At 41.5% G+C, this 71359-nt stretch overlaps 3 protein-coding genes across 4 annotated transcripts; all 3 read left to right on the top strand.

The window, feature by feature from the left end:
- The first annotated feature begins 29288 nt into the window (after positions 1-29288).
- Tcn1 (transcobalamin 1) lies at positions 29289-43585 on the top strand. Its single transcript, XM_042676462.1, has 9 exons — positions 29289-29383; positions 32276-32461; positions 33790-33930; positions 35058-35213; positions 36705-36892; positions 39780-39954; positions 41204-41387; positions 43123-43241; positions 43405-43585. The coding sequence occupies exons 1-9, from the start codon at positions 29305-29307 to the stop codon at positions 43464-43466; spliced, it is 1290 nt and encodes a 429-aa protein (XP_042532396.1). The 5' UTR covers positions 29289-29304; the 3' UTR covers positions 43467-43585.
- Positions 43586-47759: 4174 nt separating this feature from the next.
- Positions 47760-60220, top strand: Cblif (cobalamin binding intrinsic factor). The gene is made up of 9 exons (XM_042675829.1): positions 47760-47846; positions 48556-48732; positions 49393-49506; positions 49876-50013; positions 50778-50959; positions 53571-53748; positions 55090-55291; positions 57425-57543; positions 59943-60220. Exons 1-9 carry the CDS (start codon positions 47774-47776, stop codon positions 60002-60004), a joined length of 1245 nt encoding a protein of 414 aa, XP_042531763.1. The 5' UTR covers positions 47760-47773; the 3' UTR covers positions 60005-60220.
- A 5327-nt stretch (positions 60221-65547) lies between these two features.
- Positions 65548-70735, top strand: Mrpl16 (mitochondrial ribosomal protein L16). 2 transcript variants are annotated; one of them, XM_042675831.1, is made up of 4 exons: positions 65548-65688; positions 66028-66093; positions 68379-68527; positions 69841-70735. In XM_042675831.1, the coding sequence occupies exons 1-4, from the start codon at positions 65634-65636 to the stop codon at positions 70324-70326; spliced, it is 756 nt and encodes a 251-aa protein (XP_042531765.1). In that variant the 5' UTR covers positions 65548-65633; the 3' UTR covers positions 70327-70735. The 2 variants fall into 2 exon arrangements, with proteins under 2 accessions (XP_042531765.1, XP_042531766.1); XM_042675832.1 differs by lacking the exons at positions 65548-65688; positions 66028-66093 and adding an exon at positions 66127-66282.
- Positions 70736-71359: the final 624 nt, after the last annotated feature.

The raw sequence follows: 71359 nt of genomic DNA, 5'->3' as shown, positions 1-71359 counted from the left end.
ACACTTAACTGGTAGAGGCATAAGCAAAGTTCACAGAGAGCACAAAACTTGGGGGAAAGAGGGGCAGGCATTATGTTAGAAGTTTTTAGGAGCCTTTCTGAAGTGCTGCTCATGTTTTTGACCTGAGAAGCATTTGTTTTTAAATGTTGGATCTGAAATCATCCATTAGCCAATAATTGGAGGACTTGTCTGTGTTGAAATAGACAAACGTGTTTAGTATCTTAAAAAATAAGTCATTCCAAAAGAACCCATAACCACTCATTCAAATATCAGGACTTAAGCATGAGTTTTAGGGCACAGTTCTGAAACAAAATATGCCTGTAAATTAAGATAATATTCCATTGCTGGAGAAAACTAGAGAATTGAATTACTACCAAGTAACTCCCTAGATCCTAAATGAGCCACTGAACTAAGGCTGTGGGTCCCAGGGCCTGGATCTTTTCAATCAATACTTAATCATCATATCTAAGAACAAATCAAACAAACTTTTCCAGAACTAAACTTAAACTTCATATTTTTTGGTACCAGTATTCAGACTTGAACGTAAGGCCTGGGCAGTGTGCTTAGCTTTTTCATTTAAGGCTGGCTTTCTATCACTTGAGCCACAACTCCACTTCCGGCTTTTTGCTGGTTAATTGGATATTAAGAGTCTCGCAGATTTCCCTGCCTATGCTGCCTCTGAACTCAACTCCACAGATCTCAGTCTCCTGAGTAGCTAGGATTACAAGCACATGCTGTAGGCATGTGACTCTAAGTGTATACTTGAAACCCTATTGCTCATTCTTCATATTCCTGTTCCTTGACTATGAGTTCCAAAAGACTTGTATTTGCTGTTCCTCACTAACATCTTCAGGTCTACTTCTATCCCTCCAGCTGTGACTTTCTTCCTAAGGATTTCTATTCTTTCAAGACTGCTTCATCTTAGTTGGGCACTGGTGGTTCATGCCTCTAAACCTAGCTGCTCAGGAGGCTGAGATTTGAGGATCATGCCTGGGCAGAAAAGTCCCCATGAGACTCATCCAATTAACCACTCAAAAATTGAAGTGGAGCTGTGGCTCAAGGTGGTAGCATTATCCTGGAGCAAAAAGTGCCCAGGCCATGAGTTCAAGACTCACAACTGATTAAAAAATAAACAAAAGGAATGCTTGCTCTTGAAGGGCTGGTTCTTCAAGATGCAGTCCATGAAGCCATAGTCACATTATACTTCCGCTACGCGTGTCTGCTTAAGGTAAGCATCTTAATTCCAAAATCCCTCTAACGTCAGCTTGCACAAAGGCCACACCTGCTGCATTCCTAAACAGAGAAATTAAATTAGCAATCTGTTATCAATTGAAAAAAAACATCAAATTGAATGTAGCCACCACAGAAGTGCTCCTAAATGGAACACAAAAGTCCAATCCCTTACTAAATTTAGACCAGTCCAAATTTACTTATATTGATTTATTATACATTAGCACAGAGCCAGTGCCTCAAAAATCCTACCAAGCTGGGTACAGGTGGCTCATGCCTATAATCCTGGCTATTCAGGAGGCTGAGATCTGAGGATTGCAGTTCAAAGCCAGCACGGGTAGGAAAGGCTGTGAAATTCTTATCTCCAATAAACCACCAGAAAACCAGAAGTGGCACTGTGGCTCAAGTGGTAGAGCGCTAGCCTTGAGCTGAAGAGCAGAGGGACAGCACTCAGGCCAAGAGTTCAAGCCCAATGACCCACAAAAACCAAGACACCAGATCTCAAAGCCCTCCTACAACTTAACTTCAGATGTCACTCAACGTCACTCAACTTCTATGCTTACACAGAGTATCCACTGAACATCACTTATTTGCCAAGGTGCACCAGTCACCGTGATCTGCTACTCGCAAGAGGACTGGGAAGTAATGATGGAAAAACAAAGATGGATCAATGGTAAATTCCTGCAGAAGCTGGAGGATGGGCAGCAAAAGAAAACAACTTTAGGAAGAGCATTAGGGGTGAGGATTAGGCGATCAAACCTGCAAGCCAGTGAGAGCATTCTTGACAGTTCTTCTGATGGGAAGGTTCCAAGCTGACGGAAGAGAGAGGGGAGAGCAAAGACCAGAAGAAAATGCTGATCTCTGGAAAGCATCTCATAAAAGTAAAAACTGCACAATTGGAACTCAGATCTAGTTTCTAGAAAGAAAGTAAGACGGTAACACTTATTTCACCCAGAAAATCTTTACTTAGTATCAAGCCAAAACAACTTCAGAATCAGAAAGCAATTCAGTCCCTCAGCACGCTTGGAACGGTGTCCCCAAATGACCACAAAAGCTCTTTTCTTCGAGCAAATTATTCAAATTTCTGTTTCATACCTACTGATTCACCATATGCAAACAAAGTCACAGGGACAAGGAGAAGGTAGACAGCTAACTGCCAGGGAGACTTCATGATGGCAGACGGAAAGCCACCACCTCGGGATGCAGAAGATAGAATGAGGCTGCGCTTCCTCCCATCGCTTTATAGCGCCCCATGACCCCAGGTGTTGCTTATGGATGTTCCTTAGGCCTTTCCCGAAACCCAATCTCCCAGCAACCCTATGGGCTCGAAGCTCAAGAGAGGAAGCAAACAGGAGGATTCCTTGTACTCATAGCGCTGTCTTTTCCTGAAGTCTAAGGCCATGATTGAGAAGAAAGTATGTTTAATTCTAACACCTTGCTACGTACTTGTTTAAATGTTGGAATCGTGATCCCAGCTGGGATCATTTGTGCATGAAGTCTCTACCACACCCACTACTGCACCCGTCCACACCCACTACTGCACCCGTCCACAACCTTTTGGTGTTGTTTTTGCTTTTGCTTTTTTGTTTGTGTGCACCAGTGCTGGGCCTCGGGCACTGTCCTTGAATTTCTGCTCAAGGTGAATGCTCAACCACTTAAGCCAGAGTTTCCCTTCCTGATTTTTGGTAGTTTATTAGAGATAAGAGGCTTATTGGTTTTTCCTTCCTGGGGTTGGCTGCGAACCGCTATCCTCAGACCTCAGCCTCCTGAGCAGCTAGGATTACAGGTGTGAGTCACCTACTTATAGGTGCAGGCTCCCTTTTATGCATTTGGCATCGTAGCCATCCACCTTACTCCTTCCGCCTGTTCATTAGCTCCTCGCTCCACTTTTCCTCAGCATAACCCCATTTCAACTCTTCTAACATCCAAGGAAAGCTGTTTGTGTTCACACTCTGGGGGTCCTTTCTTCTCACCATCTTTTTTTTGGGGGGGGGGTCTGGTCATGGGGCCTGAACTCTGGGCCTGGGCGCTGTCCCTCAGCTCTTCAGCTCAAGGCTAGCGTTCTACCACTTGAGCCACAGCGCCACTTCCAGCTTTTTTCTTTTTGCTTATATGGTGCTGGGGAATCGAACCCAGGGCCTCAGGCATGCAAGGCAAGCGCCCTACCACTGAGCCACCTTCCCAGCCCCCTCACCATCTTTTAATAAAGTCTGATCAACCGACTTTTCTCTCACCTGCTCACTGGAATTGCTTTGAAGTCCTCAGCACCCCCCCACCCCCACCCCGCGCATGGCTGGATCGAATGATTTCAGTCTGAATTCGCATTCTACTTTGCCTTTCAGCAACCACCAAAGTCGCTGACAGCTCCACCTGTGCATATTCTGTCCGGGCTTTACTTGCAGGCAAATGTGCTTTGGGGACCATTTGAAGATTCTTCCCTCCCCCCTCCCCCACTCACCCCTCAGCTACTTCTTAACAAGGGAAATCTCAAGAACCAAGCCTTGGACCCTCGGTCATTCTCACCACTTCTTCGCTTTGAAATCATCCAGTCTGATCGTCTGTGGATATTGTTTTTTTTAAATAAGGAGCCAAATTTTCTTTTTTATTAAATATATTTTTTATTGTAAAGATACTGTACAGAGGGGTTACAGTTACATGAGTAAGGTAATGAGTCCATTTCCTATCAAGCATTGTTACCCCTCCTTTGTTTTTCCCCTACCATCCCTTCCCTCCCCACCGCCCCAACTCCCCCCCACACCTGGAAAAGTTGTAAAGTTCGTTTTCACCAGTGTCTTGTACATCTCATTGTTACAAGGGGTCATCCTGTATCCTTATTTCAGTATTTTGTTATTTCCCTTCCCCTCCCCAAATTAAGAAAATGTATATACAAGATGCAGGGCAGCAGAATCAAATATAGTGAAAACGGGTTATACCATGGGGGAAGAACATACAAAGATACAAAAACAATCACATAGTACATTATAAGTACATTAAAAAGAACAACAAGAAAGACAAGATCTCTTGCGCCCCTATCTTGGGGTTCATTTTGCTTAGCATCAGGTTATATGGTCATATGTACATAGTTTTTGACCTCTTCTGCTTGTTCTAGACATATACTAGTTATTGCAGATAAGGGAAATCATGGGACCTATGTTTCTTTGGGCCTGGCTTACTTCACTTAATATAATTTTTCCAAGTCTTTCCATTTCCTAACAAATGGGGGGATGTCATTCTTTCTGATGGAGGCATAGAATTCATTGTGTATATAACATTTTCTTGATCCATTCATCTACTGAGGGACAGCTGGGTTGGTTCCATATCTTGGCCATGGGGAATAATGTTGTGATAAACATAGTTATGGTGGTAGCTTTAATATGGTCTTCTTTGTGATCATTTGGGTAAATGCCCAAAAGTGGGATTGCTGGGTCATGGGGAGCTCTGCATGGCAAAGAACAAGGCAAGTAAGATCAACAGAAAGCCCACGGATTGGGAGATCTTCACTAGCCACAGAACGGCAAGAGTCTCATATCTAAGATATACTTAGAACTCAAAAAATTAAATTCCCCAACAACAAATCCTCAAAGAAACAACTGCCCAATTAATAAATGGGCTAAAGACTTAAAGAGAGACTTCTCTGAAAAGAGAAATGAGAATGGTCAAGAGACACATGAAGAAATGCTCAGTTTCTCTAGTCATAAAAGAAATGCAAATCAAAACAACATTGAGATACCACCTCACCCCAGTTAGAATGGCTATAATCAAGAACTCTAATAACAACAGATGCTGGAGGGGATGTGGCCAAAAGGGAACCCTACTGCATTGTTGGTAGGAGTGTAAGCTTGTTCAACCACTTTGGAAAGCAGTATGGAGTTTCCTCAAAAGGAACCAAATTTTCTACATCTCTAGCCTGGAACTTCCCTCCTGAGGTTCAGACCTGGGTGTTCAACTGCGCCCCCTAGTGGAAAACTAGTGAGCATCTTCAACGAAGTCTTCACAGTAAGAGTTCCTGAAGCAGTGAAACCTCCAACTATCCATTAGCTTACAGATCATATAAACTCTACCCTTTCTCAGGTCTTATAACTAACCATCTGCATCTGAGAGAGGGGAGGGAGAGGGAGAGGGGGAGGGAGAGGGAGAAGAAGAGAGAGAGGGAGAATATGAGAGAGAATGAGCCACTTCCTATGTTTTCCACTGGTACCTCTGACACAGGGCTTTTCATCTCCACATTGGTGGGGCAGAGACAGATAATTAATCACCAGTGGAGAGTTAGCAGCACGTCTAGCCTATGCCTACTTCATGTTCATAACATAGGAACATGCTCATTACAGCAAATAAAACCGTCTTCAGATATGTCTTCTGGAAGGAAAAACCACTCCTGTATGAGGACCACTGGACTAAAAGCCACCACCTTAACCCGCTGCCCTTCTTTAGCTCAGGCTCCATCTTGATGTCTAACCTCTGCACAGCAACCAGAATGAACTGCGTGAGAACCAAGTTGGATGATGTCATTCTGCTGGTTCAGGTTTTCCAGTGGTTTTCCACCATATTGCTCATAAACTCCCATTTTTAAAATCAAATTTAATAAATTAGATGCTTTACCCAACTCCTCTGCCATGGTTTTAAAGTTGGTTGGAATTTTTGGTGTGTGTGTGTGTGTGTGTGTGTGTGTGTGTGTGTGCGCGCGCGCGCGCGTGCACTGGTCCTGGGGCTTGAACTCAGAAACTGAGCATTGGTCCCTGAGTTTCTCATGCTCATAGTTAATGTTCTACCTCTCTACCTCTTGAGCCCCAGCTCCACATCCAGCTTTTCTGGTAGTTTAGTGGAGATGAATCTCACAGACTTTCCTGCCCAGGCTAACTTTGAATCCAGATCCTCAGATCTCAGCCTCCAGAGTAGCTAGGATTACAGGCTTCAGCCATAGAGGCCTGGCTGTTGGTTTTTAACCTCAATAAGATTTCGCCTGTTCCCCACAGTTGCTCTGTAGACATTCTATGCATCCCGATAGGCTCAGGAACTTCATGCAAGCTGTTTCCATAGTCTTTTTTTTATTATTTTTTGACAAATAATTGTATTTCTTTATAGGATATGATGTATATATTTACAATGAAAAATGTATAAACAAAGATAGAAAATCCATACTTATTCTTGTGGCGAAAACATTTTAAAAAATCCTGTTAGCAGTTCTGAAATAGACATGGTAGCATTTCTTATTGTCAGCATTCTGTGCAGTACGCCACAGAGCATATCCCTCTGTCTAGCTGACATGTTGAACCTTTCACCAACGTCACCTTTCCCCCGTCTGCTTCTCTTCCTCAGCCTCCAATAACTGCGTGCAGGTGAAGTCATGAACTATCTTTCTGACTTGTTTCACTTTTTTTTTTAATGTTACTGAGGACTGAACGCATAGCCTTGCACCTGCTGGGCAGGCATTCTACTACTTGAGCTACACCTCCAACAACCCCCCCCCTCCATTATTTTTAAACTGGTCATTTTCAAGGTAAAGCTTCGCCTTATGCCCACTCAGTCTGGGACTATGATCCTATTTGTGCTTCCCCAGGTCACTGCAGATGGCAGAAAGTGCCCCACTATGCCCAGCCACTGTGCTTTCCCCACAGCTGGACTCACAGGCCTGTGCAACCATACCCAGCCATTGGTTGAGGTGGTGTATTGCCAGGTCTGGCCTCTGATATCTGGAGAATTATAGCTTGAGGACAACCCAAGCAGAAAAGTTCTCCAAAATATCCAGCAAAAAGTAGAGCTGGAAGACTGGCTCAGCTGGTCTAGCACCAGCCTAGCGAGCAACGCTGGCAAGTGCAAAGCTAAGTTTGAACCCCAGTTCTGCCAAAAATAAAAGCACTTTATAATGAGTATTGAAGTTTAAAAATGACACACAGCAGCTGGGTGCCAGCAGCTCATGCCTGTGATCCTAGCTACTCAGGAGGCTGAGATCTGAGGATTGAGGTTCGAAGCCAGCCTGGGTAGGAAAGTCTGTGAGACTCTTTTCTCCAATTAACCATTCAAAAACTGGAAGTGGTGCTGTGGATCAAGTGGTAAAGAGCACTAACTTTGAGCACAAAGATGCTTGGGGACAGAATGTAGGCCTTGAGTTCAAGCCCCACAATCAACAACAACAACAACAACAACAAAAAGACACACAACAAATAATAGAGCAGACTTTATTCATAAATAGAATACATAGAGTTGTTGTCCAAAGGGGTTTCAGTTCATGATGTCAAAAGCGTATGAGTACAATGCATCTTGATCCATCGCACCCCTTCCTTGGGTCTCCACCTCTCCCAGCCCCACCCACCCAACCCCTCAATAATCTGAGGTCCATTTTCACATGTGCACATTGAATATTATGAGTGTGTTCACTCACCTTTCTCTCTCCATTCATCTGCACCCCGCCCCTTAACTTCATCACCCCACCCACTAACCCCAGAAGTGCCAGCTTCCTGGTATTTATTTTTATAAAAACGAGTTGTTCAAGGGAGTTACACTAATGGAATTCCCCCTCCCCCACCCATGCATAGACCACACTTTAAAGTGACACACTGCAACCGTGTGGAAATAGAGAAGAGGGTATAGGTGGAAGGTGAAAAAAGAGAATTGCACAGAAAAAGTATTCTGTCATGGGGACTGTATCTTTAAGTGTCTAATTATTCAAGTAGAACACATGAAGGTGAATAAAGATAAGGTTTCTCAAGCTATGGGGTATGTTTTAAAGCATGTTCATCACCTTGTACCTCAATAGGAATCCATGGCATGTCCTAGTGGAGGACATCCCTGAGCACGTCCTAGGATGTCGATTTTGGTTTCCTTGTCGACTCGACGTTGTAGGCTCCTCACCGTTCCTGTGGTCTATAATGAGTGTCACTTTTATTTCGAGCTCCTCATCACTTTCATACACTCTGTTCCCATTTGTATGGGGCGTTGGATGCTGACTAAAGTGAGAAGCAAATAGAGACATAGCACTGAGTACTTAATGCATAGTACTTCGGGCCCTAAAGCTTACAAGAAGAAACTCAGGGCCAAATTCCTGTTACATCAATACTGATGTATTGATTTCTGGAACATCACGGACTGTGTTTGTAGATGTTATGGGCTCAGAAACCTATATATGGAAGTTTACGTTGTTTCTGCCTTGATCTGAGAGCAAGAAACTCTCATTTCACTGCTCCTGAAGTGCCTCACCTGAAATAATAATAATCTTTATTATTAATAATATCTACCTACTTGACTTGCCATAACAGTTACATAAGATAAGTATTCCGAATACTGTCAGTGTATGGAAAGTGGCTAGATGACATGTTAGCTGCTCTTAATAATTTTCTGTGGGAAGGGAACATGTAAGAAGATTCATCTAAAATTAGAGAACGAATTTTAGGTCAAGGATATTTGTTATGATGCTTGTCCTCATGCCCATTAGCTCATAGCACCACTGAGCCTCCAACTCAATTCAAGATTTTAAACAGGAAATTCTAATAGAAAATTCTAATAGCTAGGATTACAGGTGTGAGCTACCAGGACCCAGTTGGGATTACCTTTTTAAATTCCAGTACAATTCCCTAGAGATATAATTCTTGTTTATTGCTAAATAGTATTTCAATGGTTCACTCAGCTGAGTGAGTCCTTTAACCTCTGAATGAAATTTGGTCTGTTTCTAGATTTTAGCTATCATGCATAAAGCTGTTGGTAAACATTCTCAGATGATGCAGGTACAGTCCAGCAACCACACTTCGAGAAGCATTGGTCTATAGGTTTCACCTTCAGAAAGCATGCAGTGTTGGTTCTCACTAGGAGTCTTTAGAAAGAAAACCTATCACCTGAGGATCTTGTTACAAGGTAGACTGTAATTCAGAAGGCCTGAGGTGGAGGTTGGAATTCTACATTTCTACTTTTAGATAATAAATCATCTCAAGTACCCAGGACCAATAGTAACTGCATTTTGAGTAATAAGGCTGAAAATACACTAGGAACAGGAGCTACCCTTTCTTTAAAATAGAAGATGACAACATAAAAGGAGAAAGTTTTAAAAATCTCATTAGGACCTTTAATTGAAAATTAAAATCTCACTAGAAAAAGGAGCTTCAATGAATATTTGGAACTAGGGTGTCACTCAGTGGTAGAGCATTTGATTAACCTTGGGTGAAGCTCTAGGTTTTGAACATCTTCAGCTCCACAAAAAAAATTCATTTTTTTTTTCTTTTAGATTACTGGTTAATAAAAAAAATTCATTCTGTTTTTTTTTCCCTTTAGATTACTGGTTAATAAAATTCAGTCACGTTATGCTATGGTGATACAGAAATTTGAAATGACATTGATGAATTCATTGAACAACCCTCACTATGGCCTAAATTTGTATTGTTATACTCATAGACGTTCTAAAAGTTCTAAAAGGCCACCATGTACAAATTTCTTCATGTATTTCCAACTTGGCATTCCATAAGAGATGGGACAATAAAAAAGAAAGAAATGTAATGTATTGAATAATTTACCATCATGTAGATTCAACCTGTGATGTAGACAAATATATGTAATTTTATTAAATAGTTGTACAAAGAGGTTGTGATCCCGTAGGTCAGGTTATGAGTCCAATGCTACTTGATTGATGTTACCACTTCCATTCTTCAACCCCGTTTCTCCCCTCCCATCCCTACCCTCAAGTTATGTCATTCAATGTTTATATAATGTCATTGGCTATAATGACTGCATTTGCTCGCCATAAACATACCTTAACTCTAACTATTGTGGCTTTAAATGTTTTATGTGTATCAGAATAAAGACTGCAGCAAAACACTGTGTTCAGAGATATTGCCATTTGGGGTGGTCAAGGCCTGGATGCAGGACAATGTCTTCAACGTTCATCAGTCCAGTCTTAGTCACCTCTATCTGCCAACCTGCAAAACCCAGCCAGCAAAATGTAAGCAAATTGATCGAGGAAGAAGTAGTCTAAATCTCCAAACTACTTAGCTGTGTAATGCTTGGTTTGTGATGCTTTTACTGTGGGTCATTTCTACTCATGAATCTTTAGTTTAGTTTTTTTTTTTTTTTTTGGTGCCGGAAGCACCTGAAAAATAATAATAACCTGTCTCTGGGTTGAGTACTTTGTTTTAATGTTTAAAACTACATTTAAGCCAGTGGCTTATGCCTGTAATCCTAGCTACTCAGGAAGCTGAGGTCTGAGGATTGTGGTTCAAAGCCAGCCTAGGTAGAAAAGTCTGTGAGACTTTTATCTCCAATTAACCCCCAGAAAACTGGAAGTGGTGCTGTGGATCAAAGTGGTAGAGTGCTGGCTTCTAGAGATGAAAGCTCAGGGTCAGTGCTCAGACCCTGAGTTCAAGGCCCATGACTAACAAAAAAAATATTTTAATGACTTACAAAAAATAAATACATTAATAATATACATCTGCATGATACTTCAGTTGGGTGAGCGGGTTATACAAGAAGCAGGTTAGGAGATAATAAGGAGGTGAGATAGGACTGCCCCCCTTTTCTACTATGTTTGAGATACTAGAAACTTTCAGATTCATTTGAGGGGTGGAAGAATAGGCACCTAATACACAGACCAAATTTAAGGTGTTCTTTTTTTAAATGTCCTGAAGTTGCCCAGTTCTATTTGCATGGATATGAGCTCAGAGTCCTCCTTTTCTTTTGAACAATGTCCTTGAAACTTTGATCTCATGAAGAGCAAATATCAATTGGTTATGAATTTTGTTTTTTAACACATCTCTATTATTTTCAACCAAATTGGGAAATATATCCATATAGATAGAAATGATAAGACCTCTATTTCCAAATTGTAATCAAACCATCATGATTCTCAGTGTGTACCACGAGTCCATTTTCTTGCATCTTAACTCCAGACTGACTGAGTCAGATGCCCAGGTGATAGGAGTTCTTATTTAATAGAATAAAGGAATTCCACATTAATATTAAGTGCTTCCTAACATTGTGTTAACTAAGAGTTAGCCTTAAGAACAGGCTCTGACAAAGGTTGCTTGTTGGCATTATATGGGAGCAAGTGAACTGGCCCACCTGGTCCCATCCTGGTCCCATTCTCAGAGCTTTGCTTTGGTGATTTGCAAGAAATGTAATATTCTTTGGAGCTGTTCGCTTCAGGCCTGCCATCTCCCCACTTAGAAATACATGTGTTCAGGACTAGAGCTATTGGCAAATAGCTTTAAAAAAAACCTGCAAGAACTGAGTCTGTGCTTTACAAATTATTTCCCAATGATTAATCCTCAGAAACGCAAAGAACGCACACCTGAAGTGGATGGAGTCCCAAAGGTATCCTCCTCCCCCCAAAAAAAACAGTCTCCATAAAACATTTAAATGCTACATGCCATACTACTTCCTTCATTGATCTTTAGTACCTGTCATAACAAAATGTGACATTTTAGAAGACTCATATTCTAAGTAAATAATGGCTGTCTCCAAACCACTCAACGCTATGTATATAGTGAACACCTGATGAGTTTGGTAAAGATAAAACAAGACAGGATGATCCTCTCACAAGTTCCAGTCTCCTGTTGCCTGAGCTCTGACCAGATGAAGGATTTTCTGGTGTTCAGAAGACTGTTTCTCCTGTATTGTCTGATGTGTACTTGCTTTGGATATGACCCACCAGGTATTGTCAAAGAAATCAGAGACAGAGTGGCTAATTGGTGGTTCTCAGTGTGGTTTCTGAACTGGGATTGTAGTTCAGTGGCAGAACACTTGCTTAACATGCAAAAAGCCCTGGGTTAAATCCTCAGCACAATAACTGTAAGATAATAATCAAGAATCATAAGCCCCCTTTGCGGGGGGGTGGAGGGCTTTCTAAATCTGGCTGTTTCAATCCAGTGTTGTGTTACTACAAGTTAAAGAACTATACCACGTATACTGTTTTCAGTACATAACTGAAGTTTGAATAGCTTCTATCTTTTCCTGGTGTGACCAGGTGGCTTCCATTTCCTTGCAAAATCTCTTCCCCCTTTAAGGATAATTTATCATCATATAAGGAGGATGACATTGTTTGCATAGATATAAGAAAATTCCTCTGTCTAAGAGTGATCTTGTATTCACTCAGCTATAGAAATTACCTGGTGTCAGCTCTTCAAGAGAGAAACACCTTCCTCTATGTGGACTTTCAGATCTGTGTTTTTCTCAGTTTGGTATAGCTGGATGCCACAATATTGGAATTCTTCGCAGACCTTTTGACAGAGACTGAGTTCTATCACCATACATTTTTTAAGGTAATCTGGCCCACCTCCTAAACACAGTTGTTTGAAATAGCACATTTCAGGACATTAGAAAAGCCTCCTCAGTGCTAAATTGCTAGAGGAAAATAACCTCTTACAGTTGAAACACAAAGTTGAAATTCTAACAGATGTAAGTCTTATCTCTCTTGGTGATTTTTGGAGACACCTAGAGGACAAAGTTGAAAATATAGATGAATGAGTGCACTCCACATCTAAAGAGTCCAAATTCTGAGAATTTTCCCAAGAATCTATATTTTCTTTTTCATTTATTTTTTATGCTCTTAAGTAGCTGCACAAAGGAGTTACCATTTAACAAAGCACTTAATGATGCCCCTTCCACCCATCTTTATTTTATAGGATATACATTGGATTCTTTTTTTTCCCAGTCCTGGACCTTGAACTTGTCCTGGGTACTGTCCCTGAGCTTCTTTTGCTCAAGGCTAGCTCTCTACTGCTTGAACCACAGCGCCACTTCAGGCATTTTCTGTTTATGTGGTACTGAGGAGTGGAACTCAGGGCTCCATGCATGCTAGGCAAGCACTCTACCACTGAGCCACCTTCCCAGCCCTACATTGGATAGTTGACTGCATTTTCCCTCTCTTCCTCCTCTTTCCTCATCTCCCCATCTCCCCTTGACCCCACCCCACCCCTTTTGAGTGCCTGCTTCCTGGTGTATTATTTTTCTGAACTTTGATTTGTGCCTTTCTTAGGAATTACACATTTAAGCTCTCTCTTGAGTCTACTGTATTTCGGTTAATACATTTGTATACACTTGCATACCACACAACGTATTTGCTTATATGTTTATAAGGCAAATCCAGCTTCCTCATATAAGGGAAAGGATGCATTGTTTGCTTCCCTGGGGAAATCTATATTTTCAGTAAGCGCTGAAGATGACTCCACATGTAATTTAAGTAAAAAGCTAGAGAGACTATACTATTTTTTTTTTTGCCAGTCCTGGGCCTTGAACTCAGGGTCTGGGCACTGTCTCTGAGCTTCTTTTGCTCAAGGCTAGTGCTCTACCACTTGAGCCACAGTACCACCACTTCCAGCTTTTTCTGCTTATGTGGTACTGAGGAATCAAACCCCGGGCTTCATGCATGCTAGGCAAGCACTCTACTGCTAAGCCATTTTTTATTCTGACAGAGCTTAGGACTCAGTGTGAAGATCTTAGTGATCACACTGAACAGATTTGCTAAGATCCTTTGATTCTTCTTTACCACATATCAGTTCAATTGAATTAGTTAATAACTGATTAACGTGCAATTGGTAGTATCCCTTTTGCGTTTCACTACGTTTGGAACACATTTACTTGGATTCCGCGGTGTAGGTTAAAATTGCCACAGCTACAGTGAAACAAATTGTGTGAAATTTTTGGTCACCAACTTGTTTCTTCCCATGTTTTCCACAACTCAAGCCCACGTCACCAGTAGCTCATTGTGAATATCCCTAAAAACGGCCCTTCCTGGGCACACTTCCTCTATGATACAGCCTCTTCTATCCACCAAAGTAAGTTTTTAAATTATGTATACACCAATCCCATTTATACCATATCATGCTTGGCTTTTATTTCTACTTCTGGAATTCACTAAGCATCTTTACACTTCATCATACAACTTAGAATGGCTAGTGAGTCCTCTGAGACATCTTCTTTCTATCTCTGGAAAAGGATAAAGACTGATCTACCAATCAGATGTGAGCTAAAAAGAGAAAACACGCCATCCAATGTGACATGACCTTAGAGATTGTAGAATCGAGATTCTCCAGGACTGCAGTAATTACCAGCAGCTCAAGGTAGCAGCTTATCCCTGAAAGCAAACCAATCCCAGCTTAACCTACCTTTCCTCTGGTTCCATGCCTGTCTTCCTAAAATAGTACAGAACTTCCTGCTCAGATTTTCCAACTTGGTCTCCACAAATTACTTGGTGATTTAGATTCTAGATCCTGAACTTCATTCTCTTGCTTCTTGACTTCAGTACTTCACTTGAAAATATTACAGGTTCACAGGATAGAGAAACAACCGAGGCATCCATTGATGGATGAATGGATTTTTAAAAATTGTGGGACAGATAACATATACCAAAAAATTATTCTGCATTAAAAAAGAAGTCCCTGCAACTAGACACAACATGGGTAGACCTCAAGGATTATGCTAAAATTATATGCCAGGCACAGAAAAAAAAATTACATTGATCTCACTTATGTGTAGAAATTTTTTAAAGTCAAATACACAGCAATGAGAAATAGAATAATAGTTACCAGAGTTGGGGTGGGACAGGAAAATGAGAAGATGGACATCAAAGAATATCACATGCTAAGATGGACAAGTATAAAAGACTGAATGTACGTGATAATCATAGTGAATAGCATATTTGCATTCATGGTATTTACTAAATAAGTAGATTATAGCTGCTCTTACCACAGACATTAAAAAATGAGTAATAATATAAAATGAAGGCTACACTGATTTATTTCACTATAATAAGCCATTTTATTATATATACAATATATATGCTTCTCATATTATCATATTTACCTTAAGCACACATTACTGATGGCTCACACCTATCATCATAGTTATTCAAGAGGCTGAGATCTGTGGATCATAGTTCAAAGCCAGGCCAGACAGGAAACTCTGAAATGCTTCTCTCCAATTAAGCACCAGAAAAAATAAGAAGTGGAGCTTTGGCTCAAGTGGTAGAGTGCTAGCCTTGAACAAAAAAAGCTCAGGGACCCTAAGTTCCCCAGAACTGGCACACAAAAAATATTTTTTTAGGGGCTGGTAAGGTGGCTCAGTGGTAGAGTGCTTGCCTTGCATTCATGAAGCCCTGGGTTCAATTCCTCAGCACCACCTAAGCAAAAAGAAAAAAAAGCCAGAAGTGGCGCTGTGCCTCAAGTGGTAGAGTGCTAGCCTTGAGCTGAAGAGCTGAGGGACAGGCCCAGAGTTCAGGCCTCATGACTGATCCCCCCCAAAAAAATATTTTTTAATTGACTTAAAATGATTATAGTCTCAAATACCTTTTGGTTGAAAATGTTTAGCAAATTCTGAAGCTGGTAGCTTTTCCAAGTTCTTCACCAGAAAGATTCGGGAGGATTTTATCTTTGGCTTTTAACCCAAATTGTACATTTGTGTGTATGTGTGCGTGTGTGCATGAGCACACGTGCCCCAGGACCAGAGCTTGGACTCAGAGCCTGGATGCTGTTCCCTAACTTTATTAACTGGTACTTCATTAACTCCATGACTGGAACTCAATCACTTGAGCCACACTTCCACTTCCAGACGTTTTCTACTTAGTTGGAGAGGAGTCTCACTGACTTCCCTGCCCTAGCTGGCTTTGAACTATGATCCTAAGATCTCAGCCCCCTGAGTAGCTAGGATTACAGGTGTGAGCTACTGATGCCTTGCTTTTAATTGTATGTTTTATTGTTTTTCTAAAACAAAGCCTAGTGATCAAGGAGTATCTTCATGTATTTCTTTTTCCCACTAAAGGAAGTATTGTCCACATATTCATTCAACAAATATACATTAAATATATGGTATATGGGTTATTTTTTTCTTGGCTCTGAATAACAGCAATTAGCATTGTAAAATACCACCTAATTCTCTGCTCAGACTTTACAAGCTAGCCCAGTAGTCAAATTACTCTAGGTATTAACTGCCAGATTTATACAGTTCAGCATCCTGCTTTCATTCAAATAGAAAGGGTGGGGGGGGGGGGTAACTGCGAATATAATTAAGAGATGGCAATAGTAATAAACTATGATCACTATATTTCTTGTTTTGTTAGTATTAAGTGATTAACTGGGTGGCTTCAGAAAAATTACAAGTTTAGGCAGAGACATCAAGATTAGAACATAAGCTTTGCTTCCCAGGAGTTTAAATCAGGATTGACAATCATCCACAATTACTAACATGAGTGCTCAGTGGAGATGGTCTTCCACTGGGGAACTACAATGTGGGATCAGCATCATTCTGGTGCTGGTTCTCATCGATGTATAAGATCCTTCTAGTTTCTACTAGACTCTTCTGGATACTAGAACATGAGAGGATGTGTGACTGCTTTAAGGGAGAAGGTAAGAAAACCTCTAAAATGTTTTTCCTTCCCCACAGGGGTGCCATTTACAATTAACTAGCTTTGAACTTTCCTGAGCTCCCATAATAATAGTTTTGTCTGACACTTTTTCTCTTTCTTACATCCCAATAGCAATTATACAGTGCAACCTCTTTTGGTTCTGGGTCGGAGTTAAGCCAACTGTATTTGAATACAACTTCCTGATATTCCCTGATGAATTATATCTGGGACATGCTTGTCCTACAACCTCAATGAATAATGGACTGTATGAGTTTCTCTACAGAACCAGTGACTGCAACATCAGGAGACAGGTAATTCGATAATTGCCTGATTAACTCTTCTTAGAGACTCTGGGGCTCCTATGCTGCATCCTATAATTTGGGAGGGAGGAGTTGGTGATGATAAGCTATACCAATTTTGGCAAATGGTATGAGTTAAGAATATGCAAATTAGCAGGACGCTGGTGGCTCATGCCTGTAATCCTAGCTACTCAAGAGGCTGAGATCTGAGGATCATGGTTTGAAGCTAGCCAGGGAAGCAAAGTCTGTGAGATTCTTATCTCCAGTTAATCACCAGAAAACCAGGAGTGTAACTGTGGCTCAAAGTGGTAGAATGTTAGCTTTGAGCAGAAAAACTTAGGGATAGCTCCCAGGCCCTGAGTTCAAGCCCTAGGACTGACAAAATAATAGTAATAGTAATAATAATAATAATAATATAGAAAAATTAGATATAATCTAAAAATGAACAAATTGATAAATGATGTTTTCACTTTTGTCAATCAGTTCCCAGACGCCACACCATAACTTGTTCTAATTTTACTAAAGAACAGATTGGGGAAATCCAAGGATAGTTTGAGTAATTAGCACAGCTGATACTCGCCAATGACAAGTGCTTACTGTCTGGCCCTTCCCCTGATATCTCAGTTCTTCCAGACATACAAGCATCCTTCCCTCGGTTGGGACCAATGAAAGGAGGAGAAAGACATCAGCATAGGAGAGAGAAAGCCTTGTCACGCAATTTACCTTCACACAAAATCAACCTCATTCCCTTAACTTCCACTGAGAAACTCTGAGGAAAAATGATTATCAAATACTATTTCTTCTAATAATTGTCATTTTCTTTAAATAATTTTTGAAACTTTTCATCCAGAATCTAATAACATTCTGAGAGGTTTTTTCTGTTGTTGCTGTTGATGTGTACTGGTTCTGGGAATTGACCTCAGAGTTTAGGCGCTGTCCATGAGCCTCCTTTGCTCAAGGCCAGTGCTCTATCACTTGAGCCACAGCTCTACTTCTGACTTTTTTTTGTAGTTTATTTGAGGTAAGGGTATCACAGATTTTCCTTTCCCTGGCTGGTGATCCTCAGATCTCAGCTTCCTGAATACCTAGGATTACGGGTGTGAGCCACCTGCACTTGGCTCATTATGAGAATATTTTATAAAAGATTGTGTTCATGCCATGGTATAAAAATATTAGGATGTTCGTAAGAGTTGGGTGACAGATAAACCAATAGGAGATTTCTGATTCTGTTAAGTGAATATTAAAAATAAACAGTTATAATGAAACATAATCACCACGGCAATCTCCATATGATATTAGTAAAATCTTCACATTCTCTCTGCCATATTTTTCCCAATTCCTAAAAGCTTCGTTATTTCTGAAAATCTCCTAAAAATATGCATTGTAATTAGATGTTATCTTTTACTAATCTTTTCAAAGGCCCCAATAGGTCTTTTGCAAGGCCTTGTGGAATCTAGAGAAAAGTTTCTCAAAAGGTGATAACTACCTTTTTCTTGATAATGGTGAATACATAGCACAAAGGCAATATTATTTAAATTCAAGTAGCAGGTAAGGTGTTAAATCTTTCCTAGCCACTCAGGAAAAAAAAGCTCTTTCATGACCCTGGGGAAGACCTCTTGTATGAGCATGTGATCAGGTGTTAGAGATGTTAACTGAACCACTATTTCTTAACCAATCTTTCAAGTCCACTTAGACATTCCTTTTGTCTCCCCAGGTTTTCCCAGGGTATGGGACCAAGTTTACATCTGAAATCATCTTTCAATCTAGATTTTCAGATCTTAAAGGTTCACTTCCTGTGACCTGCTTTGTTCCCTGGTGAGTCTAACATGCCATATTCATCTCATACCTTCTTTAACTGGACAAGGGGAGGAGAGAAGAATGAAACTGAGAGGCTCAGCCAGGGTGACAGCATTGACAAGCTTGTGAGGATCTCATTTTCTTGGCACTGGAATCTGTGTTCTTGATCTCTTCAAAGTGGGGGTGATAATACCCAATACACAGATTTGTGCTGAAGATTACTGGATACAATACACATAAAAGGTTAGAATAGTGATGAGTTCAAATTGCAGGCAAGATAAAGTGGCAGAGCCAGGCACCGTTGGCTCACATCTGTAATCCTAGCTATTCAGGAGGCTGAGATCTGAGGATCAGGTTCGAAGCAGCCCAGGCAAGAAAGGCCCTGAGACTCTTATTTCCAATTAATCACAGAAAAATATGGAAGTGGCTCTGTGACTCAAGTGGTAGAGCACTAGCCTTGAGCAAAAAGAGCTCAGGGAAGGCACCCAGGCCTGAGTTCAAGCCCCAGGACCAGAAAAAATAAAAAAAGATTATAGTGGCCAATGCCAATATTACCCTATATCTATAGTAACTTTCTCCATGGCTGTAAAAATCTGTATATAGAGATACAACTACAAGGACTACTTTCACTGTATTATTACTGCCCATATTACAAATCTCTTAGTCAAGGCCAACCAGAGATATTAGAGGCATGGGAAGAGTCAACAAGGCAATGGACATAGTTTTATTATTATGGCCTTAGAGGCTAGGGAGAAAAACAGGTTGGAGTACCAATTTTAAGTCGTTAAATATTTTAATAATCTCTATTCTTCATAGACAGAATTCTTATTAGGGTTCATTGAGATATTACCCAATGTTCATTTGGACTGAGATCGCCAAACTTTTAAATCAATGACTTCCAATCAGCTAATAGCAAGCCTGGTGCTGTATTTTGGAGGGTCTTCTTTTACATAAAGATTATTAGCACCTATTGTTAAATGTATGACTCATTCTTAATAATGAGAATAGATAAGCAAAACTTCACAGTGCTCCTCCCATGCCCACTGGAAAGGAAATGGTTGAAAATCAGGAAAACCAAGGATTGCTTTGATTTCAGGCCCCAAAGATTAAATACTTGAATAGATCTTAAATCTATACTTTTATTATCTTTTCCCCCCTTTCCATAGCCTTCCAAATCCAAAAATAAACAACCAGAGTGGCCCATTTAAAGGATCAGAAAAATCAAGCTCAAACTCATGCTTTAGGGGGGCATCCAGTTGGAATCCTATGGTGAGTTTATTTAAGGACATGGATTTGTGCTGTATAAGTGAATTTATACCATAAAACAAGAATTTTATAAGGAAATTATATAAATGTCTGGGTTCTCAATCAAGTCAGAACTGGGAAATACATTTTGCATTTATAATACATATGTTATATGTTACATATAACATATTCTATATCCTATATTTTATATATTATATGTATTGTATTATATAATAGATTATATTACATGTTATATTAATAATATAACTGTTATCTTATTATTTATATTTAATTAAATAAATTTAATTAATAAATATTATACAAATTTATTTACATAAATAATATATAATACAATTCTTATATGTAATAGGTATTATATATTACGTTGTATAAATAAAACATCTATATGTTATATTTGTATATGATATATATTTATAATAGATATTCATATATAACATGTAAATAATGTATATAAGTATGTTATATTTATATATAACATATCTATGTTATAACATTATATATTATGTAATAGGCAATAGATGCAAGAGTATGCAATATAGTAGTATATTGTTATTTATTATATACTATAATATGCAATAATAGTTATAAATAATATATATAACATCTACAATATATATCTTATATTATATATATTAAAAAGTGACATTGTAGCTGCTTCTGATCTGTGTTCTCTTTGCAGACCAGTACCACTGCTTCACACAGCTCCAGATCTTGTAATTCTCTCTGGAAATATTAAATGTCGATACAGTTCCAGGCCGAGACTGCCACAGCTCAGCACCACAGAGGTGACACACTGCCTGAGGATCCTGTTTGTTTTATATTTTTAAATGTCTTAAATTATTTGCTTTTAATGAAATGCCCCTTTGTAAGTTTTGGGATTTCTTATAAAGAAGGGATGGTTTTCAAATTCCTAAGGAGTTATAATAAAATGTGCCTTTGTCTTAATAGATTATCAGATGTTGGTTAAGCCCCTGTCACTAGGACCTGAATAGATGTGCTTCCGTGTCCAAAAATTCATTTGCTGAAACTCCAACGTGATGGTATTAAGAGGTGGGCCTTTAGGAGGTCATTCTGTTGTGAAGATGAATGAGATGAGCGTGCCCCTACAGAGGCCCTGGGTAGGGAGACTGTACCCATTCCCCACTTGATCTGGTACTTCCCTTAGCTTCAGAACTCTGAGTGATACATTTCTAGTGTCCATAGGGTGCCCAGTTTATGGTATTTTTAAAATAGCCAGAATAGACACGTTAACTATGCAATGGTATAGCTGTATATACAACATGATATTGCAGTTGATGTTTTCTGCATTCATTGTTGTGGGGCTGTAGTTTAGTAAAGTCTAGAAATGCTGTGAATCCAGCTGGGAATGATGAAGAGCTGTTTGAAATCAATGTGACATGGGAAGGCACCCCTCTTACCACATGTTATTCAGCTCCAGAGAGACACATTAGTTGGAGAAGCCCTGGAAGTACTCTTGCCTTACTGACAGGCTCCTGACAGCCAAAATGGAAAAGGGTTCAGCTCTAGACTGTCAAAGCAGGTTACAAAACCTAGCTCCAAATGATCATAGCTCTGACTAATCAACAGCTACAACAATTCCAATTTAAACCCAATTATTCAGTGATCTCTGATCAAGAGTCCAGATTTCAGGGCTACGTCCCTTATTAAATTACATCAGAAATGATCTCCAAAATGGTCTAAGTAGTTCTTCACACCCACCTTCCGCAGTTCCTCCAGATATTTTCAATGTGTACCATTAAAATATTATGGGCCAGAAAAGAAAAAATGACCTTTGAACTCTCACAAAATGTACTCTCCCACAACAGAAGGAACACTATTAGTGTCCCGCTACATTAGTTCACAAGGGCTGCATGGCCAGAGTGTCTCAGGGTGATGCTCTCCTAAGCTTACAGGGGTTCATCTTTATTTCCTCTGTGTGTGTGTGTGTGTGTGTGTGTGTGTGTGTGTGTGTGTGTGTGTGTGTATTTCTGTGTGTGTGCTGGTATTAGGGCTTCCACAATAAGCACCTGTTACTCCCCCATTCCCGTGCCTCCTCTACCACCCTACTACCCAGAGCACGTGACCAGGTCATTATGGTTTCACCCCAGTAAGAAAAAACAACCACAAGCTGAGTGCCAGTGGTGGCTCACACCTGTCAGTCTAGTTACTCAAGAGGCTGAGGTCTGAAGATCACAGTTTGAAGTCAGCCCAGGCCAGAAAGTCCATAAAATGTTTCACTCTAATTCACCAGCAAAGAAACAGAAGTGGGGCTGTGGCTCACGTGGTAGAGCCTTGATTGAAAACACCAAGGGATAGCACCCCAGTACCAAAAAGACATACTGAATTGGGGATCCAAGGGAATGTGGGCAGAGGTTTGGCCCTGGCCAAAGAGCATAGAAGTTCATTACAGATGGACATCATGGCAGGCTTCTGATGAAACATTTCATCTCTAAATGTTTTACTTCTCCTAACTGGGTTTTAGAAGGTTTACACTGTAAACCAACTGGTCCATTGTATACACAGAGATACAACACACATCAGAGAATGTCCCCAGTGGCTGCTTTGTGCCTTAGTCTACAATGGAGGCCTGGATAAAAATGGTTTCAGGGGCTAGAGGGGTCACTTAAGTGCAGAGTGCTTGTTTAGAAAGTCCAAGGCACTGAGTTCCAACCCTTGTGTCACCCAAAAAAGAAAAAGTTCCGTAAGAGAAAATCCAATGGGACAAAAAGGCCACTAGAACTGAAATGTATTGTGTCACAAAGGAATTTTAAATAAATATGAACATGAAACGGATTGAGTCAAGATGTAAGCTCTGTATACCAAAGTCTCTCCTGCCTGAAGGCCAAAGGGTCTATTTTCACACACACATATATATACACACATATATATGCATATACATATGTATATATGTGTATATATGTATGTATATATACATATAAGTATATATACATCTATATTAGGTATATATACATGTATACATTTATATACATATGTACGCATATGTATGCATATATACACATATATATGTATATATACATACATATATATATATAATACCTAGGCAAGGTTGAGCACAGATGGTTTATACCTGTGATACTAACTGCTCAGGAGGCTGAGATCTGAGGACTTTGAAACAGGGTTTGAAATAAGCCCTGGCAGGAAACTCCATGAGACTCTTATCTCCAATTAACCACCAGAAAACTGGAAGTGGCACTGTGGCTCAAAGTGGTAGGTCACTAGCCTTGAGCAAAAAAGCTCAGAGACAGCATCCAGGCCCTGAGCTCAAGCCCCACAACTGACCAAAAACAAAAAAGAGATAGATTCTCAATAAGCATATTAACACTGTTCCAATACCCTGTTCCCCAGCCCACAGTGGCCTTGAAAATAAACAGTCCAACTGCCAATATTTAACCTCTGTGGCAATTTTCCTGGAATACTACTTATCTGACTTGGAGCTATGTTTAATCTTAATATACCTATTAAGTTATCTTATTTATTAAGTAATATTTACGTATTAAGTACTCTTAATAGACCTATTAAGGCAAAATGACTAAATCTATCAACAAAGAAAAGTCAAGACCCTATTCAGTTTCCCTGGTGTGAATTCTAACAAATATTTAGAGAACTAACATAGTGTCTTCACAGAAATAAAAGAGGAAGGGACATTATTCAAATCATCCTATGAGGCCAATATTTCATTGATATCAAAACCAAAGGCATCATGGGAATGACAGACCAATATTCCTTATGAAAATAGACACAAGAACTTCAGCAACATACCAACAAACCAACTGTACAGCATACAAAAAGGGTTATATACTATGGCTAAATGATATATATCTTAGGAAAGGAATATGTTTATTCACCATACAATCAATGGACCAACATATTAATAGAATGAAAGCAGAAACAACATGATCAGTATCAATAGAAACAGAAAGAAAAACTGTGGACAATTCAGGAGATGGAGATCAATTTGACATAGATTATATGATACAGGCCTATTACATACCAGTGCCATTCATGAACATAGTTTTTAAAATCAGGAAATAGACATTCGAAAAGTCTATCTCTACATCAAGCCCTCTCGAATGCCTACTCCTTCTGGATTTCCCTCATGAATTCTGCCTCTTGTGTACATTTCTGCCCCACTTTAGCTCATTGCCTTCTTCAATGAGTATAAATTCCAGTTTTCCAACATGCGAATTTCAGTTACAAATCTGTAGGACAGTTATCTGAGCTCTGGTAACTTGTTAGCTATCTTGGCCCCTGTGGTTTAATATGAAAACTAATAACATCTTCTTAACAGTGATTCTAAACTTAGGGACTAAGGGGAAAGATACAAAAGAATACTTGAAGTGTGTGCGTGTGTGTGTGTGTGTGTGCGTGTGTGTAGGTGTGTGTGGGTGTGTGTGGGTGAAAATATTTTCCTCTTCTAAGGAGCTCTTCACGCCCATTGGCTCCCCATAGTCTCTGTATTCTGACAGTAGCACTTAGCATCCAAAGAATGAGTGGGTTTTTTTCATCTTGGCTTGGCTGTCCCTATTTTGCACTATGGCATGCAAAGTGCCTTTTCAAGGTCTAGAGAATAATTTACTATTTGAAATGGCTGCCACTCTTTCTGAATCCCACACTCAGTGACAGGGTGATTAAACATCACCTCTAAGTTATTCTGACAAATCTATATTTGCTTACAATGCACCCTGATCAGATTCACCCTTTCTTTCATAAATCATTGATTATGAGGATGTTCTGAATCCTCTCTTCTAGATTTTTGAATCGTGCAATGCATTAATGTGAGCCGTAGTTGCTCTACAACTAGAGTGCAAATCTGGGACTTGGGCAAGGACTTATTATATGACTCCAAGTGTAGCAGCAACCTCATGACTTAGAATAATAAGTGAGAAGGGAAGGAATGAAGGGCTTTGTCTCCACAACTTGATCTAGAGTTAACACCCGATCATTGGTGAGGGAAATGGAGCATCCATCCAGCAAGAGGCTGGATTACAAGCAGGAATTTGGGAGAGCACAAGAAGAAGACGACACCTCAAACACGGAAGTCGCCTTCTCTAGGAAGGCTGAGGGGCACGAGCACTACTCAAAGAAAAGTACACACATTCAGAAAAAGAGTTCTTTCTTTCTCAAGCATATGAATGAATTAGATAAACTGTTAGCATTGGAGGAGATGGAGAGCAAAAGAGCAAAAGTAACACCACTTCAGAAGTCAGAAAAATGGACCGACAAGTTACTTTCATTCGAAACAATGGCTCAGCCACCTTCAAATTATACCTTTGTAGAACAAAACACAAAAGACATTTTTTGGACCTACCTCACTTTTGTTCAGAAAGAGCCCACAATCTCAACAAGACCAAGGGTACGTGTTTTCTCTCTGAAGTACCCCGTTTTTGGATGCCCCCTCACAGACCACCAGAGACCACGATCAATGCAAACAGCAAAGAATCGTTTATTGCAAGCTGGAGCTTGGTCCTCCGCGCACTTGTTAACCAATGACGCTAAGAGGCCCCCAAGCATAGAATCAGCACAGTTCTTATAGTATTGAACAAACAACTTTAAGGAACTTTTACATAAGAAATTACATGATTGGTTAACATTTAAAGCAAGCTAAGCCGGGGCAAATATGATTGGTTGTCCTTTACAGAAAAATATCCTTGGTCCATAGCTTGACCAAAAACGGTTTTGAGTCACACCTGGACCAACAGAATGCATGGCATGTCTCGGCCCTGAACTCTGAAGAACCGGTTGGTCAGAAAATTATATGGTTTGGGGCTGGGAAGGTAGCTCAGTGGTAGAGCGCTTGCCTGCATGCATGAGGCCCTGGGTTTGATTCCTCAGCACCACATAAGCAAAAAGAAAAAAAGCCAGACGTGGCGCTGTGGCTCAAGTGGTAGAGCACTAGCCTTGAGCTGAAGAGCTGAGGGACAGTGCCTAGGCCCAGAGTTCAGGCCCCACGATTGGACCCCTCCCCCCCAAAAAAGAAAATTATATGGTTTTCCTCGGAACAGAAACTTTTAGCCCTAAGTCACTGGGGGGGGCAACACCACTTCGGAGGCTAATACCTGCCTTAAGCAAACGCCATCTATGGCTCCAAGAATTGTGCATGGCTTTCTGTCATAAATTCTTAGCACTGGGGCTAAAGTGGGCCACGAGTTAAGTTGCATAACTGAGATGGGGTCTTAAGTAAAATGGAATTGCTTAGGTTTTTCACTCTCATATATGGAAGTTAGATCAAAATTATGAACATAGATGAAAGTATATACAGGGTCTTATGCATAAATACACAAACAAATGGACTAAAGTACGGTATACATGCATGGCAGATTGTAATAGCATAACTCTTGAACAATGAACTTACAGTTTAACAAAATGAATACCAGGAAACTGAAATGTGTTGTCAGGGTAGGGAAGTAGTCTAGGGGGAGTAGACAAATGGAGAAAGGAAGGGTAAGAAAATACAGTCATAATATTCAATGTTCATATGTAAAATGGAACTAGATAACTTGAGGTGATGGGTAAGATTGGAAGAGATGAGAAGAGAAAGAATGATAGAGAGATGACATTGATCAAGATGCATTGTACTCATAATATGATGTGTTGAATTGACACTCCTTTGTACACTACTTAAAGGAAGAAGAAGGAGGAGGAGGAGGAGGAGGAGGAGGAGGAGGAGGAGGAGGTGAGTGAGGAGGAGGAGGAGGTGGGAGTGGAGGAGGGAGGAGGAGGAGGAGGAGGAGGAGGAGGAGGAGGAGGAGGAGGAGGTGAGGAGGAGGAGGAGGAGGAAGAAGAAGAAGAAGAGAGAAGAAGAGGAGAAGAAGAAGGAAGAAGAATGAATGAAGAAGAAGAAGAAAGAAGAAGAAGAAGAAGAAGAAGAAGAAGAAGAAGAGAAGAAGAAGAGAAGAAGAAGAAGAAGAAGAGAAGAAGAAGAAGAAGAAGAGGAAGAAGAAGAAGAAGAAGAAGAAGAAGAAAAAAAACTGGAGAGACTGAGGGAAAGGGTAACACTATCCAAAAAGGAAATGTATTCACTAACCTGATGTATGTAACTGTAAACCCCTGTTAGTATATCACCTATAACAATAACAATCCAAAAAAATGTCCAAAAAAGGCCAAAATCACATATAAAAGGAAGGATTGGAACCCTACAAATTCTTTTACATGTCAATTGATAAGTAATGGCCCTGAAAAACACAGGAAATTAGAAGAGGCATTCTGTTTGGGGCAATTTTATACTTAAAGTCATATAGGCTTACAAACCACTTTTTCCAGCCCCGGTTTTCCAAACACTCACAGTATTTTTTTTTTTTTTTTTTTGCTGATCTAAATGATTTAATAATTGGAAAAATAGGGGAAAAAATAGTACGCTTGATCTTAGCCAAAAGGCAGAAAAGCAATAGGGGGAAAATACAAAGAACAAAATCAATTTTTAAAAATAAAACCAGTATGTTTTCTATTCGGAAAAAGACTTATTTATTAATTACTATTTGGTTTACAGATCTAAGGAGTTTTTCCGCAAATATTTGACAAACTCATATGTCATAGGCATTTGGTCAGTGTGGTAGGGTAGGTGAGGGGGTGAAGTTGTGGGTAAGAAAAAAAATTTCCTTTACCTTGGAGGAACTCAGAATCTGACAAAGAGCTAAACACTAAATAGATACAGGCAGTACATATTTCAGCGAATAAGTAAATGCAGTTCTCATGAGAGCTGTAAAGGAAAGCAAAGAACATCAAGAAAGGTGCTAATAAGGACATACCAGGACTGGAAGTACAGAGAGAAGATCCCTTAGAATGCAGCACTCACATAGAAGGACACCATGTGAAGCAAGAATTCAAGACAGGAAGCCACACAAATAAAAGCCCTGTGGCAGGAAGGAAGTTGGCTTATCAGAGGAACTTTCCATTGAGAGGTCTTACAGATCACGTTTCAGAGTCTGGACTTTTCACATGAGTAGAAGCCTTCATGTCTTAACCAGGAACGAACATTTAATGTATACATTATTTTATTTTGTTTTATTTGCTCAGTCACGGGCTTGAACTCAGGGCCTGGGTGCTGTCCCTGAGTTCTTACACTTCAGGCTAGTGCTCTACCACTTTGATCCACAGCTCCACTTCCAGTTTTCTGGTGGTTAATTGGAGATAAGAGTCTCACAGACTTTCCTGCCAGACTGGCTTCAAACTGTGATTCTCAGATCTCAGCCTCCTGAGTAGCAAGGATTACAGGTGTAAGGCAGAGTATTTTAAACTGTGTTCCCTTGAGAACTCTTTTCCTTTAGCTATGGTCTATGTTATTAATCAAGTTTGAAAAAATGTTGCTGTAAGGGCAGGATGAAGAGCACAAAAACAAACAAATGAAAGTATGGTTGGTTCAGAACCAACCATAAATAGTGATGGAATGAAGCTCTGAGGATGGTAAAACACCCTAGCTGAAGCAAGCTGGCCAGAACCAAACACTTTGTTCCATTTGGGCCTCAAACAAATTGCGTAAGTGCCCACTCACAGTAGAGAGCAAAGCCTACTTGACTGAATCACAGATTCAGACTTTAATCTCATCTGCAAATACTGTCACAGGCAAACCTAGTTGTTCATCGTGGCACCCTAGACCAGTCAAGTTGTCAGTGCGTCTGAGATTCTATGAACAGTGTACCATGTATCTATGTCTGAGATACAGTGTGAATGATGGGTCATACATGCTAACCAAGTCCACAGCTAAGATGACATCTTCTCCAGTAGAATGCAAGAGAAAGAACACTGGTAGGCAATGCTTCTTACCTATAGCATGTAACAACTGTCCAGTGGGGGTAGAAATCCATATTTGCTGTAAATTTCTCTGGCTTTCCTTCTGAGCTAAGAAACTCTTATGACATTATCTATCTCAGGAGGAAAATCTTAGGGTCAAAACCTACCATACCAGAGTCTTCCCAGGACCAACCTTCCTAATTCTGCCTGATCTAATTTTATCCTTAACAATTTCTACATTCCTTTTTTGATGCCCTTTCCCCCCATCAAATCTAATTACTCAGGACAGCAAATAAAATGGAACCCAAATAGAATGGTTCAGATGGAAACATTTCTGAAAATAGTTATTCACCTCGGTTATACCCATTGGGCTGAAGACAGGTAGTACTGAAGGTCCAGGACAGGAAACAGTGAGAAATGATTTCCTCATTTCTCTCTAACCATACCTTTCACACTTTCTTCCTGATTTATCATGTTACTTGGACAAAGGCACTTGACCACACCTCCCTGACATTGCTCAACATTTGCTCGAGTGACAGAGGCTCTGACAACCTGACAGAGTGAGTTCTCATTACCCACCACCCAAGCCAAGCCCTCCACGTTACAGAGCGAGACTGGGCCTTGGAGTTCCCGGACACCATTGGAGGGATGAAACCAACACACCAGTTGCCCTTCTCGGGGCTTCTGTTGTTTTCTCTTATTCCAAGCCAGCTATGCGAGATCTGCGGTGAGTACAATTTTGAGCTAACATTAGTCTAGTGGGCTATGGTCTCTTGAGGGTAGACAGGGAACTGTGCAGTTCACAAAGACCTGATGTCAGTTCTCTATGCGCCTGACCTCTGTGAGGGATGGAAAGGAGATCTGGGCTGGATAAGGAAAGTGCCGGAATGTGTATTCATCCCAGATTCTCTGTTAACTCGTCTGATGGGTCTTCCTAGGCACTGATCCTCTCTTCCATAGCATTCCTACTCAGTAACGTTCTATTTCAAAAGTTCATTTCCAGTGACTGTCTAATTCCTGGCTCCAGAAAGTTATCTTTTGATTATGAGAGGCAATCTATTTTCCTATAGTTTAACCCACTTAGATTAGCTTCTAAATAAATGATAATAATATTTGTTCAAACAATGAAGAGATCTGAGGAGAATCGCAGTCCAAAGCCAGGGAAGAAAGTCTGTGAGATTCTTAGCTCCAATAAACTACTCAGAAACAGCTGGAAGTGGTGCTCTGGCTCAAGTGGTAGGAGAACTAGCCAAAGAGGCTCAGAGACAGTGCCTAGGCACTGAGTTCAAGCCCTGAGACAGGAAAAAAAGAAAACCTAAAGTGAGAGAAAGAGGGAAAAAAACAAGCTTGAGCTTGGATTTGTTTATCTTCTTAGTATCTGAATGGCTCAGTCTTCCTAAATTTCCTTATCTTCATCCTGGAGTGTAGGATAATGAGAAGAGAGTGTTAAAGCACTAATCTTGTACAGTCTACTATAGCTGGCAGGTAATTCTCTATCCTGGACTTGACCTTTAACCCTGTCCGAAGATGACTTCCATGATACAGCTTCATCTTCCTAGTACTCTGTAGGTTATACAAGAAGATCAATACCACACAAGACAAACTTGCCTTCAAACAGGTTAAAAGTACAAAATCTGCCAGCTCTACTTTTTCTTCCTGGAGTGTCATTTCCCCTGTTGGATCTTAAGAATTAAAGATCTCCCTAGTGACTTTGAACTTTAGATCCTTGAACAAAAAATGATTTGTTTCTAGAGGCTAAGGAAGCTGATGTCACTTGGTGACCAGGAACTAAAAGTCCAGCTCCAATGCCAGAAAACCTGCTGGGGGGTTGGGGGGAGGAGGGAGAATGAATGCTTGCACAAAATCTCGGAGAGATGGCTCACAATTGTCCTTTTGTATCTGCAAAAAGCCTACAATCATGCCATTCAGATCTTTTGTCTGTTTCTTTAATAGTAAAGGAAAGTGGACACAGGAAATCACATTTCCTGGATCCTCTGGGTATAGTGAGATAAGTAGCATTAGAGGCAAGAATATACACAGAATTTTACCTCTTATTAAGTGACTTTTTGCTCCACATCTAGAAGATGTGGTTATTCAATTTTAGTCAGGCCCAGAAAGACAAAGGACATACATTTTCTCTCATATGTGGAAGTTCAGTCAAACTTATAAACATATGTAGGGCCATAGGTGCATGTACAGAAACATATTGACTGAAGTATGTGCATGTGGAGAATTCAAATGGTATAACTCTTTTGAGCAACTAACTTACAATCCAACAAACTGAATACTAGAAAGCTGGTACTTGAGGTATAAAGTGGGAGTTTAAAGGGAGCTGGGTAGATGAATGACAAAGGAAGGGGGTAGAATGCAGTCGTCAATCCAATGTATATCCTATGAAACTAGGAAAATGGATGGGATGGGTAGGGTTGAGAAGAATGGAGGACAATGATGGAAGGGGTAAAGTTGGTCAAGAGGTACAGTACTCATAAATTGGCATGTGGAATGCTCATTCCTTTGTACATTATAATTAAATTTAAAAAAAGAAAGTTCCAGAACTTGTACATTAAGGAACAAGTAGCCCAACCAAAGCTGACTGAATCTGGGAGAACGTGTTCACACGAGGTAATCTGAAGACTGGTAAGATTCTTGGCTACTTCTCAAATTTATCCACAATTTAAATTGAGACTTTAGTTTGAATTTCAAGTGATACATAACTCCCTGCATTCTCCTCCAGTGCTTTGGGGCTCTGGGTTGATTCTCTTCTATTGCCACAAATAAAGTAAAATCAGACTTTTCTCCATGCATGCCTTGGGTTTGGGTATGGTTATAGGCTAAACTTTGAGGTGTCCCTCTTGTAAAGTATACTACTGCATAATGACCTCCATACCTGTTCAGTTTGAGGGTGGATTGCCTGTGGACCATAGAGTTTTTGCCTTCATTCTGCCAGCATTCACCCACTAGAGGTATAAAAAGATAGGAAAGAACTGAATGGACAAAGTCGACAAGGTCATAGATTGGGAGGCAGAGGACTTGTGTCTTTGTTTTAGAGATGGAAGTTTGTTTTAGGACATTCTCTATAGGAAATTATACTAGATGCTCAGGCAGGACTAAGATTCTTCTGCCACACAAGGGCAAGCTTGCACTGAGCTCTTAAAAGACAGGGACACTTCCAGTTAGAAGCTGAACTTAACTAGAAGGAGTCATGTCTGCATGAGTGGAGACTGGGAGAAACTCCAGATTCTACTACCATCCCCATTATTCAACCCACGGTGGGAGGGGGGGGTAGGGGGGGGTTGAACTAGGTCCATGCCATAGCTGTTTCTATTGTCATAACTCTTGTTTCTAGCCTTCCCATTTTCAGTTTGTGTTTCTCACACATCAGTACTGTGGTATAGGCTAGCTGAATTCACAATGGCAGGCTACAGCTAAGAACATGGACAATACAGAAACAACCATGGGATGACAGAAGCTGGACCGGGGTTTAAATCCAGGGTTGGCCTTGAGCCCCTCATGTCAGTACTGATCCTTAGTTTTTAATTAAAATAAGGAAGATGTGAAGTCACCCGTATCTATCTCTTAATCTTATTGTAATAGCATTTCTTTTCCTCCTCTGCCTCAGAGGTGAGTGAGCGAGTCCACATCCAACTGGACCCTCTGTTGGATACAATGATCCAGCCAAAATACACCAGTGTGACCCAGTCTGCCAATGTCCTGCTTTCCCTCAGACTCATTGGGATCCAGAACCAAAACCAAACCATAATCGAAGCGCTCTCCCAACAAGTCAGAAACACTGTGGAAAGGAGAGGTGAGTACCTAAAGCCTCTGGAAGTGTTAAGAAAAGATTTATCTGGGACTGGGAAGGTGGCTCAGTGGTAGAGCACTTGCCTTGCATGCATGAGGCCCTGGGTTTGATTTCTCAGTACCACATAAGCAGAAAAAGCTAGAAGTGGCACTGTGGCTCAAGCGGTAGAGTGCTATTCTTGAGCTGAAGAGCTGAGGGACAGTGCCCAGGCCCAGAGTTCAGGCCCCACGACTGGCAAAAAAAACAAAAAGAAAAAGAAAAGAAAAGAAAAGATTCATCTAACTGCCAAGAGGACCTCTCACAAACCCTTGCTCTAGCTATATCCAACTGCTCAAAACTGTAGATGACAGGTGTCTTGAAATATCAAGACCTAGCTCTTGCATCTTTGGATCCCTGAAACCATTTTCCTTTCGACAGGCAACAGGAGAAAGCAAAAGAAGATATAGATTCTTATCCATTAAGGCAGTATCATAAGCTAGCTGAGTTTACAAGCATAGAGGGCTATGAATCACAACTAAGACATCTCATAATGCATCTTGGTACAGTGGCTCACAACTGTAATCCTAGCTACTTGCCAGGTGGAGATTGGGAAGATCACAGTCAAAGGCCGGCCTGAGCGAGAAGTTTGTGAGACCACCCACACATCTCAACCACAAGAAGCTGAGTGTGGTGGTTTCTACCTGTCAACCCAGCTATGTCTGAGGCATAAATAGGAGGATCAAAATCCAGGCAAGCCCAGGCATAAGGGCAAGATCCTAATTCAAGAAATAACTATGGGCTGGGAAGGTGGCCCAGTGGTAGAGTGCTTGCCTTGCATGCATGATGCCCTGGGTTCAATTCCTCAGCACCACATAAGCAGAAAAAGCTGGAAGTGGCACTGTGGCACAAGTGGTAGAGCACTAGCCTTGAGCTGAAGAGCTGAGGGACAGTGTCCAGGCCCAGAGTTCAGGCCCCACAACCGACAAAAAAAAAAAAAAAAGAGAAAGAACTAAAAGACAAAATGACTGGGAGTGTGGGTCAAGTTGTAGAGCACCTGCCTAGAAAGCATAGATCCTTGAGATCAAATCTCAGTACAAAGAAGGAAGGGAGGAAAGAAGGAGGAAGGAAGGAAGAAAAGAAGGAAGGAAGGGAGAGAGGGAGGGAGGAAGGCAGGGAGAGAGAAAGGCAAGAATGGAAAGAAAGGAAGAGAAAGGAAAGGGAAAAAGAAAGGGAGAGGAGGGAGGGAGGACCAAATTATAGTATAGAGAACAGAAAAAAGAATAAACTATAAGTCACAAGGGAGATAAGAGGATAAAAGAATTCATAGGTGTGTACCTTGTAAAACTTTTCAGGACTGGATTTAAGCTCAGGACAGCTCGCTCTGATCATACTGGCTTTGGGAGCATGTCATACCCATGATGAAACCTTCATATTTAATCAGCACCTACTTGGCCATCTGGAAAATAAATTCAAAGCAGAATTGGAAAATATGGGTAATAGTCAAATATTCTGACTCTGAACTGCCTTGTCTTCTCTTGCCCTGTATTAGAACTGTATGGTCTCAGCCCACTCTACTCCTCTTTCTCCCATTTATTTCATTGTATCTTTGCAGATCACTTTCCCTTTTCCCGTCTTTCAGCATGAATGTTGAATTTTCATAACACACACACACACACACACGAGACACAATTTTTCAGTCCTTCCTGAGCTTTGATTTTTAGACAAATAATAACTTCACAGAAACGGATGAACAATAGGGCACATTGTGTTATTAATGGCAGAGGAGGTGATGTCAATATAAAGGCTAAAGATGGCCAAAATCCTTTATCACTTTTATAAAGTGGTTGGCTCTGATGTCTGCTCATGCAGTACGTTGTTTTTATATTTTATTAATTTACTTTATTGTTTTTATAGAGGTGATGTACAGATGGATTAAAATTACACCAGTCAGGTAATGAGTACATTTCCTTTTGCCCAGTGTCTTCTGTTCCCTCACTCTCTCCCAGTCCTTCCCTCCCATCTCCACCCATGAGTTGTATAGTTCACTTTCATCAGTGTCCAGTGAGCTCCACTGCTGCTCTTTCTCACCCTTTTCCCCTCAAGTTCTCTATCAACCCCTCCAAAGATGGTGTACTCCAAAGCGTACACCATACATAAGGTAAAGAAGACAAAATCATCATTATTCTTGATCATCATTGTGTTTATTTCAACTCCTACCCAGTATTTGAGTCCCTCAAATCCCATCCCCTTTGAAGATGCCTCTAATCTAACATTCTTTCTATCATTTCTATCTTACTGTTGAAAATTCAGGAAGCTTAGAGGTAGAAAACCTGTATGCTAATCCTAGTTATTATTACCGCCAGAATATCTAGATAGGATTGTGATCTCTTTAGCACTGGATCTCCTCAGTTATAAAATGAAAGGCGTTGAGTTGAGCTTGTTGAACCCTAAGAGCCTTTACATTTCTCAAGCTTGCTGTTTTTAAGGGCAGTCTCTTCTATCTATTACTTACGTCTCTTTAGATGTAAACAAGTCAAAATAAGGTACATAGATGATGGAAAAATGAAGCACTTCTCTAGCACTTCTGGGAGTAAAGTGTGAATTTTCTTCTCTTTGTCAGAAGAATATGATGGTAATCCACTGACCAACTATTACCAGCTCAGCCAGGACGTCTTGGCCTTGTGTCTGTTCAATAGAACGTATTCAACCACCACAGTTGCTAAACTCTTCGCTCCTGAAAACAAAAACTATTACCTTGGTGGCCAGTTCTCAGTAGGTGAGTCATTAAACCTAATTCCCTGGATATAGGCGACATAGGCATCAGTCATCCTTGCCTTTTGAGTTTATCTTCAGCAATTACCTGAATTTAGCCAGGCAGCAGAGGCTCACACCTGTACACCTAGCTGCTCAGAGGCTGAGATCTAAAGATCACAGTTCAAAGCCAGTCCATGAGACTCTTTATCTCCAGTTACCCACCAGAAAACCAGAAGAGGTGCTGTGGCTCAAAGTAGTGGAGCACTAGCCTTGAATGAAAGATCTCAGGGACAGCACCCTGAGTTCAAGCCCATGACCAAACTCAAAAAAGAAAAATGACTTGAATTTGTTTCTACCTTCTTTTCTCAAAAGCTTTCAGGAGAGAATTTATTTGGGGAGAATATGGGTGATGCGTGGCAATGAAGTCTCTTTGTAGATGTCTAGCACAATAGAAAGTCCTGGCTCCAACCCAGTCCTTGACGTGAATTTGCCCATTTATAAAATAAGGGTAGAGTATGATGCTAAAAGAAGTTCAGCCTGGACAAGCAGCATTTATTCTCAGCCACTATGAATCCAGATACACAAGTTCATCTTTCTTCAAGATGTTCAAACTAAATCACCATTCAGTTTTTCTATGGAGTAAGGAGCACAGGAGATTTTTTTTCATACTCCTTTTCCTGTAAAAAGAAAAAAGAAAAAAAGAAAGAAGGCACCACACTAAAGGACAACAGAGAGTCCAACTGTCAAAATAAAATAAAAGTCCTTTTTTTTCTCCCTTCTTCCCATCTCTTACCTTGTCCACTCCCTTAAGAAGATTTATTGGGGAATAATTCCATTGTCATATTCTTTTTTTGTTGTTGGTTATGGGACCTGAACTCTGGACCTGGGCGCTGTCCCTCAGCTCTTCAGCTCAAGGCTAGCGCTCTACCATTTGAGCCATAGCACCACTTCCGGCTTTTTCTGCTTATGTGGTACTGAGGAATCGAACCCAGGGCCTCAGGCATGCAAGGCAAGCACTTTACCACTGAGCCACCTTCCCAGCCCTAAGTGTCATTTTCTAAAGGACTTTGCAAAGTATTTCTTTGTAGCGGAACACACCTTTGCAGATATTCTGTTGGATTTATCATCCTCAAATAGAGCTTCTTAATTCCTTTACCAATATGGCTGAAAGAATGATATAAAAGATGGAAAACTTGAGAACCATAACAATCTACGTGTAGAAAGCTGTTTGTGAGTAGGTGTTCTCATGGCCATATGATGAAATATTAAATATGGGAATCATGTCAACTCCACACAAGGAACTGAATTGTATTTAAGGAGCTAAGGCCCAGGTATGGCTGTTAGGTCTTGAAATTCTTCTCTGCCATCATCAATTACCACCACTAACATTCCCATTTTCACAAATCTCTCCCTTTTTTTAGTCCTGAAAATCCTGCATCCTAGGAAACCATTCAGTCCATGAAAAAAATAGGATGTCTAGTCAGCCTGTCACCAACATTTTGCTTCCTGACAGATACAGGAGCTATGGCCGTGCTGGCTTTGACATGTGTGAGCAGGAGTCTGAAGGAACAGCCCAAAGCACAGGAAGAGGATCTAGAGAGCATTGAAAATCATATCCGCTCACTGGTAAAAATGATTCTGTCTGAGAAAAAAGAAAATGGTCTCATTGGAAACATGTTTAGTACAGGAGCAGCTATGCAAGTAAGTCCAACGGGAGGAGGAGATGGGAGTTGTGGAGGGAAGCAATGCCTTGATCTTTTCTTCTCCGTCTCCCATGATCTTCCTCTCCATTATGTGTTTCCTATGCTAATTTGGATTTTGCTTGTGTGATTTCCCCTCTCCTGCCTGAAATACAGTCTTCTTACCTTCAATCTATTTCTTTTTCTGACTCTATGCAAGCACTGCAGGGCTTGAGCCATGCCTCCAGCTCTTATTTATTTCATGGGACTTGAACTCAGGACCTGGGCACTGTCCTAGACCTCTTTTGCTCCAGGCTAGTGCTCTACCACTTTGAGCTACAGTTCCACTTCTGATTTTCTGGTGGCTAATTGAAGATTAAAAGTCTCAAGGACTTTCCTGCCCTGGTTGGCTTTCAACTGAGATCCTCAGATCTCAGCCTCCTAGGTAGCTAGGATTATAGGTATGAGCCACCAGCACCTGGATTCAACTCTTACTTTTAATATCTATTTTTCCATCCCAGTTCTTCTATAAAGCTTTTCCTACCTAGAGTTTCTTTATGAAATCTGACAGTCCACTATCACCCATCGTGTTCTTTCACATGCAATTCCACACGACCATGAGCCATTGTACTGTGTATCCATCATCCTTCCCAACCAGATGATCAGTCCCTGGTTGTAGAGCTCACCAGGAGGTTTCCAGTATTGAAGGCACATTATGATACATTGAAGAAAGGAGGGAACATGAGTCACGGGGCACAGCTTGTCTGATTTTACGAAGACAGAAAATGGTATGGATGGAGATAAGAAGTTAACACTATCATACACATATTTTCTGAACTCTGGCCTTCATTTAAGTCTGTACTCAATAATTCACTCAACTTGAAGGGATGGATATAAAGATCTATGGGGGGAGGTTTTTTTGGGGGGTGGGAATTCACTGAGTCATTACTATGAATAAGCATTTGCCAGGCTGACTCAGGGTGACAGGACTTTCACAGGAGAAAGGACAGCAAGAACAAAGACTGAAAGTCATGAGGTCAACATGACATATTCAGCAGGGCCAACGCAGGACCCTTGGGCAAGCTTACAGGACAAAACCTGTAATGTAAGCAGACATTGAAGGTCATTGGTTTGCCTTGCTAAAAATGAACGTAATGTAAAACAGTGGTTTCCCATCAGGGATGTACATTCGAATCTGTAGAAGGAGCTTTTAGACCACACCTACCTATAAAGTCCACGGAAGCCCGTTAATACAGAAATGGCATCTTATGGAAAAGTCCTACAGGTGATATTCTTGTGCCACAGACTTTAGAGCAACTTGTCTACAACATAGTTTTTAAGATAGTCTTTAATATGTAGGTAGTCAACAAGCTACGAAAACCTCCAAGGAAGAAAAGATGAAAAGAAGGGGTAGAGCTGGGTACTGGTGGCTCATGCCTGTAATCCTAGTTACTACAGAGGCTGAGATCTGAGGCTGGTTCAAAAACCAGCCCGGGCAAGAAAGGCCATGGGACTCTTATTTCTAATAAAAAAAAAAAAAAAAAAAAAAACCCACCAGAAACCCGGATGTGGCACTGTGGCTCAAGTGGTAGAGCACTAGCCTTGAGCTGAAGAGCTAAGGGACAGCGCCCAGGCCCAGAGTTCATGCCCCACGACTGACAAAAAAAAAAAAAAAAGAAAGAAAGAAAGAAAAGGAAGGAAGGGAGGAAGGGAGGGAGGAAGGGAGGGAGGAAGAGAGAGAAACAGAGAGAGAGAGAAAGGAAGGAAGGAAGGAAGGGAGGGAGGGAGGGAGGGAGGGAAGGAGGGAGGGAGGAAGGAAGGAAGGAAGGAAGGAAGGAAGGAAGGAAGGGAGGAAGGGAGGGAGGGAGGAAGGGAGGGAGGAAGGGAGGGAGGGAGGGAGGAAGGGAGGGAGGGAGGGAGGGAGGGAGGGATGGAGGGGTGGCTCCATTAGCAGGGCAGTAGTGAATGAGTAAAAGCATCCAGTATTGAATTTGCACCCTGGTCTCAGATAAAGAAAACAAACAAAAGAAAGAAAGTAAAAAAGGAAAACTACCTTTCTCTGGGAAACTACAGAGCAATATATTCAAGCTGCAAACTATTCCAACTTTGTCTTGATTAGTATTAACCCTCTTCTAACTATGACCTCACAAGTAAGTGTTCATCCCACTGCCTGAATAGCAAACTATTCAATTCTCCATTGTCAGCCAATTTGGATCATACATCTCACCCTTGAGACTCAACATCTACCAGCCTGGCTGAACTTTCTTCTACAGCTCTTCTCTTCTGCCCCAACTTCTTTCTACAGCCTGAGTGTTCTTCCTAGACAAGGAAGAAGCCTCTGGAGATTTCTTTACAGTGCATATATCCTCATAGTGGACAAACCATGTCTTCACCCTTCCCTTAAGCTTTTGCTCATGCTTTTTCCTCTCTGAGTGCACAGCTCCCTGCCCAAATTTCACCTGCCAAACTTCCACCCTACCATCAAGGTGGCCCCAACTACCACTTTCTCCAACAAAGCCTTTCCTTATCCTCATTTTAGATCTTTCTCTTAGGACATTCATCCCAGGGCTCTTTTTACTAGAGTGTGTGTGTGTGTGTGTGTGTGTGAAGCAGAGTCATTGAGCACTTCTTATATGACACTTCTTATATTTTCCCGTGTTGGGAAGACATGAATGTGGCAGAATAAAGTTGGTTCTCCACAGAACCACTGTAGCTTGTGTTATTCAGCAGATCCCTCGCCTCCCCACTCAAACTACTTCATAAGCTTCTTGATCGCAAGAAACGTATCTTAATCATTTAACATGACTCCTGCATCGCCAATGACCAATAAATACATGATGAGTTAGATGAAGCTTTTACCCTTATGTAAGCCATCTCTCATACTCTCTCCTCTTTTTGTCTCACATTAGGCCCTCTTTGTCTCATCAGAGTATTACAGTGAAAGTGAATGGGACTGCCAAGAAACTCGCAATTCAATACTCAATGAAATTTCCCAGGGAGCATTCAATATTCCTGCTGCTGCAGCCCAGATCTTACCTTCCCTGCTAGGAAAGACCTACTTGGATGTGACCAAAGACTCGCCTTGTACGTATGGTTTAGTATAAGCACTAAAGGGGAAACTTTCAGCATCACTCCCAAAGCTTGTGAGACGTAGGTAGGCTTTGGGACAGTGACTGGACAAGCTTCTAAAGAAAGCCAAACAGCTCCCAGAGAAAATTCATTTCTCATTACGTCGTCAAGGGTTGCTACCAATTGAGGATAATGAGCAATAGTCTTGGTTCAAACATCAATCGTCAAGGTAGGTTTGAGCAAAGGATGTGTATCTCTAAATGGATGTCTTCTAACGGTTGGATACTGAAAAATCTGAACACGATTTCCATTTGTAGGAATCATGTTTCTGACCTTCCATTATTTGATTCATGCTTAGTGATACCTCTGGAAAATAAGACATCTGTATAGAAGGAATAGAAAGGATTCTAACAAAATGCAGCAGGAATCATTTGTTCAAATAAATAATTGTGTAATGAGGTAGAGAAGATCTATTTCCTCTAACCTTGATTTATTCCTTGTTCTGCCACTTATAGATCAGGGACTTTGGGCAAACACACCTACTCTGTGTGTATGTGTGTGTATGCATGAGCACACAACTCTAACACACTCAGGGCCTGAAAGCTGCCCATTAGCCTTTTCACTCAAGGCTGGCATTCTACTACTTCAGCCACACCTTCATTTCCAGTTTTCTGGTTGTTAATTAGAGACTTCCCTGCCCAATCTGGCTTTGAACGATGATCCTCAGATCTTAGCCTCCTGAGTAACTAGGATTAAAAACGTGAGCCACCAGCAACCAACAGTGTTTAAACTTTAAGTTTCCATTTTCTAACAAATAAAAACAAAGAAGTTTTTTTTATAAAGTATCAGATGAGATAATCCACATAAAGGTGTTAGCACAGTGTCTGGTCCTTAGTATGTTCTCAGTAAATGCTAAGAAGAAAAAGAAAGGGGTGGGGGTGGGGGGAAATGGCAAGCCATTAGTGGATTCTGTGCCAAAGCAAAACAACAAGAAAAAGAAATTAGGACCTCATGTGAGATATAGCACTGAGGTGAATAATGGTTTAAACGGCTGGAAGTCAAGCCAAACACAAGACTCACAAGCCAGTGAGCCTCTGGTAATAGCTATGAGAGATCCGTCACTCGATGAACGATACTTGTTCCTGCTTCCAAATCCATCTCTGATAAAGGAAAGTAGTCCTGGGCTAGAAAATGGATACCTAGGCCAACTCTGGTACTCTCTTTTTTATTATTCAATTTCTCCCTCTTTTTCTGTCTCTGCCAGGTAACTCTCCCCTCTCCATCCCAGTGCCTACGACTGTGATACCCACTTATTCGCCCTCATTGATCTCTGTGCATTACTCTGTGAAGATCAACAAAACCTATTCCATAGATGTCACAGTGCCAAGTGGTTCGGTCTTTCTGGATGTGATGAAGGAAGCTCAGAAGGAGAATGGGACTTTGTTTCGGTATGCCTGAATATAACCTAATGTTAAAGGGTTTACTGCAAATCTGATGCCCTGGTAAGAACAGAACACCAGAACCAAAGGACATGTCAAATGCCTCTAGATCAGCACCATTGCTCCCATCACATGCCACCGTGGATGCTAAAAAGATGAGGTGATGTCTCCTACCACATAATCCCTATTAACAGATGCATGAATTCCAGGCCTCTCCCTTGTCTTTGGCAAGAGTTCAATAAATAGAACACTTTAAATCAGGCATTTTATATCTAGAAGCCCTGAGACTATTTTAGAACGATTGCTATCCTTTGAAAAAAATTCCAGACAAATGCTATGAACAAACATCTCAGAAAAATGAACATAAACAAAATGTGACATTTAAAGTGGGAATTTCTCCAGGTGCCAGTGGCTCATACCTGTAATCCTAGCTACTCAGGAGGCTGAGATCTGAGGATCATGGTTCAAAGCCAGCCCTGGCAGGAAAGTCTGTGAGACTCTTATCTCCAATTAACCACCAGAAAACTGGAAGCAGTACTGTGGCTTAGGTGGTAAAGTGCTCCAATTGAGCTGAAGAACTGAGGACAGCACCAAGGCCCAGAGTTCAAGCCCCACGACCAACAAGAAAGAAAGGAAGAAAGAAAGAGAGAGAGAGAGGGAGGGAGGGAAGGAGGGAGGGAGGGAGGGAGGGAGAGAGAAAGAAAGAAAGAGAGAGAAAGAGAGAGAGAGAGGAAGGAAGGAAGGAAGGAAGGAAGGAAGGAAGGAAGGAAGGAAGGAAGGAAGGAAGGAAGGAAGGAAGAAGGAAGGAAGGAAGGGGGATGGGATGGAGGGAGGGAGAAGGAAAGAGAGAAAGAAAGTGGGAATTTCCCAGAGCTCTAAGTCTCTCTGTGTTCCTCTCAGGGTATTCATGAACATTTTAATAAGTGTTCCTTGGCCTAAAGAGGCTAAATATTAAAATTAAGTTACTGACTTTGCTTCTGAAAAATATTATTTACTTGGCTTCTCAAATCTAGTTGACATTTTTTCACCATCTGGTGTATGATGCTGTAGAGAAAATAAGAAGAGTTAACTAAGTATCTCTCATCTAATAAACGCAATATGTATTTATTAAGTAGAAGGTTGAGGCCACTAACAGCCAAGTATCCACCATGGAGGTCAGGTAGGCAGAGACCACAGACATCATGCCTGCAAATGAGCATGGAATCAAAATCCCAAGAGTGCTTAGAAAACATGCAGCTCCCTGGGTCCCAGCACAAATGTGAAAGTCAAGTTGTCTGGAGACAGAGCCAGGACATCTGGTTGCCTTCTTTGTCATGTTACCAAGTGGTGCTTGGGTTTTGATTTCGTTTTGGTGGTGCTGGGGATCGAACTCACACCTTGCACTTGCTAGGCAGCCCCTCTACCACTGGACGCATGCATCCAGATCTGTTTTCACCATGAGTAGGGTCTCGCTTGATGCCTGGGCTGGCCCAGGACTGTAATCCTCCTTCTTGTACTTTGTACGTCACTAGGGATGATAGCCAGTCACCACTGTGCCCAGCCATTCAGTGAGATGGAGCCTTGTGCTCTCCCCCACCTCAGGTGGCCTCAAATTGTGACCCCCCACCCACTGTCAGCCTCCCAAGTAGTTAGGATTATAGGTTTGAGCCAGAATGCTCAGCTTTAAGGTTTTTTTTTTTTCAGTGTATGAAGGATTTTCTTTGAAAACCCTAAGTTCCCGCAACTTACTTCCTGTCCCTCCCAGGTTCACAGTGGAGCAGGAGGAATGGGGGCCCTATATCACATCTGTTCAGGGCCTAACTGCCAACAATAACGACAGAACCTACTGGCAACTTCTGAGTGGGGGCAAGCCACTCAGTCAAGGTAAGGAGGAAATGGAGCAGAAGGATCCACAGGTGTTCGTGTGTGAGGCTGTGAGCTTTTAAGGGGGAAAGGCCTTTAATGAGGTTGGGAGATATATACTATTTATTATCTGGTGATTCTGTGATTGGTCATTTGACCTAATTTTGTTTCTTCTTCTTTGCAGGGGTTGGTAGCTATGTTGTCCATAACGGAGACAATTTAGAGGTCCTTTGGAGCAAATACTAAACTCAGACCTTCCTTGGGATGTACCTTTTGTAGTGAGACCCACACAGAAAATGGTCTTGTGCCTTCCTTTTCATTTATCTTAATTCAATAGGAGACTCAACCTCCCTTCCTCCCTCCCCCCGTTTCTGTCTCTCTGTCTCTTTGTCTCTCTCTCTCTCTGTGTCTCTCTCTGTTTCTGTGTGTGTGTGTGTGTGTGTGTGTGTGTGTGTGTGTGTGTGTGTGTGTGTGTGTGTGTGTCTGCTCAATAAAAAGATCAACTGCAAAAACAAAGCACGTCCTGAGTTCATTGGTGCAGGATGGGGGGAATGCTAACGTGGAGGTTTGAAATAGTCTTCTCCTTCTCCCTTGCTTCCCTGCCTTGGTCACAGCCAGCTTAAGCCATGTCTCAGCTCTGGACTTTTGCTAGTTAGTTGGAGATGCGAGTCTCTTGTATTTGTCTGTCCAGTCTGGCTTTGAACTTTGATTCTGCTTCTCAGATCTCTCAAGTAGCTAGGATTACAGACATGGGCCACTGGTGCCCAGCTCATTTTTTAAAAGGTTATTAGAGGAGATACAATCTCAGGGAGAAATGAAGTGAAGAGAGATTGGACCCCATGTCTAATGAGTTGGGTCCACTCACGGCTGTGTTCCTCTCTGTCCTTGGTGCTGGCTGGACACCCCCTCTCAGCTCTTCACCCCATCAGCACACAACCTCACACCCTGTTTTACCAGAGCAAGAGCAAGAAGAACCAGAGAGAGAGAGAGAGAGAGAGAGAGAGAGAGAGAGAGAGAATATAAGCAATATGGAAGTCAGTCCTCCATAACTTCAACCCATCACTCTTGCTGCTTTACATTCCCCACAAGTGTGGCAACTCGTACGACCCCAGGGGACTGTGAGTGGACATGAAGAGCGGCACAGGGCACGGTAGAGGCCATCGAGCCCACCCCAATACAATCCCTGTGCTCGCAGCAACCACCAACTTCCCTAAGAAAGAAAACAGGGCTTTAGAGCTCACATCTTGTATTTGCTTGTTAGTTCGCTCACAAGTGCTGGGGATAGGGAAGTGAAAATGACCAACACAGCTGCACCTCTGTGAAACACACATTCTAGAGAGGAAGGAGACACAATAAGCAAGTGCACACGGTGTGACTGGGGTGAGGAGGGTCAGCAAGTGCAGGGCTCCCGGGGTCGTGGCGGGAGGAGGGGCCACCGTGTAGGGATAGACCTCTCTCAGAGATGAAGCTAGAAAGGCCTCTCTCAAAGCTTCCCTTTGGGCAGAGACACCACGGCAGTGGGGAGTCCCAGTGAAGATATGTGGAAAGGGATTCTGGGGAGTAGGATGTCAACCAATCAAACAAATAAATAACCCCAGGGAATCTGGGCATGGTGGTGCTCGCCTGTAATTCCAGTATTCAGAGACGGAGGCAGAAGGGTCACCAATCCAAAGCCAGCCGGGGCTACATAGTCTAAATAAATAATTAAATAGTAATAACTAAGTCTACAGTGAACACATACCTTAAGGGTTATCAAAATTGCATCAGTTAAGAGATGCAGGGCTTTGTAGACGTGGGACCGGGCTTGACAACTTAAAGGAAATGTACATTTAATGGGCGGACACTCAAAGGCTGGGTGTGGAGGAAGGAACCCTTATACACACGGGTAGTAATAGAAATCAGTACAACCACTATAGAAATGAGTATGGCGGAACCTCCATACTGCTTTCCAAAGTGGTTGAACAAGTTTACACTCCCACCAACAATGCAGTAAGGTTCCCTTCTGTCCACATCCCCTCCAGCATCTGTTGTTATTAGAGTTCTTGATTATAGCCATTCTAACTGGGGTGAGGTGGTATCTCAATGTTGTTTTGATTTGCATTTCTTTTATGGCTAGGGAGGTTGAGCATTACTCCACATAGAGCTCCCTATGACCCAGCAATCCCACTTTTGGGCATTTACCCAAATGTTTACAAACAAGACCACACTAAAGCTACCAGCACAACTATGTTTATTGCAGCATTATTTACCATAGCTAAGATATGGAACCAACCCAGATGCCCCTCAGTAGATGAATGGATCAAGAAAATGTGGTATATATACAATGGAATTATATGCCTCCATCAGAAAGAATGACATCAACCAATTTGTTAGGAAATGGAAAGACTTGGAAAAAATTATATTAAGTGAAGTAAGCCAAGCCCAAAGAAACATAGGTCCCATGATTTCCCTTACTTACAATATCTAGTATATGTATGAGTCAAGCAGAAAAGGTCAGATAAGGTGATGTTAGGAATATGAACCCTAAGATATGTATTTAAATGTTTTTTTCTTTCATGCATTTGTTTCTAACGCATTTATAAGATTATTTCTTTGTTGCTTTGTTTGTCTCTCCCCCACAGTATAACCCCTGCTTTCACTGTATTTGATGTCGGTATAATTTGTGGAGGGGAAGGGGAAAAACAAGTCGTTTAAATAAGGATACAGGTCGACCCGTTGCAGCAATGAGAAGTACAAGTTGTCATGTCGAAAACGAACTTTACAACTTTGGTGAGGGGGTATGATTGGGTAGGGGGGCGGGGGGAGGCTAGGAAGGGATGGGAAGGGTAAACAAAGGAGGAGGCTACAATGCTTGATAAGAAATGTACTCATTATCTTGCCCATGTAATTGTAGCCCCTCTGTACAGTATGTTCACAATAAAAAAAAGAAGAAGAAGAAATGAGTATGGCGGCTCCACAGTAAAAACTGAATGTAGGATTACCCTAGGGTCCTGCTGGACCACGCTGGACATGTATCTAGAGAAATGCAGGTCAGGGTACAATAGAGGCACCTGCATACCAATGTGTATCGGAGTGCTATTCAAAACAGCCTCACACAGTGGAATTGCCCTAGCGTAAGCCAAATGAATAAAGAAAATCTCACACACACACACACACACACACACAGGAATATATTCAACCATAAAGAATAACAAAATCACATCATTCGCTTGCTGGGCAGGGGTGGTAGAACAGAAGGAGGAAGTGGGGAGGGGAAGAGGATGGGCTGAACATGATCAAAGTAAATTAGAGGCATGTGTGGAAAAGACGAGACTCCCTTGTACAAGTAATATACACTAATAAAAATAAGACCTCTCAATAGGAAATAAATAAATAAAAGATTCCCTTGGGGCAGAGTCTTGAAGGAGATCCTGGGTAAAGGGGAAATCAACTGCAAAGGTGGCTGAAGTTTTCCCGACGCAAGAGAATATGCCTGGAGCAGGGTACGCAGGTGGAAAAGCTGTCAGGAAATTCGGTAACGAAGGAAAACAGAAGCCATGACTTTTAGAGTCCTGCAAGTAACTGAGGACTTTGAATTTCATCCTAAAAAATGGGAGCTCCTGGATAATTTCCTCCACTAACAGGAACTATTTAACATGCTAAAAAGAATCAGCCTTTTTTCTTCATAATTTCAGGACAGTGGTTACAATTCTCTTCTATGAGGAGGTATTAATTTGCTTTAAACATGTACTAGTTTTCACAGATAATATTTTACCCAAAGGCCCTAGTTGTTGAAGGCTGTTTCCAATCTCTGGATAAGGAAAAGCAAACAAAACAATGTGTCAAAATAAAAAAAAACCTTCAAAGAGTCTGGGCCAGAACCCAGATCAAAGTAAACTAAATTAACTGCATGAAGTCAGACTTTACCTGAAGGCAGAGATATCCACCTGAGAGGATAAAGCAAGGCCTTGGACTAACATATGGAGCTAATAATACCTGACAATCAAATGGAAATGAAGTAGTTGCAGTTAAACATCCAAGAGGCTATATCATATGGATAAACAAAGCAAAACTAGAAGAAATCTTGTTGATACCAACACATTCCAAATGTCCCAATGTCCTGGAGGAATTACTTTACATTCCCCAATATAATAACCCAGAAATTTGATGAAAGGAAGTCTTAGTTTTTTCCCCCCATTACTGGGAATCAAACCTACAGCCTTAGCACATGATAGACAAGCACTTTACCGCTGAGCTACATTCCCAGCCCTTACTTAGTAAAAGACACTTCCTTGTCATTATGTTCACAGCATACTCAGCCCCAAGTTTCTCCTATGATTGTCCTGCCTACAAGTTGTCGTCCATCAGACACCATAGAGGACTGCACAGTAGGTAAACTTAGATAAGCAGAAGGAAATTAATATATCAGAGTAGATAAGGTCAGCATAGGTAGTGAGGATTGGCTGAGAGAGAACCAAACTATTTGACAAAGATAAGCACATATAAGAAAAGGCAGACCTGTAAACACTGCTATCTTCGGACCAGGAGATGTGGACTAGACAGAAGAGTGCAAAATGGCCCGGCTTGCCCTCTGTCTCCTGAACATTCTCTGGATGATGGCTGGGACCAGAACCCAGAGCTCATGCTGTGAGTATGGTGTTTGTTCTTAGTTCAGGGATGCAGTTCTCCTGGAGAGAGGCAAAGAGAGAACTCACTCCCCTAACCCCACCCTGTGGGGGTATCTGCTGATACAAATGAGCTTGAAATAGCCCTAAGAGTTCCAGCCCGTCAGTCAGGATGCATATGTGTTCACCTTTCCTGACTTCAAGTACAAGTTCTCTGGCAGTAGAATCCATGGATTTTTTTTTTTAACTAAGAAAGACTGAATTATGATTGCAGGAGTGATAGTTGCTGGAAAAAAAAACAGGTGTTTGGTGACTTCTGACACTAGGTAACACAATCAGGGGGAGGTTTGGGTACTTGCTTAGGACATGTCCTATATCTTTAATATTCTTTATGAAAGAATTGGGAGTTAAAAGCCAATGCAAAAACGAACAAAAGCCCACAGTGATTTCCAATAAACTATAGAAATATAAATTCATGTGACATGATTATGAGTTAGTAAGAGAGTAAGTTAAAAAAATAACTTTCTTAAAGCTAGGGGTGATCTGAAAGGGTGGAAAGGCTAACTGGCCTCAAAAGAAAAAAATCTCCATATTTTGTGCATTTCCCTTCAATCCTTTGATTTCCGAAGTTAATAAAGTCTCCTGTTCCTAGGCATAAAAGACAGGAGAATCATGTTTTGAAGGAGAGGGAATTTGGGTTGGGGGGTTAGTACGTGTCCTTTTCTTCTCAGCCATCTCCTCAGACCAGCAGCCCTGGATTAACAGCCTGCAAGCACACATGGAGAAGTCGGTGACTCTGTCATCCTTTCCAAACCCCAGTGTGCTGATTGCCATGAACCTGGTTGGACCACATGACCTGGAGGCCCAGAAGCAGCTGACTTACGAGCTCATGGCCAGTGATGCTGCAGGTGAGATGTCTGGGCCCCCCACCCTGCTCCCTGCAGCTTCCACACGCTGGCCATCCCTATCCCTTGGCTCCAGTCTGGGGCATCTCTCCAACTCCCACGCCGCCTCAGATTGTACCTCATCACCTTGCCCTGCATACCTATGTGTGAAGGAAGTCAGAGCATCCATGGAGGAGGCCAGGGAAGTAGAACAAATGCCAACCTAGACATAAAATAAGGAGGGGATTCCCATTCCAGATCTGCCACTTACTAACTCTGTGGCCTTGAACACGTCATTAGATGCAGGTCAAGCTCTTCTCACCCTCTGATCATAATCATAACAAAAATAACAATAACAGTACAATAAAGTATTCTGCCTGCTTCTCAGGAGTTGCCCTAAGACTTAAGTTTAGGTTACTTTGCAACTTCAAGTGATCACAATTTATTTTTGCATGGGTGTTTTTGTTACACATCTAATCAGCCATCAGGGATTCTTTTCTTGGGTTTCATTAGGGACTCATCAAGCCACACAGAAGACATTCGACTCAATATTCTCTTACATATTTTTCCATCTCTCTTTGGAAAGGACAAATGCAAAGACTATGTAAATATACTAAAGAGAATGATCTGGATTAGAAACAGACTGTCTTTGTGTCACAGTGCGGTTGGTTCTCCTCTCTGCAGACCTAACCACTGGGCAGCTCGCCCTCAACATTATGGCTCTCACCTCCTCCTGCCGGGACCCGGGGAGTAAAATATCCATTCTACAGAAACAAATGGAAAACTGGTCACCTCCAAGTAAGACTTCATAGTGAGGGGGCAAGGGTGAGGCCCAGAGTCCTGTCTTCTAAACCTAGATGGAGGTGAGGAAAATATACACTGTCAGCTCTGCTCTGACGATCCTACCGACATGGCCAAATTCTTGGCCAAAATAAACTAGAAAAACCAACTCATCCAAACGCACAAAGCATCCCAGCCACCATCCATCTGGAGACATTGTCTCTCTTTTACTCAAGTGGATGAATGACAGCCCTATTCTGAGAAATACTCAAGTTACCCTTTGCTGGTATCTTTCTTTGGGGACAGGTTTTTTAGTAATTAAATTGTTTTGGCTTCTTCACAAATGATGGATGTTAGCCTAATGGAGGTTCTTAATCTCTTTCTGAGAACCCTACTCTGACTCAGCCTTCTATGGACCCAGTCTGGCCATCTTGGCACTGTGTCAGAAAAACCCAGAGACAACCTTACCAACAGCCTTGCGCTTTGCCAAGATCCTGTTGGCCAGTTCCTCTTCCTTGAATGTGGGTGAGTAGATGACAACCCTCAGATACTGTCCTGAGCTGGGCACATCAGAAGGTCAGAGGGCAAAGAGGTGAAGCTGCAAGGGGAGGGAGGGAGGAAGACTTCCGGGGAAAGAAGGGAGACTTCCAGTGGAGGAAGAGCTGATGTAGCACATGCAGATGGGAGGCACTGAACAAATGTTTGTTGGACATGTTAATTAAGGAACAAATGAAAGAAAAGAAGACACATGCTAATCCTAGGCAATAGTAGACAATAGTTGAAACTAGACAACAGTTAATATGAGGACAATACTAGAAAGGTCTGGCAGTTATAATATCTCCAGTGGGAACAATATTCATGTTACTGAAAGCTGAAGTTGTTTTCAAAGTAAATGTTGCTATCTTTTCTCAGCTCTACCCTGTACCCTCTCTTTCATTGCTACTAAAATTTCCATCCTCTACTTTTTTCAATATCTCCCACTGAACAGTACTCTCTGACCCCTAATCCCAACATCCTGGGATGTTTAGAAATGCTTCTTTCACTCTGCAAGCATGTAATAAATCTACCTTTAAGATCTGGCCCAGCTATTTACTGGGTTGTGTGTCCCTGGAGCACAGTTACTTTATTGCTTCTGGACCTTCATTCTCTTACCTGTTAAATGAAGGTCCTATTCACAGAGAGGGTCCTAAGAACTGAATGAAATTGTGTCACAAGAACATCATTAGCACTTGATACATTTCACTGCGTTGACTGTTGTGGTGGTGGTTCTATTCCTTTGTGATTCTCAGACACAGAAGCAGTGGCGACCTTGGCCTTGACCTGCATGTACAACAAGATCCCCATAGGCTCTGATGCAAGTTACAGACAACTCTTTAGCCAGGTGCTAAAGACTGTTGTGGAGAATATCAGCAGGAAGATCAAAGATAATGGCATCATTGGCGACATCTACAGTACTGGCCTTGCCATTCAGGTAAACACATCCTGGGTACCCTTGATTGAGCCCAGGCATCTGCTACTATGTCCTGAAACATGCAACTAATGTGACTTGAGAGCGATGCCTGGGGTGCTTTGCCTTAGTTCCTCTACTAATTAACTGCAAGTCGCGGTCATTCTTTCTTGGCTCATAGATAAAGTATGAAAACTAATCTATTTCAATTCATTTTCCTTCCTTGGAAGAAAAATAGAAAAAAAAATAAATCCAGGAAGCGTATAGGTCTGTTGATTAATAATGATCAAGTTACTATTGAAAACTTGATGTATAAAAACTAATGTTAACACAGGTGCTCAGGAAATATTGAATTTTCTGCTTCAATCTTGCCAGCCCAGGTTTATTGTTCTCAGCCCTCTATCTTGATCCAAAACACAATCAGTCTATATTTAAAATGATTAATGAGAACAATCTACTGTTGACTCAACCTCACAAAAACTCTTAGTCTATAGCAGAGCCAGGTCCACACGTTAGCCAAGGCCAGCCCTGTGCTTCCAGGCTCAGATTCAATAACATGCTGCTTGGCAGCTCGAAATCCAATATCCTCCCCTGCCCAGGTGAATGGTGTGGCATCCTCCATGAAAGGTAGGTGTATCTATGTGGGGAAAGAGAATCAGCTATAACTATAAACTTAGAAACCATACTCCTCTAAGCCAAACAAAAGGTTATTCCAACCCTGACAGGCTACAGAAAGCCCAGGGTATCATTTGGTGCATGACAAGATACATGTGGTTCTCATACATTTCTGGTGGCCCATGGCCTGTCTTCCTTATAGTGTTAATTTTGTCTGGCCCATAAATTATGTTATAAATAATTGGTAGAAAAAAGATTCCCCATCCCTGCCTCCATATGGAAAAGTTTATCTCAATAAATCTTGTAGGATTAAGAAAAATATTGCACCATAAGCTTCCCAATTAAAAAAGCCTAGGAAAGAGAGAGTTCTAGTGTTTGGATGCCATCCCTAAGCTAATAAACATAGGTATATACAGAGATAGACAGACAGACAGACAGATAGGTAGATAGAGAGACAGACTATAAGAAGAAAATTGCTTCCTGAGAGAAAAAAGTAAACTGTCATTGGTGTCATCCACATTAAAATTTAGAGCATAAGCCAGGCATCAGTGGTTCATGTCTGTAATCCTAGCTGATCATACAAAAAGCATTGCTTCCCAGGGCTTGGGTCTAGAAAGCTCTGTGAAGAACCTAACAAACTGGGTGCGAAGGGGGTTGGGGGGAAGAAGAAGGGAGTAGTGAATGGTGACTCACTAAACCTTGGTACAGTTTCATGCCAGTTACAGAGTTGTTTACCTAATTTGGCTTGTGGCTACTATTGAGGATTTTCCACACCTGCTAGGAAAGTTATACCTAAGAAAGTTATTCCTAAGAATTAAAGCTCTCCCTGTCAAAGGGTAGGAGTTCATGTATATCGGGATATCAGAGACCTTGTGGATTTCTGGTCAGATAAAGTAGATAACCTCTCCTAACTCTCCTTATTACCATATCCAGGATTTATTCAGGTACTCCAAAATCTGAATCCACCAGGTGTTAATCTATCATCTTTGTCTAATTTCAAAATTGGCACTTGGATCAAAGAACTCTGGATCTATAACAACTTGGTTTTGAATCCCAGATCTGCCACTATCTTAGATAAATAAAGATTTTTCTCTGAATTTTATTTTCCCACAATAACAAGATTGCAAACGAGTAAAAAGACAAAAACAAAGAAATCACAGGTGTGGTGACTGCTCCAAAGGTAGGCAGGAATTACCATCTCTAGTTTAGCCATCATATATGAAGCTCCCCAATATTAGGTCACTTTCGGGATGCATTAATCCAGCTGCGTTTTGCAAGGAATGGAAGCCAAAGTCATTTTCATATGATGGAAAGAAAGAAAAAGAAAGAAAGAAGACGAGGGGAATTTACTATTTCACATACACTTAGGAAGTCTACAGCTAGATCAGGTGGTCTTAAGAATGACCAAAATAAAGAAATCAAGTCATGATCCCAGGGACTGACCCCTTTTCACTGTTTAGCCCTTTTCCCTCATTTTTCCCCCTGAAAGCATAGCTTTTTCAAAGTGGCGGAGGAAGATGGAAACTTCGGCAGGAAAAGAAATCTTTCTCTCCCAATGTCTTCACTTGTTGGATGGACTGATGGATAACTATCTCTACCAATCAAAGGTCCTCAATGCTTCACTGAGACCAGCCCATCCAAGAGCAGGACTCCACCCTCATGGCCAAGATTTGGGAGCCTCTGATTTGTTTGGCAACCTGTGGGAGAAATCTACCAAGGGATGCCCAAGGGGACACCTATCAGAGGCCATTTAGTGCATGTGTACGGGATCAGCTTGTTTTCATCTGTGCAGCAGCCAGAATAGCGTTCCCTGATCTTCCTCAGTGAATAGCCACCTGCTCTATGACAAACTCTATGTGACAGAGAGAGTGCTAAGAGGTGGACACATAAAAAGGAAAAGACACATCATTCCAAACTTGGTGGCGATCAGTTTGGGATTCTGAATGCTCACACAGATTAGTCTAGCCCTCACAAAGGCCAATCCTCGGCTATCACCAATCTCTCTCCCCATCCATCCCAGGCCCTCTCTGTGACACCTGAGCAACCTACCAAGAAATGGGACTGTAGGAAGACAATGGATACAGTACTGAAAGAGATTAAGCAAGGGAGATTTGACAACCCAATGTCCATTGCCCAGATCCTGCCTTCCTTGAAAGGGAAGACATACCTAGATGTGCCCCAAGTGATTTGTGTCCCTGGTAAGCATGTGCTTTTTTATTTTTATTAATTTTTTTGTTGTTGGTCGTGGGGCTTGAACTCAGGGCTTGGACGCTATCCCTCAGCTCTTCATCTCAAGGCAAGCGCTCTACTGCTTGAGCTACAGCACCACTTCCGGTTTCCTAGTGCTTTATTGGAGATAAGAGTCTCATGGACTTTCCTGCCCAGGCTGGCTTTGAACTATGATCTTCAGATGTCAGCCTCCTGAGTAGCTAGGATTACAGGCGTGAGCCACAGGTGCCCGGCACATGTGTTTTTTAATAACTGCTTTTTCTTCTGTCATAAAGGTACCATGAATATGTATATCAATGATCAATGGCATATAGGCTTGTGGTGTCCATTTCTCTCAAATGTGGCTAGTACACAAAGCCAAACCCTCCATCCCCTTGTCTTCTTCATTCATCATACATTTGTTGAAAACCTACTGTGGGCAAAACATTTATGAGACTTTAGGCAAAGGGGAAGGCTCGTGTTCTCAACAACAAAATAGTTTCATTCATCCATTTGATAAACATACCACCAAACATCATGCTGCCCTCTATCTAGAGTCAGGAGATAGGGATAGAGACACATACAAACAATACTTCAAATGTTGAAGCAAATAGCGGGTCAAATTTTAAACGATACACATTACAAAAGCCAAAAGAAACAATGACTTTGTTGAATGGCAGCTCCTTTGTACAACTAATGAAAGATAAGGAAAAAAGTACTAAAATTCAAATTTAAAAAGCGATGGCCAATTATTAATTTTGTGGGAGAAAGCTAAGGAAACTGTTAACATTTCTGCCAAGCCTCAAGGACTTGATTATGAAAGACTGGTTCTCACAGAACACTAAATGGGTGGGGCAGAAATCTAGCCTGCTACTTTTTAATATCTCCCACACAACCATAAATATACTTTGGAATTATTTAAACTTCAGTCATCGCAGAAATGTACATGCTCCTTCATAACTAGTCTTTGCATTGGATGGGTCCAACTCTTCTTTCTAATCAAATACTAACATGATGTTTTATTTCTCTTACATTGCACTAACCCACAAAATAGTAAGGGATTATAATCGCCTTGTAGTTCAATGTAGAATCCACAGAAATCAAAGTCAAGCAAACTGATCCTGATTATATCAAGCATTACACCCACTTGTCTAATTCACTGGGCTACTACTTGTCTGTGAGTCCCTATGTTTAAGAGTCTTCACCAGGGTTGTGGTCTGTCAAAGCACTTGGTTACAATGGTCTGAAAGTCACTACTCACTGTAATGTTTTCTAGGATAAGTAGCTGATAGCAGTGACAAATTAGGCCACTTTTTTTTTCCACTTCACAGATAATGAGGTTCAACCTACTCTCCCCAACCATCCTAACCCGGTCCCCACCGCAGCATCTAACATCACTGTCACCTACACTATCAACAACCAGCTGAGGGGCGTAGAGCTGCTCTTCAATGTGACCACAGAGGTCAGTGTGAAGGGTGGATCCACACTACTTGTTGTCCTCGAAGAAGCACAACGTAAGAACCCCATTTTCAAGTAAGTGCTGCAGGTGATGTTTGCCATTCTCCCTTAACACAAATTCTTTCTCTCTTTCTATCTTCCTTCCCTGTGTCTGTCTCTCTCCCTCCAAAGAAGCTATTTTTTTTCTTGAACAACTTCCTCCCTCCTCCCTCCTCCTCCTCCTCCTCCTCCTCCTCCTCCTCCTCCTCTTCTCCTCTTCTTCTTCTTCTTCTTCTTCTTCTTTCTTCCTCTTCCTTCTTCCTTCTTCTTTCTTCTTTCTGCCTTCTTCATTTGCTTACTTTTCTTCCTTCTGATATCTTAACATTTTTATCCAATAGCCCCTTGAGGAACCTACAACCTAGTGGACAGAAAATGCAGCTGTGTAAAACCACACAAGTCAATACATGATGGAGTTTTAATAGGAGCATTTCAAGAGAGTGATAGTTCATTGTGGATGCAAACAGCAAAAGAAAGATCTGTGTCTCTGGGCTCCAAAGAATAGGTACTATTTAGGAAGATATGTGAATGGGGTCATTCTAGGAAGAAGAAATGGCTATGACAAGCCAGCAAGAGCAAACAGGGAATTTGCAGCCACCGAGTTTACTAGCCTTACTAGAGGACAGAGTAGAGACCTGAAGGAATCAAGTGATGTCTGGAAGTTGACATCCCATGCTGAGACAAACCTCCCCATAGCAGAGAAGCACTGCAAGTGCTTGAACACAGAAATTCATGACGCAGACTGTTACGAGGATTGTGATCAAAGGAAGCAGGGAGAAAATGGAGGCGTGTGGCAGTGATAAAGCTGAGACTTAATGAGGAATTAATGGAGGATGACCAGAGGTAGAGATCAACGGAAATCCGCATCAAACCACCAAAAGCAAGTCAATGCAAAGGATTTCTTTCTGGGGCTGGGGTAGGAGGATGGGGGGAAGAAGGGAAGAGATTTAATTCTTTGAACTTACTTAATTGTGGTTGTTCAAAAGAGATACACTATAAAGCTTTTGGAGAACATCCTTGGAAAAATAGTCAAAGCAATCAAGAGAGTGTCATCTGAACACCCATGTGAAGAAGCCATACAGGATGGGCCAGGCCCCAAGAAAACCATCAGACCCTGCTAATGAGTCCCATTTTAACAGACAGAACACTTGGAACCCATGAACTTAAGGAGATAGGCCTACTATGATTGATAGCAATACTTTCTCATACATAGGTGGAGGTAACTCACCATTTTAAGGTCTTCACCAAACCAAGCAGAAATAAACATTTGCAGATAGATTTTCATGGGCTCCAGGGCACATACGCACAAAATTTTCTTGCTACCAAAATTAACAGACACCTCTGAAATATATGGATTTTAAAATATACATAGAAAAGCCTATATTTTCACTCGGGTGAGAATACACACTTTGTAATTATTTTTAAAATCTCTCTTTTTTAAAAAAGCTGGAAGTAGAGTTGTGGCTCAAGTGGAACAGCACTAGCATTGAGCAAAAAGAGCTCAGGGACAGGGCACAGGCCCTGAGTTCAGGTCCCAGGACATTCTCTCTCTCTCTCTCTCTCTCTCTCTCTCTCTCTCTCTCTCTCTCTCTCTCCCTCTCTCACTCCCTCTCTCACTCCCTCTCTCTCTCCCTCCCTCTCTTTCCCTCTCTCTTTCTCTCTCTCCCTCTCTCACTCCCTCTCTCTCCCTCCCTCTCTCTTTCCCTCTCTCTTTCTCTCTCTCCCTCTCTCACTCCCTCTCTCTCCCTCTCTCTCTCTTTCCCTCTCTCTCTCCCTCTCTCACTCCCTCTCTCTCCCTCCCTCTCTCTTTCCCTCTCTCTTTCTCTCTCTCCCGCTCTCACTCCCTCTCTCTCCCTCTCTCTCTCTTTCCCTCTCTCTCTCCCTCTCTCACTCCCTCTCTCTCCCTCCCTCTCTCTTTCCCTCTCTCTTTCTCTCTCCTTCTCTCTCTCCCTCCCTCTCTCTCTCCCTTTTTTCCTCTCTCACACACACATTCATTTTTAATATCATTTAACTCCAGGTGATAAAATTCCATATATAGTTCTCCTTTGCATTTTCTCTTTAGGTGATAACACTTTTCCTGATCTTTAAGGCATTTAGAATGTCCCCATTCATCATACCTCCTTGTTGTGTGACCTAAACTGAGGTACTAACCAATTATGACTTTATTCTCAGGTTTGAAACCACAATGACATCTTGGGGCCCCATTGTGTCCTCTATAAATAATATCGCTGAAAACGTTAATCACAGGACATATTGGCAGTTCCTTAGCAACGAAACACCTTTGAATGAAGGTAAGAGAAGAAGAGGGGTGGGCATTTTTCCAGAGTCTGAAAGACATTCAACCCTGAGCCACATTCCCAGCCCAAAGGGCTTGTAAAGGATTTGTTTTTGGTTGGTCGTGGGGCTTGAACTCTGGGTCTGGGCAGTGTCACTGAGCTCTTCAGCTCAAGGCCAGTGCTCTACCAATTCAGCCACAGCATCACTTCCCTGTGAGACCCTTATCTCCAATTAACCATCAGAAAACTGGAAGTGGTGCTGTGGCTGAACAACAAAAAAGAAAACAATATTCCTGGGAATTTAAATTAGGTTTATATTCATGTCTCCTGATTACCCTCCTTTTCTAAGAAGGAAGAATGGTAAAGGGAAAGGTCTCTGAGATGCAAAGATTTGAACTTGAAATTGTCATGCCTTTTGTTGTCTGAGCTGCTTGAAAGATACTGAAGATTCTCATCACTTATCTTTCCTGTCCTGACAAACAAGATCCTCAACTCATTGCTTTTATTTCTTAGACTCCCTTGAATTCTCTCAGTTTGGCTTTTTTCAAAAAATAACACCTACTTACCATTCCTGTCATTCCTTCTAACTTTGAAAATATTTCTTCAGAGAAAATATTGCTAATAAAATTTTCTATGCAATGAGAAAGAGGCTGGAATATCTTTTCAAATGTATTAGTGAGTGTAAAGCCTGCATGAAAGTTAAATGAATCCAGTTTCAAAAGAGGCGCCATGTACAGTCTCAAACAGCTGAAAGTACAATGAGCTCTATACTTTACAAAGTACAAAAAATTATTTCATATACAAAGAAAAATAGAAATAATGTGTGAACCCTATTTCTCTCAGGTTGCAAATTTATAAGTATGAGTATGATATATAATATATATAATGGAATTCTACTCATCCATCAGAAAGAATGGTATTATCTATAAAGAAATGGAAAGACTTGGAAAATGCTATATAGTAAGCAAAGTAAGCCAGAGACAAAGAAACATAAGCTGCAGGGTTTCCCTTTGTGGTAACTTGATGGTGCCTATAAATCTACAAGCAAACACACTGAATGACCAAAACAAATAAAGAAAACTGGGGCATGATAAATTATATAAGACCCAGGTTGTGGGGGGGGGAGGGAGGAAATGGGAAGGGGAAACAAAGGAGGAGGCAACAATGCTTGATAAGAAATGTACTCATTATCTTGCCCATGTAATTGTAACCCCTATGTTCACAATTAAAAAAAATTATATAAGACCCTAGTCATTAATATTCAGAGGTCAACGGAGGCTAAGTATAGGAGTAGTGGGCAAAGACAATATCTATGTGCAGATGATTGTATAAAATAATATTCTATGAAATGAATTCCAGATAAAGGAGACATCCTTCAGTTCCCATTGTTGCTGCTTTCATTCTCTTTTCCTTTTGTCTTGTTTGTTAATTTGTTTGTATTTGGGAGGGCAAGGAAGGGCACATAAAAAGTGGAACAAGGATGAACAAATGCAACAGTGATACTCACCAGACACTATGTAGAAAATGAACTGGATGGGGCTGGGAAGGTGGCTCAGTGGTAGAGCGCTTGCCTTGCATGCCTGAGGCCCTGGGTTCGATTCCTCAGCACCACATAAGCAAAAAGAAAAAAGCCGGAAGTGGCACTGTGGCTCAAGTGGTAGAGCGCTAGCCTTGAGCTGAAGAGCTGAGGGACAGCACCCAGGCCCCACAACCGGACCCAAAAACAAAAAAAATCTGAACAGTTAAAAAAAAGTTCATCATTCATATTATTCCCCAATTTCTCCTATAGTAGCACAGTTCTATTTTCTCTTATGTCAATAGTTTTGTTTGAAAATCTGATTTGAATCTACAAAGAAGCTTCTATTTTTATTTTAATTTTACTGTAAAGGTGTTGCACAGAGGGGCTACATTTACATCAGTAAGCCAATGAGTATAGTTCTTGATGAACATTGCTACCCCCTCTCTAATGTGTCTACCACTTTCCCTTCTCTGCCAGCTGTCCTACTGCCCCAGCAAGTTGTAAAGTTCATTTCCAACATAGTGTCTTGTGAGCATTGCTATTGCATTGGTTCACCCTTTAAAAAAAAAAAAAAAGAGTGCTTTCATTACTGAAGTCTTATGAATTGATCTGTTTGGTTAGAAGCTGGACTACCATAAAGGGCACACACACACACACACACACACACACACACACACACACACACACACACACACACACACACGTGACAAAATGGCATGGACAAAAGAGCTCCCTAAAAAAAAAACTCTCCACCCCATGTTTCTGCCAGATTAATTAACCTGTTCATCTCTCCCTAGGATGGATTAACTCCTAACAAATTTGATGAGCTGATCCTTTAAGGCATTGGGGTTCCAGGTACCATGTTCATTTCATCGTATTTTCTGCTTCTTTCCAGGGGTTGCATATTACATACCCTTTGACCTGGAGCACATCTTGGCAAATTTCACTGAGTACTGATGAGGTGGGTTCAGTTTCTCCTGAGCATTTCCTAGTGCACTGGAGAATTTTCACCTGATTTCAAATACATGACCTCCCATCCCCACACACACAAAAAGAGGCTATGCACAGTGCTACTTAACTCCTGGAGAAAGCCACAATGTAGAATAAATGATATGAAGAAGCTCCCTGAGTCTTGACATCTGTTACTCATGAAATAAAATTTACAGCTTCTCAGTTCAATGACCACCATCATTATCATGTAAACCTAGGATGAGGGAAAAGGAGAGTTCCAGAGTTCTTGTTGGAGATCATTCTCATCTTCTCTAATTTATAAAATAAAATGATAAATATTTAAATCTACCATTTCTTCTATCAAGTCCTCCTTTTCAAATCCCCTGATATGAACATATATGCAGCCTTATATTCATGAAATGACTGAAATTACCCCAGATGTTAAATCTAGGGTAGTTCAAAGCTCTTTCATTTCTGATATTTGTTTTTCTCTCCTCTTCCATTTCTAATATTTGTTCTGGATGAAATTGAGTTTAAAATATATTTTTACACTTAGGAGGTGAAGCCAGGGGATCTCAAATTCAAGGTCTGGGTAATATTGTGAGTTCAAAGCCAACCAGAGCTCTAAACTGAGACTGTCTTAAAAACAGACATGAACTAGGAAGCTAAAAAGGCAAATATCCTCACGTGGAAGCTATGCGTGTATGCCCGCATGCACGCACGCACACATATGCCTGTAATCTGTCCTACTAGATTCACTTCAAAATTTCCTATAACCCTAATTTTCTACTCAGTTTTCATTTCATTATCATTGCGATGATGACCTGGGTGTCTCCTGTCTCTGATCAATTCCTACCTCCAGGTCATTGAGCAATAGTAAGAGGAAGCCATCAACAAGAGGATGGATTAAAACACCTGACTTGTTTAAATGGGGGCACAAAAGTACTGAAAATGCTCAACAAAAATTGAGAAAAGTATATGTCAGGGAGAAACCTAACTTTACCCCCTTTAGGTTTTTCTTGTTATTTTACAGTTTCGATTTATACCTTTCTCAAGGCCAGTCCCTTATGCCAGGACCATTTTTGCTTACCAATGTATCCCCACCAATCAGCTCAGCACATAAAACTGTACATGAAATATATTATTGCTGTTCAGAAAGAGAAACTCGTTGAAAAAAAAAAAACATTCTGCAGCCAAGCATTGCAATCCCACAAGTGTGGAAATGCATGCATGGAAATACCATTCTGAGCACTTCCCTGTGCAACTAACATATGCTGATAAAAAAAGATACCTCAAGCCAGTTATCTGTGGCTCACACCTGTAATCCTAGCTACTCAGGAGGCTGAGATCTGAGAATCATGGTTTGAGGCCAGTCTGCACAGGAAAGTCTGTGAAACTCTTATCTCCAATTAGCCACCAAAAAGCCATCACTGGAGGTGTGGCTCAACTGGTAAAGTGCCAGCTTTGAGCAAAAAAAAAAAAAAAGCCACGCAAGAGAAGGAGGCTCTGAGGTCAAGACCTAATACCTAGCATACATTTCTTTTAAAAATGTCTGTAGCTAAATGTGAGAAGAAATCTGAACTCAGAATCAAAAGATGTTGAACAGCCGGGCACCGTTGGCTCATGCCTGTAATTCTAGCTACTCAGGAGGCTGAGATCTGAGGATTGCAGCCAGCCCAGGCAGGAAAGACCATGAGACTCTTGTCTCCAAAAAAACACTCAGAAAACCGGAAGTGGTGCTGTGGCTCAAGTGGTAGAGCGCTAGCCTTGAGCTGAAAAGCTGAGGGACAGCGCCCAGGCCCAGAGTTCAAGCCCCACGACCGACCAAAACAAAAAAAAATGTTGAACAGTGTGTGTGTGTGTGTGTGTGTGTGTGTGTGTATATGTATGTATATGTATATTTGTGTAAACAAGCCAAGTGACTGGGTAAGTCTCACGCTAAAAAATCAGTTTCTAATCTATGAGGACGGTGACCAAAAATTGTCTCTAAAGTCTCTTGTATTGGAAAAGTCTTAAGCATTGCATTTTTCCAGGCATGGAAGTATCTGCCTGTAATCCCAACACTGGAGAGGCAGAGGTAGGAAGACTGGGAGTTCAAGGCCAACCTGAGTTACATAGTGAGACTTTGTCTCAAATAAAGAGAAAAAAAATGTATCCATGAAGTGATGTATATTGCTTATAATATGCGACCTATCCAAACATACTGAATGTAATATAGAAGAATGAAAGTGTAAAGTTCCCCTTCAATCATAACTATATGAGAATGCTTATATTATATAACAATAATGCTCTAGTAAGCAACTGATTCACGTTCAGTAGTATAAAAAAAACACTTTCCTGACCTCTCCTGGCCACAGATGGTAAAGGCAAAACTTTCTTTAGAGGAGAGGTCAATTATGCATAACCTTTTTTTGTGTGTTTTTGTTTGTTTTTTGTTTTTTTGTCGGTCATGGGCCTGGGCACTGTCCCTGAGTTCTTTTGCTCAAGACTAGTGTTCTACTACTTTGAGTCACAGAACCACTTCCAGCTTTCTGATAGTTAATTAGAGATAAGAGTCTCAGAGACTTTTCTGCCCAGACTGACTTTGAACCTCAATCCTCAGATCTCAACCTCCTGAGTAGCTAGGATACACCAATGCATAAGCATAAGCATAACAGGGAAGAGTGAAAATTGGTAGCAAGTATCTTTTCCCCATTTAAGAACTCTGTGCTAGTCCCGGCCACTCAGAAGGTAGACATTGGAAGGCTCATAGTTTGAGAACAGTCCCTGCAAAAAGCTAATAGGACCCCAATGGATAAATCAACATTAGGACTGGATGTGGCTTAGTGGTAGAGTGCTTGCCTAGCATGCACAAAGCCCTGAGTTTGATTCCTCAGTACCACATAAACAAAAAAGCCAGAAGTGGCGCTGTGGCTCAAGTGGTAGAGTGCTCGCCTTGAGCAAAAGAAGCTCAGGGCTGAGCCCAGGCCCTGAATTCAAGCCCCAGGATTGGCAAAAAAAAAAAACAAAAAAACAAAAAAAACAAAAAACAGACAGCATGGTGTATACTTGTGACCTCAGCTATCCAGGAGACCATAGGTAAGAGGATGGCAATTTGACCCCAGTCCCAGACAAAAAACGAAAGACCCTACTGATTGAAAATTTAAGTGGATCAAGTAGTAGAGCTCCTAATAAAAAAAGCACAAGGCCCCCGTACTGAAAGGAAGGGCAGAGAGAGGAAGAGAGGAGGAGATGAGGGAAGAAACTGACTGGGAAGAGAGTGTAAAGGGAAGGGGAAGGAAAATGAAAAAGGAGGGAAAAGAGAAGGGAATGGAAAGAGCTGTAAGCAATCGTATGCAAACCAGATATATGAATAACTACATCAAGCTCATGAAGTGGGACCAAACAGATCATGCCTCCAGATGCTGCTCACTGAGAACCTTTAATTCTTTAAAACAGAAAAAGCCTTAAGTCTCATCAAAATGCAGACAATGCTGAGATTAAAGATAAAAATTAAAGCAATAGGAGAATTCTAGACAAGACAATAAAAATGAAACTATGGAAATTTTTAAAGAGCAGTTCTAAATTTTATCTTGAAGAATAAATATGTAAAACATAGCCAGGGTAGAGAAAAGTGCAAAATCAAAAAATCTTGACCAAATGTATATAAAATGTGTAATTAAGTGATAGTAATTAAAGCTTATTGTAGCACTAAGTCTCAGAACATGGGAATTGTATAAAATATTAAAAGGAGCTCCCAAAATTATGTGAGAATTTAGCACATTATAAACTGGGCATGGTAGCACATGCCTGCCATCCAGTTACTCAGGACACAAGACAGGAAGACTTTGAGGCCAGTCCAAGCAAAGTTAGCCAGACCCTACCTCACAAACAAAATAGAGACAAAAAGACTGAAGCCATAGCTAAAGTAGTGGAGTCCTTGTCTAGTTTTCATGAAATACTGGGTTCAATCACCAATACTGCAAACAAAAAATCAGATTTTACTATATTATAATCACTTATTAAATGGGAATTTCCAACTTGGAGAGTTCTTTTAGCTATCAAATTAAAATAATTATACAATGTATATATTTATTAGAAAGCACATTTTACAATATTTCTTCTTATTATACAATAAGAAGAAAAAACAAGTAAACTTACAAAACAAGAAAAATTATAAATGAACACATCTCAAACAACAACTATCCCTGGGGTGGTGGCACATACTTGCAATCAATCACGAGGTATCACACACACACATAAAAACTGAGATTGAAGATTGAAAAACTGCAACTGAAACATATACAGCCAGGTGGGAATTAATATACTTCAAACATATCATGCAGTTTGAATTGCTAAGAACAAAAAAATGAACACTGGATTTTCAACAAAAGAAAGGCATACTAGCAAGAAAATAACAAACACAGAAAACAGGGACAAAAATACATAATCAAAAACATGAGGAAAAGCTCGATATTGCTTATTATTAAAGAAAGAAAAACTAACCAATAGCTAGTAGGTAGAACTCAGAAAATGCTTTCAGAAATCAATTTCAGTTTACTATGCTTACACAACAAGCCCTGTGAGGCTGGGGGTTTTTTGTTGTTGGTTTTGTGTTTTGCCATTGTTTTTCAATTTAAAAATGAATTCTAAAATGGTGTTGTCATTTTTTAGTCCCCGAAAACACTGTTCATTTCAGAACCTAAAATATCCAATGCTATGTAATACAATTACATTTAGAAGCCATGCTGTTCAGAGATAATCAAGTTTAAGTGAAGTAGTTGTGAACAGTGCTCCCATTACCTCTGCAAATGTTAACAGCTTTTACTTGCTGCCATTTGTGAAATTAACTCCTGAGGACAGGCCACCTGGAGATTTAATATGATTTAAGCACAACAGGCCTCAATCTCAATTTGCTAATTCCATTTATGTCCTAGAAACCTGGATAAAAACCCTCACTCATTGTAATGACTTAGAAAGCTTCCAGCTCATTTAAAAAAAAAAATTTGCCCAACATTATCCCAGAATAATTATACATTATTTCATTTTCCCTTGATATGAATGGTTTATTGTCAGTGGGGTCTCTCAAATCACACTGTGCTTGAATTCTGATTGCACCTTTTTTTGTTGCTGTTGTGGTGAGGGCCTTAAAAATATAAATAAGTAAATAAATAAACAAACAAATAAATGTATGTAAAAATAGAAAGCCTTTAACCCCTTGGGATGGAAACAGCAAAGTTAGTATAATGACTTGTCTCATGAACTTGGGAAAATGAAATACAAAGGGGTCATGACTGAACACAACGTTAATGGCATGTTAAGCCAATACAAAAATCAGTGGCTTTTTCTTAATGCAGCCCCTAGGGTACGGCAGGGAAGGGAAGGGTCTGGCTTGCCTTCAGAACTCTAAGCTTCCACAATGTGGTGCTTCAAGGTGCCAACCAACCTCTGGGCGTCTTAGATCCGCACTCACCAGCTCCGGAACGAAACTCCGAGGCTGGAGTTTCCTCCACTTCCGCCGGGACTCTTTGCGGAACGGACCAATGAGAACACAACTTTGCGGGCCCGGCTGACCGGTGTCCTCAGGCGCTTCCGGCCGGGCCCACAGCCCGGCGCTGCGGGGAAGGAAGCCCGGCTCAGCCGGACGCGCGTCGTTATGTGGCGTTCGCTGGCTCGCGCCCGCGCGCCGCTCCTCCGGGTGCCCTGGTCAGGTCAGGAGGCCCTCCCCCCACTTTTCTCCTCCTCTCCCACCCTCCAGTGAAGGATTTCTCCAATCCATGGCGGCCCCTGCGCGGTCCTCCCGGAGTACCGGTTAGGGGCTGCGCTTCCTCCCTCCACCCCAGCCACCGAGGGACGATCACAGCCCCGTCTCGGGGAACCGGTGCCCAGGAACCTCCATGAGCTTCTTGGGGGGAACTGAGGCTGTGATCCTTCTTAGTGTAGCTCGCCTCCCCACCTCTAGACAGCTAAGACTTTGGCCTAAGGTGTATGTACCTCACTAGCCCTCGCTCTGGTCGCCTTGGTCGTTTGATTTTGATTTGTCTTTGTAGATTCTTGGACAGCCGCTCCCGCCAGTGCGGGCCTCAAGACGCTGCTTCCAGTGCCAACTTTTGAAGGTGAGAACTGAACCTGTCGTCTTCCTATTTGAGGGTCTTTGATCTGATGGGACCCCACAAAGTAGAAAACGTCAGAGCGTTCTTGTGCTTCATCTTCCCATGCAATAAACACGTATGGCAGGCATACCGTGCGGCCAGTATTCTGAGTACTGAAGATATCTCCGTGGCCCATGCTCCACACAGCCAGAGGTAAATGACCTCCAACTTGGAGTTTTGATGGTCTAGTCCCAAAGAGATGACAGATATGCAGTCATAGAACAATAGTGAGTGAAAACAATAATTTGTACATATATTTTTTTACCAATTTCTTAAAAATATACTGAAAACCTCAGGGAGAAAAATGCAGGAACCCTGGGTACATGTGTTGCTGAACTGCGATGTCCTGGAAGTTTTTTGTTTGGTTGGTTTTTTTGTTTGTTTGTTTTGCCGGTAATGGGGCCTGAACTCTGTCCCTCAGCTCTTCAGCTCAAGGCTAGCGCTCTACCGGAGCCACAGCGCCACTTTCGGCTTTTTCTGTTTATGTGGTGCTGAAGAATCGAACCCAGGGCCTCATGCTTGCAAGGCATGCACTCTACCGCTGAGCTACCTTCCCAGCCCCATCCTGGAAGTTCTTATCAGGTTGTAGATGAAAGAAAATAATTACTTTCTCTGTAGTTGCTCCCTTCCATAAGGGAGCAGGACAATTTCTGTAACTTGGAACAGTGCTTATTTTGTATTTCTACTTGGTATTTCCTTAAGGGCTCCTATTTTATTTTCCCTCATGGAACCACAGTTTGTTTCACTGTAGAAATGGCTTTTAATAATGACAAGTTCTTTTCCCTGTCCCTGAATTGTCAGGTGAAAATGGTAAAAATGTGGTATGTCTGGCCCAGAGTTGTGCCCACTCAATCCAGGACACTGTTGCACACTGTAGGAATTTTGAGTGTGCCAACATTAAAAACCTCTGCATATATAAAAAGAAACAGCATTAATTAGAGGATTCCTACCTTGGAAATTTACCAATAAAAATGTGGCAGACATAGAGAACTTGGATAGTTACCTAAGTTCTTTTCCACTATCTCATTAACATCCAGAGAACAGTAGTTTTTTTTTTTTTTTGGGGGGGGGGAGGTTTTTTTGTTGTTGTCGGTTGTGAGGCCTGAACTCTGGGCCTGGGCACTGTCCCTCAGCAATTCAGCTCAAGGCTAGCACTCTACCACTTGAGCCACAGCATCACTTCCAGCTTTTTCTGCTTATGTGGTGCTGAGGAATTGAACCCAGGGCCTCATGCATGCAAGGCAAGCACTCTATCACTGAGCCACCTCCCCAGCCCCCTTTGTGTTTTTTTGTTTTGTTTTGTTTTTTAAGAAGAATCATGCTATCTGTCTTGGCTGTTTTTAACTAGATGGTCTAGACCAAATGAAAAAATTTCTCTAGGCCTCGAGTTCCCTTTCTACAAAATAGAAGTATTACCTGCCTAATGTTTCTTGGTATAGGTGACTAATATGTATATGTGTGTATATATATGTATATATACATATATGTGTATATGTATATGTGTGTATTTGTTCAACTTTTTAGAGTTTGAACTTTAAAAGGGTGGAAACCGTAAACAATAACAACTGAAGCTGCTATAAGTGTTAGAGCACACCTATAATCTGGGCAAAAGGAGCTCAAGTTTTTTGAGGCCAGTTTGGACTATACAGCTTGACTTTGTTTCTCACTCCCCACACACACACCCAAAAAAAAAAAAAAATAGCTAGTGTTGTTTTAAAAATTTTAAAAAGCCAGGTGCTGGTGGCTCACACCTGTAATCCTAGTACTCAGGAAGCTGAGAGCTGAGGATCATGGTTCAAAGCCAGCCCTGGCAGGAAAGTCCATGTGACTCTTGTCTTCAATTAACTACCACAAAATTGGAAGTGAAGCTGTGCCTCAAGTGCATCAGAGGATTAGCCTTAAGCAAAAAAACTCAGGGACATTACCCAAACCTGAGTTCAAGCCCCAGGACTAGCACATATATATATTTCCAAACAGACCCTATTTGTACTGTTGCAAAGATGGTATTTAATAAGGGCATTTTGATTTGGGAGTTAATGTTTTGCTGCCAGAGTTTTAGAAACATTTGCCTTTTAAGTATTGACATAGCCAAAAAGTTTTTGAAGAAAATGTAGTAACATACCTTCGGAATTACTGTTCTGTAGTATCCTTAAGCGGTCACCTGATTGTTAAGTCTTCATGGGAAGGAAATGGTCCTTTGAGACGTGTAGCAATACTTACTTACCCTTGATCATCTGTGCTCCTTTTAGATGTTTCTATTCCTGATAAACCCAAGCTTAAATTTGTTGAAAGGGCACCCCTTGTCCCAAAAGTAAGAAGAGAACCTAAAAACCTGAAAGACATTCGGGGCCCTTCCACTGAAGCTACTGAGTTCACAGAAGGCAATTTTGCAATTTTGGTGAGTAATGAAAGGGATTAACAAAATTTCGTACTCGAGTCACTTCTAGTCTCTTCTTCCACAGGGCTTATTAGAACTACCTCACACAGACACTACCTGCTAGTTGCTCTTTTAACTGATGTACATAGAAGCTACTGGGTATCCAGAAAACATGTGAGTTAGAGATCTTTTTTTTTTAAATCTGGAGACGAAAATGCAGGGGAGATATTCCAAGTCCCCCACTGAACACTGAGGATGGTACAGAACTCTGGGCATCATTAGTATCATAGCATTGTCATGCTCTGGCAGTTGATCTAACAGCTAGATACCTACCACATACTAACAGGGCAAGGATACACCGGACAAAGGCAGTCTCTGGTGGGATGAAGCAGAGGAGGCTCGTGTGAGATTTTTTTTCTCTTGCTACTCAAAAAAACATGCAGTCTGAAACTTCAGGATTTTGTATTTCGTGAGTCTCCGTTTAATATTTCAGACCCTGGTTTGAGGCTGACCACTTGTGAGATTACAGAAAGTGAAAATGCAGATGGGGAGCACAGGGATACCAAATAAAAGAGCAGCAAAACCAAGAGGCGACCTACTTTTCCCAGACTCAAATTCCTTTCAAGCCTCTAGTAAAAATAAGTTTGTCAGCCAGGCACTGGTGGCTCACACTTATAATCCTGGCTACTCAGGAGGCTGAGATCTGAGGCTCACGGTTCAAAGCCAGCCCAGGTAGGAAGAGCCAAAAGTAGAGCTGTGTCTCACAGTGGTAGAGCACTAGCCTTGAGCACAAAAGCTCAGACAGTGCCCAGACCCTGAGTTCAAGCCATAGAACCAGCAGAAAACTTAGGATAAGGACAGCTGTTTTCTTATTTGAGTAGCTTCCATAGAGACAATGTGAATAGCTACACAGATGTATGTGCACCATGATTAATGGAACATTCCATTGTACCACTCGAGCGACATTTAAACTCCTGTTCCCACTGCCTGCAGGAGCCGCCACTCCTGGCTTCCTCTTAAACTCATCACACCCTGTGTTTGGTCAGGCTTTTTACATAAGCTGTTCCTCTGCCTGGAACTCTTCCACAAGCACATTTTTATAATTCTGTCCTCTGCGTTAAATGTCACCTTCTCAGAGAAGCATTCCCTGCCTTGTTCTCAGCCTTGTTTTCCATTATTAATGTGCCCTACTCTTTCCCTTCACATTACTAACTAGAACTTAGCTTATTTTCATGTGTATCATGGAAGCCACAGTTACTATAAAAGGAGAGTCATAATGGAGTGGATAAGGATCCTGGGTCACTAATATTTCTGCTTCTCCCACTCACTTTTAGGCACTGGGAGGTGGTTACCTCCATTGGGGCCATTTTGAAATGATGCGCCTGACAATCAACCGCTCTATGGACCCAAAGAACATGTTTGCTCTCTGGCGAGTCCCAGCCCCTTTCAAGCCCATCACCCGCAAAGGTGTCGGGCAGCGCATGGGGGGAGGCAAAGGCGCCATTGATCACTATGTGACCCCCGTGAAGGCTGGCCGCCTCATAGTAGAGATGGGGGGGCGCTGTGAATTCAAAGAGGTGCAGGGTTTCCTGGAGCAGGTTGCCCACAAGTTGCCTTTCCCAGCGAAGGCTGTGAGTCGCGAGACTCTGGAGAAGATGCGGGAACTTCAAGAGGAAAAAGAACGAAACAACCAAAACCCCTGGACCTTTGAGCGTATAGTCACCGCCAACATGCTGGGCATCCGGAAGGTGTTAAGTCCGTATGACTTGACCCAGAAGGGGCGATACTGGGGCAAGTTCTACTTGCCGGAACGCATATAGCGACAGCACCGGAATACAGTGCTAGCTACTGAGAGAAGGAATCAGCATTCTTATTCTCCGCCAGCCCTCATCATCTTTGGGTGACACTAACATGGTTCTCTTTGCAGGGGAGAAGGGGGTATTCAGGCTTTGAACTCAGAGCCTTTTGCTTCCTATCGCTGAGCCATGCCTCAGGGTCTAACCACTCACTAATTGCTGTTGAGCCCTTCAGAAATGAAGCATGATTGGTGAGAGCTCTTGATTCTTCTGGATTATAAAATAAATGTCTTCAGAGCTGAAACAGATGTTTGCGTTTTGTACCTCCAGTGCACCTCTGACAATGCACCTCTGACTGTTGTTTATGTGTGCACTTTCAGGAGCTAGCTTCTAGGATATTGTACTAGTTATAAACACATCTTGGTGAATAACAAAAATAAATAAAGACAGTCCATATGTGAAGATTCAACAGGTATTTATTTTTGCCCAGTCACCCATCTCCTCAGTCTTGGAAGGTAATGTTGGACATATGACAAGGATCTTTCAGCAAGAGAAATGGTAACAAAAGTCAGACTTGTGTGGTGCTCCCTGGGTCTGCAATTCACCAAGGAAAGCCATGTGCTGTACAGCACACACATTGTCATTGCTGGAGGAATGTGATTCAAAACCCCGATTCCAGCTCCCTACTTGGCTATAACATGATTAATGTGTTTTTCAGAACTAACCAGTGGTAGGCAATCTAAAGGAAACACAAGTGGATAGAATTATTAAACCATCTGCTTTGGAAAGTAGGTAGGGGGGAAATAAAAAAGCCAGCACACCAATGTCATTCTGATCCAGCTTTCTAAAAAATTAAGATTTCCAGCAAAGAAAAATAAGAATTTACTGTCAAAAAGTATAAATTACAGTCTAGACAGCTGGATGGCTCAAGCCTGTCACCATTTAGTAAACACTGCTACTTTTAAACCTAAACCAACTGAGTCGAGACCTGAAGCATGTTTGGAAGTGTCTGTACATTGCTGGTCAACTTTGCAGCTAACGGCGTGAAGCAGCAGAG

This window comes from Dipodomys spectabilis, unplaced genomic scaffold (genome assembly GCF_019054845.1).
Source record: "Dipodomys spectabilis isolate Male_0828 unplaced genomic scaffold, ASM1905484v1 ptg000030l, whole genome shotgun sequence".
Classification (NCBI taxonomy): domain Eukaryota; kingdom Metazoa; phylum Chordata; class Mammalia; order Rodentia; family Heteromyidae; genus Dipodomys; species Dipodomys spectabilis.
The sequence above is the reverse complement of the archived record's forward strand: the minus strand, read 5'-3'. Positions and strand labels throughout refer to the sequence as shown.

What these genes read in the sequence shown, in the direction of transcription:
- Tcn1 (XM_042676462.1), top strand. Translation starts at nt 29,305, where the DNA reads ATGAAACCAACACACCAGTTGCCCTTCTCGGGGCTTCTGTTGTTTTCT. An exon ending in CCAGCTATGCGAGATCTGCG is followed by an intron (nt 29,384 to 32,275) that starts GTGAGTACAATT and finishes CCTCTGCCTCAG; the next exon opens with AGGTGAGTGAGCGAGTCCAC. An exon ending in TGTGACCAAAGACTCGCCTT is followed by an intron (nt 39,955 to 41,203) that starts GTACGTATGGTT and finishes TGTCTCTGCCAG; the next exon opens with GTAACTCTCCCCTCTCCATC.
- Cblif (XM_042675829.1), top strand. Translation starts at nt 47,774, where the DNA reads ATGGCCCGGCTTGCCCTCTGTCTCCTGAACATTCTCTGGATGATGGCT. An exon ending in CAGAACCCAGAGCTCATGCT is followed by an intron (nt 47,847 to 48,555) that starts GTGAGTATGGTG and finishes TTTTCTTCTCAG; the next exon opens with CCATCTCCTCAGACCAGCAG. An exon ending in TTCCTCTTCCTTGAATGTGG is followed by an intron (nt 50,014 to 50,777) that starts GTGAGTAGATGA and finishes TGTGATTCTCAG; the next exon opens with ACACAGAAGCAGTGGCGACC.
- Mrpl16 (XM_042675831.1), top strand. Translation starts at nt 65,634, where the DNA reads ATGTGGCGTTCGCTGGCTCGCGCCCGCGCGCCGCTCCTCCGGGTGCCC. An exon ending in CCTCCGGGTGCCCTGGTCAG is followed by an intron (nt 65,689 to 66,027) that starts GTCAGGAGGCCC and finishes TTGTCTTTGTAG; the next exon opens with ATTCTTGGACAGCCGCTCCC. An exon ending in TCCAGTGCCAACTTTTGAAG is followed by an intron (nt 66,094 to 68,378) that starts GTGAGAACTGAA and finishes TGCTCCTTTTAG; the next exon opens with ATGTTTCTATTCCTGATAAA.